Genomic DNA, 61158 nt, shown 5'->3' with positions numbered 1-61158 from the left:
TGAAGAGCACTGGCTTATAGAGGAAACTCGCAATCCTGTAGATTCTACTAGTAAATGAAGCTCCGAACTACTCCTGGGCATTATCAATGAGAAAGCAAAAAACTGCTCCTGACATTGGGGAGTTGGTCTGACATAGCTAATTCTTAGTGTTGTTTGAAGCTGGCCTGGTGCTCACAGCTAGGCCATGTTATTGTCCTGTTGGACATAATCTCACAGAATACAAATATCAGACCAGGCCATTTGAGACCACTGCTATAATCTTGTCTAAGCACAGACAAAAACCAAGGTCACCTTGCCACCACAAAATACCAAACATCCTTGTCTCCTGGCTAATATGAGTGACTGCTACTTCTTTACCTATTACAGATACAGCCTCACTCTAGTTTACCCTCCTTGGAGATAAGATTTTTTGAGATATCCAAACATAGAGTTGTCCTTGCTTTCTGACAGCACCAAATCTGAAGCAAACTTATCTTGGACCCTCCCCCAACTCACCTCACTGAGGATCAAATCCTATAATAAGTTCTTTCTAACACATTCTACTGAGATGCCCTTAGTTCCCCATGGTGTGCATTTTCTGTAGCTGTAATGAGTAATAAACCCTACCTGCTCAACTATATATGTGTTCCTGTTGGTCTTTGACACCAATATCTTCAAACTATGTCCTAGAGATAATTCCAGAACTTTGAGAACACCCATTCTTCCCATCTGTTTATCTACCTATACCCTATCTCAGATTCCTCTCCAGGTCCCCACCCAAGAGATGCACTTTTGAAAGCCAATACTCTAAGGCAGTGGTTCCCAAACTTATTTGGCCTACCGCCTCCTTTCCAGAAAAAATATTACTCAGCCCCTGGAAATTAATTTTTTTTTCAATTTAATAGCAGTTACTCATTGCCCCCAAATGCACCTGTGGCCATCACCGCCCCCCTGGATCGCTGCAGTGCCCACCGGGGGGCGGTAGCGCCCACTTTGGGAATCACTGCTCTAAGGTCACTGTATTTAGATTTTTGAGTTAAGAGCTTCAGCTCTGCCACTCACTAGCTGTGATTTTGGGCTATTAACCTCTTGGTTAGTTAATAAAGTGATTGCAATATACCTTCATACAGTAAATGATCAATATGATTTTTTGTTTCATTTTCTAAATTAACAAACAAACACACCCTTTCTTACTTGCCCGTTGTTCCCCTGAGATTTGGGGCATTTGCCCTGTTCCTATTCCCTCTGTGGTGACCAGGCAGGAATCTGTCCAGGCTCTTGCTCTGTGAGCTGAAATAGCTCTTGATGATACTTTGTGGCCTATGGCCACAGTCTATTGACGTGTTTGACAAGAAAACCGAATAAGGTAATATTGCCTCCAAATATTGTTTTTGGAGTTAACCATTTTTGACATTTGAATTATTTTCTGGTATAAACAACTCAGGAAAATGTATTCTTTTTGGTTTAGTGTCACGCAGGCCTGGTGTAGATACAGCTTTTAAAGACTTAAGGAGAACTCTAGGTACCTTTTGATCTCATCCTGTTGCTTCCAAGAAAGCTTCTTTAGCAACATGTGTTCTTCACGAAGACGAAACAAACTGTCCTCTATTTCTTCCTGGCTCATTTTGCTCAAAGTTGGTTGAATTTTAATATTCTTACCTAAAGTCCCAGGAGAGGGTAAATGGAGATTATTTTTACATGTCATTTACAAAACCCATCAGGTCTTTCATCACATTTTGTCCAGAGGGCTTAAATCTATCTTAGGTCAAGTATTTAAGAGGAAATGAAGAAGTTTATGAAATGCATACTAATGGATCTCTTTATTATTCCATATCACTCCTGAATAAGGAATATCATTCCATATCATTCGAGCATGAGATATGACTCAACTTTCTGTCTAAGAAGTACATTCTCTTAAAAAATATCAAATAGGGCTGTTAGACTACTTAATTTTTCATTTATTATTCTATTTTTTCTCCTTATTAGATAATTTGGACCTAGACAAGGATTATGCCCACAGCCATCTTTAAATCTCCCATAAGGAAAAGGATAGAAACCTTTCTTAATTACCAAGAGTCATCTCATTTGTTTTTGTGGTCTGGAGAAACTACCCCAAAACTGCCTCCTTGGAACAGAGCCTCTGCTTGGTCTAATCAAGGAAATTAGAGCATACTTTTCTTTCTTTCTTTCTTATTTTTTTAAGGAGCTGGAACCCCTTTTATTTTCTGTTTAAAATCCAACAGTTTTTTGTTTTTGTTTTTGTTTTTAAGAAGCTGGAGAGCATACTTTTCAGTGTGTGAGTGTTCACTGGCCCAGGGTTGGCCCTGATCTTATGGGAATTATTCTAAAACCACAGAGCTCAAAATACAGCTCCTTCCCTGGAAGAAAGAGAGCTCAGAACTTTAGTCTCAAAACCACCTTAGCCACCACTATCACCACCTCTCTGATCGATCCTTTGGAAATGATGACAAGTACAGCGGGAGAGAAAGATAGAAACATCAATAATGAGAGAGAATCATCAATCGGCTGCCTCCTGCATACTCCCAACTGGGGATCCAGCCCAAAACCCAAGCATGTGCCATGACTGGGAATCGAACTGACCTCCTGGTTCATGGGTCGATGCTCAACTATTAGCTACACCAGCTGGGTGACAATGCTTCTCTCTCACCTCTCTCTCTCATTCTCTCTCTCTCTTTTCCCCCACCTCCTCCTGCCTCTCTAAAATCAATACAAAATATATCCCCAGATGAGGATTAAAATAAATAAATAATAAATAAAGAGCATCCATCCTCAGGCATTGTATTTACCTTTCGATGCTGGTATCATTGGAAGTATCAAATCTATGACCCTAACAGGTTCTTTAATGTATTTTCCACTGGGAGGTGTGATGTCATATCAGTTCTCAAGCTGCAAGTGATCTCAGAGGACACTGAAAGTGAAAAACAAAAGTCCAGCAAATTACATGCCCTCTGTAGCAGGAATTTCTCAACACTCTCATGATAGTATATCACACATCATAGCCTTTTAAAAATATATATATTTTCATTGGTTTCAGAGAGGAAGGGAGAGGAATAGAGAGAGATAGAAATATCAATGATGATGAGAGAGGATCACTGATTGGCTGCCTCCCACAAGCCCCCTACTGGGGATGGAGTCCGAAACCTGGGCTGTGCCCCTGACCAGAATCGAACTTGGGACCCTTCAATCTACAGGCCAACGCTCTATCTACTGTGGGAAACCACCTATTGTCTTCACTAGCAGAGAGGTGTGGACAAGGAACCAGCAAGGCTGGTAATCCTTGAAGCCCTTGCAAAGGTCAGGGCTGTGCACCCATTGTTAGTCCAGACAATGGTAGCTGAAGCAACTTCCCCATTTATTATTATGTAAATCCTTGCTGATGGGATAGTCTGCCTGTTACTGGAAATTGCCTGCCTAAGGGCTGTGGGTGTATCCCAAACCAATAAAAGGTTGGTGTGGCCTGAGCACCAGTGGAAGTCCTTCCTCTTGAGTTGGACTTACCCGCCTGGCCCCCCAATATTTCCAAATTATCTCTTGTCTCTTCTCTTTCATTTGTGTGCGGCTCCTCTTCCAGATCCTGAACCCTGAACCACGCGGGAAGTGGAGGGAAACATTTACAACAATCCACTGAGCCAAACTGGCTAGGGCCTTCATAGCTTTTGAAAAATATATATTTGTATTGATTTCAGAGTGGAAGAGAGAAAGAGAAACACCAACAACGAGAGAGAATCATTGACTGGCTGCCTCTTGCATGCCCCCTAACTGGGAATTGAACCCTCAACCCAAGAATGTGCCCTTGACTGGAATCAAACCTGAGACCATTCAGTCCACAGGCCGACACTCTATCCACTGAGCCAAACTGGCTAGGCAACATTAACATATTATTGATCTACTTTCCAGACAATTTAACTTGATTGTGTCATTCACATTCTGTTCTGCAATGTTTCATTTTTTAAAACCACAGTAAGCGGAGAACCTCTTTCCAGTGACATGTTAAATGGATCTATACTGATTTCATAGCATGCTTATTTCAAGAAAGCTGAACAATAACCCAAAAGTTGATATACTTTCACATGTTAGACAACAATCCTAGGATTAAAACAGAATTGAAGCAACCAAAGAAACCATTTTGTTTTAAAGGATATCCCACATTTAAGATTTCTTTTGCGGTTATGCTAAGATACCCTGTCTTCCTAGCCTCCTCCTGTAGAGAAATAACATGGAAGAGACGGAGAGTTAACTGCATCACAGGCCTGGCCCTCTGGAGCAAAAGCCATTTGTAAAAATGGAGCTGTAGTGGAAGAAGAAATGCTGTAGTTCTTTAATGTCTGGGCCTAGAGAAGATGGCTTTGTTATGACCCTTTAAAAATACACTGCCGGAAGCCGGTCCATCCTTGCTGCTTGACACAGTCGCTGCAGGAAAGAAACATCTGCACAGCATATGTTTCAAGGGACCTGGCATATATAGCATATTGTTCTTAATATGTTTGCTCTCCTTAGGGCCATGTGTTTTAACCAAGGTCACCTCTCCGAGAAAGGTTGTTTCCCCAGGTGGGGATCTTTCCCTGAGGTTAGGGAGGGGATACAAGCCCTTAACTAAGTGCCAGGCGGGTAGTTAATCACTTTAACTACAAACAATCACTATTAAGCTACATAATCTTTACTCCCTGGAATGGAGATAAGAAACACCCTAACCTTTGGAATAGAGATTGATAGGATTGGAATCAACTGGTATAAATACAGATGTAACAAGACAATGAGAAACAGAACCTAGAAACAGAACCTGGCTGAAGAACCTAGAGACAGAACCTAGACACAGAACCTAGAGACAGAACCTAGTGAGAGAACATGGCAAAAGATCCTGGACAGAATCTGGCTACAGAACTTGGCTGGAGAACCTAGACAGAACATGGCAAAAGAACCTGGATAGAACCTGGCTGGAGAACCTGGCGACAGAACCTGGCGGGAGAACCTTGCTATGCTGATTAACTGAACGCTGCCTCCATGTCATTCCTTCTTCGCCAACTCTGTCCACACCTTTGGGGACCCCTGGACCCGCTGGGGTTGGACCCCAGCAATACACCACCAGCCCTAACCGGTTTGGCTCAGTGGATAGAGCGTCAGCCTGCGGACTCAAGGGTCCCGGGTTCGATTCCGGTTCATGTACCTTGGTTGCGGGCACATCCCCAGTAGGAGATGCGCAGGAGGCAGCTGATCGATGTTTCTAACTCTCTATCTCTCTCCCTTCCTCTCTGTAAAAATTCAATAAAATATATTTTAAAAAAATACACCACCAAAGCTCTATACCGCTCTGGAGGAACTGAACAGTAGCACTAACACTGAATTCAAAGAAGCTCTAAAAATGAAATGGAGGTTATAGAATGTCAGAAAAAAAATCCAGGAGAGACTGTCAGTGAAGGTGTGATGAAGAAATGCTGGGGTCCAACCCCAGCGGGTCCAGGGGTCCCCAAAGGTGTGGACAGAGTCGGCAAAGAAGGAATGACACGAAGACAGCCTTCAGTTGATCAGCAGCCTAGTCAGGACCTCTAGCCAGGATCTCCAGCCAAAGTTCTGGTCGGAGTTCTGGTTAGGAACTGATGAGGATCTGATGTTTATTGTCTTGTTACATCCGTATTTATACCAGCGGATTTTAATCCTGTCAATTTCTATTACAAAGGTTAGGGCGTTTCTTATCTCCATTCCAGGCAGTAAAGATTATGTAGCTTAACTACCCGCCTGGCACTTAATTAAGGGGTTGTATCCCCTCCCTAACCTCAGGGAAAAATCCCCACCTGGGGAAACAACCTTTCTCGGAGAGGTGACCTTGGTTAAAACACATGGCGCTAAAGGGAGCAAACATATTAAGAACAGTATGCTATATATGCCAGGTCCATTGAAACATATGCTGTGCAGATGTTTCTTTCCTGCAGCGACTGTGTCAAGCAGCAAGGATGGACTGGCTTCCGGCAAAGAAACATCCTAAATCCAATGAAGTGGCCAGATTTAATCTCTCAGGAAAAAAGGAGTGGAGAGAAAATATAAGGATGGAAAATTTATCAATCATTTAAACTTAGTGGAATGAAAGACTAAAAGAATTCCCTTGCAGCCCTGGACAGATAGCATAGTTGGTTAGAGTGTTATCCCCATACATCAGAGTTTTGGGTTCAATTCCCAGTTAGGACACATGTACAAGAATCAACCAATGAATGCATCAGTAAGTGGAACAACAAATCGATGTTTCTCTCTCTTTCAAATTAATTTTTTAAAAAAGAATTACGCCCTAACCGGTTTGGCTCAGTGGACAGAGTATCGGCCTGCGGACTCAAGGGTCCCAGGTTCGATTCTGATCAGGGGCATGTGCCTTGGTTGCGGGCACATCCCCAGTGGGGAGTGTGCAGGAGGCATCTGATGGATGTTTCTCTCTCATTGATGTTTCTGACTCTCTATCCCTCTCCCTTCCTCTCTGTAAGAAATCAATAAAATATATATTAAAAAAAAAAAAAGAAAAAAAATTCCCACCTGGCCGGTGTTGCTCAGTGGTTGAGCATCAACCTATGAACCGGGGAGGTCATGGTATATATATATGTGTGTGTGTGTGTGTGTATATATATATTCTATCTAATAAAATACAAAGATGCTAATTGACCGTAACTTTGCTATGACCATCAGCCAATCAGAGTGATATGCAAATTAACTGGCAAAAAAAAGATGGTGGCTAATTTGCATACTGCAGGCAGGGCGGGCCATCCGGCCCCATGTGCGGCCCTGGGCAGTGCGCCGCCTAAGCCCTGCCACCAGCCAGGACCCTGTGAACAGGAAAGTGCAGCCCACAGGCAGCACCCAGGAGGGCCTGCTCCTGGGTCGTCCTGGTGATCCGAGAGCAGGAAAGTGCGGCCCCCAGGCAGCACCCAGCAGGGCCTGCCCCAGGGTCTCCGCGGTGATCCGAGAGCAGGAAAGCACGGCCTGCAGGCAGCACTCCACCCTGGCCACAGCTCAGGGGAGAGAACAACGTGCAGTAGAGGCCAGGAGCCTGAGAGATCAACACAGAGGTGTGCTGCTCCACGCCTCCACGGTTTGACTGGGGGCAGGCCCCCAGCAGACACACAAGGCTAGGAGCCTGAGAGATCAACACAGAGGGGTGCTGCTCCACACCTCCATGGTTTGACTGGGGGCAGGCCCCCAGCAGACACACACACACACACACACACACACACACACACACACACGACGCCTGCTCTGAGCCTCTGCTGCCAGACTGTGCCCATCAGTAGGACATTCAATGAGGGCTCCCGGACTGTGAGAGGGGCAGGCTGGGCTGAGGGAACCCCACCCCCCAGGGCACTAATTTCCTGCACCAGGCCTCTAGTAATAAATATTTTATTTATTTATTTCAGGGAGGAAGGGAGAGGGAGAGAGACAGAAACATAAATGCTGAGAGAGAATTATTGATCAGCTGCCTCCTGCACACCTGACACTGGGGACCAAGCCTGCAAGCTGGGCATGTGCTGTGACCAGGAATCAAGCAGTGATAGGTCGATGCTCAACCACTGAGCCACACTGGCTGGGCAAGTTTATAAGCTCTTTTGAGAATATCTTTGTATGTATATTGCCTAACACAGTACCTGGTATCTGTAGACATATAATAATTTTTCAGCAGATGTAGTATTACAACAGTGGATTGTGACAGTAATTGTTTTTCTTTTTACAATTGGTTTTAATGATTTTTACAAAGTTTTGTATTAATCCCCTCACCCCCTGAGAACACAGTGAGATGAGAGCCATACTGGTATCACAGATCTGAGTAGAAGAGAGAAGGAGGAAAAAAAATTCAAAAAGCAGGTGACAAATATGCTTAAAGGAATGTCAGTAGCATTTTTAAAAAAATATATTTTTATTGATTTCGGAGAGGAAAGGAGAGGGAGAGATAGAAACATCAATGATGAGAAAGAATCATTGATAGACTGCCTCCTGCACGCCCCCTACTGGTGTTCGAACCTGCAACCCAGGCATGTGCCCTTGATTGCAGTCTGCAGGCCAATGCTCTATCCACTGAGCCGAACCAGCTAGGGCAGTAGCATTTTAGTAGGGAAATAATGCTACAAAAATATTGCTATTCTTTAAAAATTCAAGGGACGAGTAGGCCTGTGTGGCAATATATAGAAGCAGGGTTTTAACATTTCATTTTAATATGGATTAGAGATTTAAGATTTCCTGTATAAGCAATTAACTTTAACAGTTCCAATAAATATTCAAGTCTCTGAAAGGGGGACTGCAGTTGAGTTGAAGGTTTGGGGAAAGGGTCCTCACACTTTTTAAACAGCGGGCCAGTTCACTGTCCCTCAGACCGTTGGAGGGCCGGACTATAGTTTTAAAAAAACTATGAACAAATTCCTATGCACACTGCACATATCTTATTTTGAAGTAAAAAAACAAAACAGGAACAAATACAATATTTGCATTTGAATGTGGCCCGCGGGCCGTAGTTTGAGGACCCCTGGTTTGGGGGGAGAAGGTAACAAATTATGAAGAGATCCTCGAAGAGAATAGTTTTCCAGTGAGTTAGGGAACCCAGGAGCAGCTGATCTTATGTAAGAGGACAGAGGCAAATGAGATGTAAGCACTGAGAAAGATACTTGGAACAGAGCCGAAGAAAGACTGTGGAGAAAAGTGTAGTCTCCGTAACTGGATTGTATGAATGCTCATAAAGGATGGTAGAAACTCCTGGAATTTGCATTGAACTTAATTTGACAAATATTACTGTGTGTCCATTTTGTTCAATTGCTACTAAAAGAAAAATAGAGCCCTTGCTCTCAGGAAGTGAATAATTAAGAGGAAAAATGAGCCCTGGCCAGTTTTCTCAGTGGTTAGAGCATTGGCCTGTAGACTGAAGAGTCACGGGTTTGATTCCTGGTCAAGGGCATGTACCTTGGTTGCAGGTTCCCCAGCCCCAATAGGGGTGTGTGTGAGAAAGGCAACCAATGATGTGTGTCTCTCTCCCTTCCACTGCCTCTAGAAATCAATGGAAAAAAATATCCTCAGGTGAGGATTAAAAAGAAAGGGGGTTGGGGGGAGAATGAGAGAAGCACATGTTTAACTGTGAGGTAAAATATACAAAGTCAATCAATCAAAGAAAAACAAAACAAAGTGAGAGAGGAAAGGAAGACTGAGGCTCACATTCACTTGAAGGATCAGATAAAGCATTATGGAGGGAGGGTTGTTGGAGTCTAGGAGGGATTTTGGCAGGTTCCATACAGAGGACAGTTTGAATAGAGTCAGGGATGGGCAAAGAGCAGAGTGGTCTTGCACAATAGCAGGTAGCCATGACGAGTTTAAGAAAGAGTTGTGAGAATTAAAGTGCATATTTTGGAAGACCTTGCCTTTAAAATAGAGGTGTTCTATTCATTCTGTCAACATGGCCAGCAATTTATATATTTTGAGCAAAAGAGCATTAAAGTTAGAGCAGCAAAAGAGCTGTAGGAAGACTCATCTGCTGTTAATTAGAAAGACTGGCAAAGAGGAGGAGTGTTAAGAGGATAGATATTGCCATGGTTCTGGCAAGAAGCTTTTAAATAGGAGGAGTATTAGGGGAGGGGTGGCAGAGTGGGATGAATCACAAAGACCCCGAGGAAGGAGAATCAAGACTTGGTAATTGGTTGGATGTGGAATGGAATAAAGAGGGTGACAGGATTAAGACCTAATGATGTTGTGCCTAATGCCTGGGAGACTGGTGGTACAATAAAAAATGAATAAACTGTTTCACTGTTCTCAAAAACACCCCATGGAAAGAAATACGAGACCATAAATATGTATTACATATAAACTTACAGTTTTTGCTTCCTCCAGAGAGTCTGCTCTAATTCCTTTCTCTGACTTTTGTGGTGTCCTCTAGTACTCTAGAATCCTCTTGTCTGCCTGGCTTATTAAGAGAGGAGTTAATACAGTTCTGTTTAGCTCTTCAGATGTTAACTCCTTGTAGAGCAGAGCTGGAAGGCTATGCTTTTTCTCTATGCATATTGTAGTTGAAGAAAGAGCACCTAAAAGAATGCTTAATACACCAATTTCTCAACTAAAACTAAAGCTGAAAACATTTGTTTCATTTGAGATTAATAGAAATTTTTTGGTGTTAGTAGAATGATCTTTAAATCTCTCCCTGAAGGGTAACAACAGGGGAGATTTTCTAGATACCTGAGATCTCTTTGAAGAGAACAAGCCATGCTCCACTGGCGGGAACAATGTGCCAGAACCCTTTCAAGGAAAAGCATGTATATCTTCCATTTAACTGTGACCATAGTTTCCAAACCAAATACTGGGATGTAATTATGCAACAACAGGAACTGATATTTGAAGATAAGAAGTTAGTTAATTCCTGCATGGCTAGTCACTGCATTCATATTATACATTAAGTGGAATATGGTCTCAATTATTACATGAAATTCTCTCTTTCATGCACTCATTGTGTGCATTGGGAAAGCTCCCATTCTGGTTACTGACATGAAATGCAGGGATTCCCAGGAGGGTAAGAAAATATTTAATGGGCCCTGTGTGATTTCCCTATATCCTATCAAATCTGCTTATATAATAAAGAGGTAATATGCAAATTGACCATCACACTCTTGAACAAGATGGCCACACCATGTGGTCACAAGATGGCCACCACAAGATGGCTGGCAGGGGAGGGCAGTTAGGGGCGACCAGGCCAGCAGCGGAGGGCATTTGGGGGGGACCAGGTCTGCAGGGGAGGGCAGTTGGGGGTGACCAGGGCTGCAGGGGAGGGCAGTTGGGGGTGACCAGGGCTGCAGGGGAGGGCAGTTGGGGACAACTGGGCCTGCAGGGGAGCAGTTAGGCATCGAACAGGCTGGCAGGGGAGTGGTTAGGGGGTGATCAGGCTGGCAGGCAGAAGCAGTTAGGGGCCATCAGTCAGGCAGGCAGGAAGCGGTTGGGAGCCAGCAGTTCCGCATAAGAGAGGGATGTCTGACTGCCGGTTTAGGCCTGATCTGGGCTTAAACCGGTATTCAGACATCCCCTGAGGGGCCCCAGATTGGAGAGGGTGCAGGCTGGGTTGAGGGAACCCCCCCCCCCCCCCCCAGTGCACAAATTTCATGCACCGGGCCTTTAGTAATAAAATAAAATAAATTGGAGGAGACTATTAGAAAGTATAGAAATCATCCAGAACATAAATTTCCTAGTGAAAAGAGGAAAACTCAACATAATATTTTTCTAAGTCTAGTGTCAAGTTATAAAAATTGGCCTTTTTCACACCTAAGATTGTTTCTTGCCCAAGTTATTTCACAATTTTTTTTAGTTCAAAAGTTGTTATAATGTGATTTCTTCCTGTCTAAAGTTTTGTATATTCTTATTGTTTTATTCTTCCCCAATATTCCCTGATTCCTTCTGCTTTTTTTCTCTCTATTGATTAAAGTATTACATATGTATCCTTAACCCCCCAATGCCCCTCCACCTCCCTGCTCATGCCCTCACCCCCCTAGTGTCTGTGTCCATTGGTTATGTTTATATGCGTTCATACAAGTCTTTTGGTTTGTCTCTCCCCTTACCCCCACCCTCCCCTACCTTCTCTCTGAGATTTGAGCATCTGATCAATGCTTCTCTGTTTTTGTTCATCGGTTTATGTTGTTCATTATAATCCACAAATGAGTGAGATCACGTGATATTTACCTTTCTCCAACTGACTTATTTCGCTTAGCATAATGCTCTCCAGGTCCATCTATGCTGTTACAAATGGTAGGAGTTCCTTCCTTTTTACAGCAGCATAGTATTCCATCCTGTAGATGTACCACAAGTCCCAGACTGTTATCTCCTCCTTAGTCCAGATTAACATACACACCTTATTCTGCTTTACTGTTTTAGAATTTTCATGCTTATGTGAATTTCCTGTGCATATACATTGAGTGGCCAGATTATTATGACCACCCCATCAGTACAATGAAGTGAATTAGTTATGCAAATAATAATAATAATAATAAAACCTTGAGAGTATTTGCTTAGGAAGTTTTCAATATTCAGTATTTTTGGAAGTGTCAATGAAGTACTGATGGGGTCGTCTGTTGTGGTCCAGTCCCAGCTGGTCCAGGGGTTCCCAAAGGTGTGGACGGAGTCGGCGAAGAAGGAATGACAAGGAGACAGCGTTCAGTTGATCGGCAGCCTAGCCAGGTTCTGTGTTTTATTGTCTTATTATATCTGTATTTATACCAGTTGATTTTAATCCTGTCAATTTCTATTCCAAAGGTTAGGGCGTTTCTTATCTCCATTCCAGGCAGTAAAGATTATGTAGCTTAAGCGTGATTGTTCGTAGTTAAAGTGATTAACTACCCGCCTGGCACTTAGTTAAGGGGTTTTATTCCCTCCCTAACTTCAGGGAAATTTCCCTACCTGGGGAAACAACCTTTCTCAGAGAGGTGACCTTGGTTAAAACACGTAGCGCCAAGAAAGGGAGCAAACATATTAAGAACAGTATGCCATATACGCCAGGTCCCTTGAAACATATGCTGTGCAGATGTTTCTTTCCTGCAGTGACTGTGTCAAGCAGCAAGGATGGACCGGGGAAGGGGGAGAATGTTCCCTTCCCCCACAACTTCTGAATGTGGAATGAAGACTGTTTCATGTTAAAGGAATTTCAGTCATCAATAAGGAGTTGGAGACATAATGTCTTTTTGTGATTAAAAAAGTATTGGAAGCCCTTGCTAGTTTGGTAAGTAGATAGAGCATCAGCCTGCGGCCTGAAAGGTCCCGGGTTCGTTTCCAGTCAAGGGCACATGCCAAGGTTTCAGTCTGGATCTTTACCAGTGATGTTTCTCTCTCTTCCTCTTCCTTCCTCTCTGAAATCAATAAGAGTATATTTTTTTAAAAAGTAATGGAAGGGGCCCGGCCAGCATGGCTCAGTGGTTTAGTGTCGACTTATGAACCAGGAGGTCACTGTTCAATTCCAGGTCAGGGCACATGCCCCAGTTGCAGGCTCTCTCCCCCATGTGGGGTGTGCAAGGGGCAGCCAATCAATGATTCTCTCTCATCATTGATGTTTCTCTCTCTCTCCTCCTCCCTCTCCCTCCCTCTCTGAAATAAATAAATATATATTAAAAATATTAATAACATAAAACATAAAGAGAGAGGAAGGGAGAGGGAAAGAAACATTGAAGTGACAAGGATACATCGAGCAGCTGCTTCCTGCACACGCCCCCTACAGGGGATCAAGCAGGAAACCTGGGAATGTGCCCTGAACTGGAGGGAACTGGTGACTCTTTGGTGCATGGGAGGAAGCCTAACCAACTGAACCCCACCGGCCAGTGCAGTTTTTGGACATTTTTGTCCCCAATTTTATTTGGTTTAAATTTGAATTTGAAACAGGGTACAAGAAGAGGGCAAAGACAGGTTAAATGGTGAAGGAAGGAGACTTGACTATGGGTGGTGAACATACAATACAATATACAGATGATGTATTATAGAATTGTATACTTGAATCCTATATAAATTTATTAACCAATGTCTCCCCAATAAATTCAATAAGAAATTTAAGAACCTTTCTATTATTGAATTATAAAAAAAATTAAATTTGAAAGTTGATACTTGATTCGGTTGTTGGAAACCTTTACTCACAGAAGCTTAATAAGGTTTTCCCTTGCTTTTTAGGACTCGTTAGAATGAAAGGGACTTTAATGGTATCTCCTCAATGCTTGAATCTGCCCAATGAAATGTGTGCTAGCATGTAGTTTACCTTATTGTCCCTATTTCTACATTTCTTTACATTTCCAAAATTTACCATCCTTTGACCCTCTGCTATGCCAGAAGGGAATGGTAGTCAGGGTTCTTTGGACATGAGGTAGTGAGCAAGAAAGTAAGTTCTGAGGTTTTAGGTAACTGAATGTGCATTGAAATGACAAAAATTCAGGGGTGGAGTTGTGGAATACGTAGTAACAAAAGATAAAAGTTACAATATTGGGAATGTTTTCCAGACATTAAGACAGGTCTTCAAAATTGCATATAAAAATGTCCTTGAGTAAATTGTATAATGGTCAGTCACGTGAAAGGTAATTACTAAATGAAATGTAGTTTCATATTTGAAAAGATCTGGACCAGTTTACATAGTATTTTTTTATAACATTTAGATATTTACTTAAAAGGTCAATTTCTCCCATAATAATAAAATAAGTAATAATTTTGAAATTTAAGAGTTGTGAACTGAAAAGCACTTTGTAACCAGTACAAAGATTAGTATAATAAAAATGACTACAGGATAAAATCTTGTGCGTCAGAGCCAGAAGGAGAACAGATGGCAAGTATGTTAAAGAAGGCTTAACCTATAGGAAGCCAGATTTAGGTCATTGCTAGGAGGGAAATTAAAAGAGGAGCAAAGAGACAAAGGAAAAGATGGAGAAAAACATTTAGTAGTGTCAACATAAGAAATGTCTAAACCTGTAAGAATCTGTATGAGTTTATTTGATCCAAACTGACGACAATTGTTTGGAAGCAAAATCTCAACAGATTTTTCCACAAAACGGCAGTTTTACCATTTATTTTACACATCAGAATCAAAGGGGAAGATGTATGATGGTCCCTAGATGGGATAAAAAGGAAAATGAATAGATACATATTTCTTTTACCTTGGTGGATACAGGATACTTAACAATTAACATTTACAGCACAGAAAGATGGTATGAGGGAGAATAAGATAACAGTGAGGGTTTCTGTGGTCTCGTGTTCTGACAGGAGCTTGTGCCCGGAGAGGTTTGGAAAGAAGATTACTCTGACATTTCAAAGGAATGTTATCATAGATGCAAAAAAGACAGTAAGCAGCTCAGTTAAAGATTGACCTTTATCAAGGAAGCTATCTGCCCAGGACGTGACTACCGGCCATGCCGGCTTTTAGTTAGGAATTTTTATGTTCAGACCATCATAGGTCTCTGCATGGTAGGCCTCCTCTAAGCTTGTTAGGTTTAGTATGTGGCCCCTTTTTCATCCACAGTAAGAAGGGGGAACAGAAATTGAGGAATTAGAAAAGACAGGAAGATTTTTTGATTAAGTGACTTATTTTTATAATATCTCTTTGAAGTGGCTGGAGCCTATATTAAATAAGTCTCAAAGCACTGTGTGGGAGGAACAAAATTTCCTCTACCTTCAAGGTTCTTTTTGCCAGACTAATAATTAAATAGATAGGAGAAAGATTAGCAAGAAACGATAACTAAATTCATTACATACATATGTATGAGAATGTTGGTGGGGAGAATGGCACCAGGTATTAGACTAGTAGGGTTAGACTGGACCTTGGTTCGGCAACCTTGGTACTTGAGTTCTGGTTAGGAAAGAATTCACAGGACTGGTTGTTAATTCTTTTTGTATTCCTCATTTCTATCCCAACTGACATAGGGGTAAACTCTTGAAAATCATGCAAGAAATATACTAAAATATTAATAATGGTCCTCTTAAAAACATAAATAAGTAGGGAATGACAGATCATGCAGTAAAACTGATTTCTGGTAAAATGAAAAGTAGTTTTCTTTTTTTAAAAAAAACATATTTTATTGTTTTTTTACAGAGAGGAAGGGAGAGGGATAGAGAGTAGGAAATATTGTTGAGAGAGAAACATCAATCAGCTGCCTGCTGCACACCTCCTACTGGGAATGTGCTCGCAACCAAGGTACATGCCCTTGACCTGAATCAAACCTGGGACCTTTCAGTCTGCAGGCCGACGCTCTATCCACTGAGCCAAACCGGTTAGGGCAAAAAGTAGTTTTCATTAACATCTTATGGACATTTTTATTCTATAAGAACAATAAATAATAAAACATTTTGGTGTTTATTGTTGTTTACTTAAGTCAAGAATTACATGAATTATATGTCAACCTCACATCCTCTGGGTCCTTCTGAGTTAGTGCTATATCTATACTAATATCCTATCTAATAAAAGAGAAACATGGTAATTAGCGTACGACTGATAGCCTTCACATTGGCTAATCAGGGCGATATGCAAATTAACTGCCAGCCAAGATGGCGGTTGGCAGCCAGGCAGCTGGAAGAGAACATGAGGCTGGCTTGCTTCAGTGAAGGAGGACTCCAACGTTCCCCACCTGCCTTGCCGGCCTCTGAGCTGGCAGTTTGAAACATTGTAAGCAAATATAGAAGCTAAACAAAACCCCAGAAACCAGCTTTCAGCCAGCCGGGATTTCAGAGCTGGAGATGATACAGTGTTTTGATTATAGAACCGAAACAAACCAGATACCTGCTTTCAGCAGCAGAGGCCTTGGCCCAGAATAAAAAAAGAAAAGAAAATAAGGAGCGGTTGGGAGCTTCAGTCACCCACCAGCCTGAAAACAGCCCTCAGCCCCTCACCCAGACTGGCCAGGCACCCCAGTGGGGACCCCCACCCTGAAGGGTGTGTGACCAGCTGCAAACAGCCATCATCCCCTCACCCAGGTTGGCCAGGCACCCCAGTGGGGACCCCCACCCTGATCCAGGACACCCTTCAGGGCAAACCAGCCAGCCCCTACCCATGCACCAGGCCTCTATCCTATATAGTAAAAAGGTAATATGCCTCCCAGCACCGGGATCAGCGTGACAGGGGGCAGCGCCCAAATCCCCTGATCGCCCTGCGGCTCTGTGTGTGACAGGGGGTGGGGCCACAACCTCCCTATCAGCCCTGCTGTGTTCATGAAAGGGGAAGGCGCACCAACCCCCTGATCGGCCCTGCTCTGTGTGTGACAGGGTGTGGCGCCCCAACCCCTCCACCCCCACGGGACCTGCTCTATGTGTGTCAGGGTAGAGCCATAACCTCTCCATCGGCCCTGCCCTGAGTGTGACAGTGGCGGCGCTCCAACCCCCCTGATTGGCCCTGCTCTGTGGGTGATAGAAGGTGGTGCCCCAACCCCCCCTCCATGGGCCTTGCTCTGTGTGTGACAGGGTAGAGCCATAACCTTCCATTGGCCCTGCCCTGAGTGTGACAGGGTGCAGCGCCCCAACCCCCCTGATCCGCCCTGCTCTGTGTGTGACAGGGGGCGGTGCCCCAACTTCCCTATTGGCCCTACTCTGTGAGTGACAGGGGGCAGCACCCCAACCCCCTGATTGGCCCTGCTCTGTGCGTGACAGGGGGCAGTGCCCCAACCCCCTGAATTGGCCCTGCTCTGTGCGTGACGGGGGGTGGCGCCACAACCTCCCAATCGGCCCTACCCTGAGCGTGACTGAGGGTGGCATCGCAACCTCCCCATCCGCCCTGCTCTGTGCATTACAGGGGGCGGCGCCCCAACTCCCCAATCGGCCCTGCTCTGAGCCTGACCAGCGGGCTGCACCTAGGGATTGGGCGTGCCCTCTGCCACCCAGGAGCAGGCCTAAGCCAGCAGGTCGTTATCTCCCGAGGGGTCCCAGACTGCGAGAGGGCACAGGCCAGGCTAGGGGACCCCCCCCCCCCAGTGCACAAATTTTTGTGCGCCAGGCCTCTAGTATACTAATAAAAGCATAATATGCTAATTAGACCAAACGACCATCTGGACTTCTTTCCAGACAAAGCCACGGTGGAGGAGGCCCAGGCAGAGGTGGTTAGGGGCAATCAGGCCAGCAGGGGAGCAGTTAGGGAGTGATCAGGCTGGCAGGGTAGCAGTTAGGAGGCAATCAGGCCAGCAGGGGAGTAGTTAGGGGTTTATTCAGGCCAGCAGGCAGGCAAGCAGTTAGGAGCCAGCAGTCCTGGATTGTGAGAGGGATGTCTGACTGCCGGTATAATCCCGATAGGGATCGACCTAAACCAGCAGTGGGACATCCCCTGAGGGGTCCCAGATTGGAGAGGGTGTAGGCCAGGCTGAGGAAACCCCTTCTCCCGGGCACAAGTTTCGTGCACCAGGGCTTTAGTGCAATATATAATAAGGAAAAGATAGTCGACCAGTCTGTAATTTCCCCTACAAATAAAAGTTAATGATTAATTTAATACAAATTATACTCTGTTTAAGATGCTGGGACACTGTAATAGGTAATAAGCAGGGAGAATACTGAGAGGAATAGGAATTAAACTCTGCCATCAAAAAACTTATCATCCAGGATGGGAGGAAGCTAACTGTAAAGTTAACCACAGGGCTATGAGGTACTTTTAAATGAACTGCAATATGGTAATTGAGCTGAGCTTTCTTTACGCATTTTAAGGATGTTTTCCCTTTGATTACTTGTTCAAAGTTGACAATTTGAAAAATAAAGAAAGGCACATACACAAAAAAGCACATGTAATTTCCCTACCAGAGAGAGAACCATTATTAATATTTTAGTATATTCTTTCTTACATGCTTTTCATTTTTCCTTTTAAAGTAGACTAAAGAACCTGTCCAGTGTGGCTCAGTGGTTGAGCACCAACCATGAACCAAAAGGCCCTTAATTCGATTCTCAGTTGGGACACATGCCTGGGTTATGGGCTCGATCCCCCAGTAGGAGGAGTATGGAAAATAGCTGATCAATATTTTCTGCTCATTGATGTTTCTATCTCTCTATCCCTCTCCCTTACTCTCTCTCTCTCTCTCTCTCTAAAATCAATAAACACATATATTTAAAAGGAAATAAAGTAGCCTAAAGCAATACATACATGCATGTGGCAAAAAATTGAAACAATAGAGAAATGCACACAACTGAAAAAGGTTGTCAATCAAGTTCACTGTCATCAATCCAATGCCAACAGGACACCCAAATTTGGGGTGCAGTGAAAGAGAGACTTTATTCAAGTGAAGCAGCTGAGGTGTTACAGCACCTGTTACAGTCCAAGCAGAGGAAATGCTGCTGAAAGTGTGTTCCTACTGGCCTGAGGGGAAGCTGGCTTACATAGAGAGAAGTTCCTGCCTGTAGTCCCATTGGCACATTTCTACGCAAATGAGGGACTCCAAGTCCCAAACTGTTTGATTGGTCCCAATAGCACTGTTGTGATTGGTCAGAATTGCCCATTCTTTTCTTTTTTTTAAAAATATATTTTATTGATTTTTTAGAGAGAGAAAGGAGAGGGATAGAGAGTTAGAAACATCAGTGAGAGAGAAACAATCGATCAGCTGCCTCCTGCACACTCTCTACTGGGGATGTGCCTGAAACCAAGGTACATGCCCTTGACCAGAATCGAACCTGGGACCCTTCAGTCCGCAGGCCGAACGTTCTATCCACTGAACCAAACCAGTTTAGGGCCAGAATTGGCCATTCTGAGTAACATTAATTGAGCTGCTCAGATTAGTCTATAAAGATGAAAATGAGGGTATAACTGCATAGCTCCAATTGGTCTGAGTCTCATGGGTCAAATGTAATACCAGGAGCTATTTTTATAAGGCTCAGCTCAGATGGCAGGAACACAGTGCAGGAAGCTTGGCAGCCTAGTTTGTGGTTTTTTCCCTGAAATGCAGTGTGCATGAAAGGCCCCATATAAACAACAGTTACCTGCTAGACCTTGATTATAAATTTTGGGCCCAGTTAACCATAAGGAGTCCTTTTTTTTTTTTTTTTTTTTTTTTACCTTTTCTTACAACTTTTTATTGAGTGCCCATTGCATGGAATGAAGTCCAAATTCTAGAGCAGTGCAAATGTGGCTCTTTAAGAACTGACATTTTCTACAATTCCTTACATGCACAATACATTCCAGCCTTACTAAATTAATTAAAAATTTTGAATTTACCATGGTGTTTTATCTATCTTGTTTTGTATTGTTAACGTAAAAAAACCATTCAAACCTGTAAAGAATTTTAGTGAGTTTATTTGAGCCAAACTGTCGACGTATGCCGGGAAGCAGAACCTCAACGAATTGAGATAATGCTCCGGAGAAGGCAGGGTTACATCCGTATTTATACATGAAATTCATTGGTGACAGATTTAAGGAGGTGGGATTAAGCAAAGGGGGAGGGGGGGGGAACCTCTGTGATAGGATAAAAAGTAAAATGATGGACACATACTTAGGTGGGTGCTAGGAACAATTAACATGATAAATGAAAGAATCTGCGGCATCTGTCCTGGGCCCAGCACACCTGGCTGTGCCCTAGGGGCTCCAGATACAGGGAAGTCACAAGTTATCCAGACATTTCAAGGGTATGTTATCATAGATGCAAAAAGACAGATAGGCTTAGTTTAGGTAAAGGTTGACCTTATCAGTGAAGATACCGGCTTAGGACGTAACTGCCCACCATAACTGCTTTTAGTTAAGGTTTAATTTCAAACCATCCTTTGTGGTTACTTTAGGTCTCCGAGTCTGCAAAACTGCCATGCAGGCCTCTCCTGAGAATGTCAGGTCAGCATGTGGCCCCTTTCGTCCACAGTATATAAGCTATTCTCTAAGCCTAAAATATACTTTCATTTATTGAGCTTCAAAAAATCTCCTCATTGAAGATTTTTTATCTTGTCTCAGTTCAATTAATTGTATCCTCAGGCTATTGTATTTATTAAACACGATTAAAAACTACCTTACAGTCATTTTTTAAAGCTGTTCATCTTTTTTCTTAAATTGAGTTGCTTGAGGGCAAGGACTGTGTATTAATCTTCATAATATCTCCCAAGCCTTGCTTACTGTATTTGATCAATTAATGCTGATTGGGTAAGTGAAACATCCCCCCCCCCCCCCCCCCCCCCCCCCCGTTCTTAGTAGAACGGGTCCACCGCCTGCACAACTGCTATACTATAAACGGAGGGGATTGCTTCTCCACTTAAAAAAAAAAAAACACAAAAAACCATCAGTTAATCCGCATCTTTAACCGGTATCCACATTTAAAAAAAATATATATTTTATTGACTTTTTACAGAGAGGGATAGAGCTAGAAACATCGATGAGAGAGAAACATCGATCAGCTGCCTCCTGCACACCCCCCACTGGGGATGTGCCTGCAACCCAGGTACATGCCCTTGACCGGAATCAAACCTGGGACCCTTCAGTCCGCAGGCCGACGCTCTATCCACTGAGCCAAACCGGTCAGGCTGCTTCCCCACCTTTTGGCTAAAATGAAGTGTAATAGGTTGGAGACAGGCCATTTCAGGATGAGAGTAAACTAGGGCCCAGATTAGGATGGGCGAGGGGGAAACCAATGGGGTAGGCCAATTTGGTTGGCACGTGTAGGGTATTAGTGAGATGATGGGGTCAGACAATGGGAATTACAGGCCTTGCATTTTAGACTTCCTTGACTTTTGTGATGGAGAGTAATAAGAAAGTTAGTTGGACTGAGTGAGATAAGGGTTGTCTGAGGACGGGATGGACAGGCTAAGACAAGTGAAATTGTCCAGGAGGGAACTGACATTCCAGTCTGGAACTGAGAAGGAATCTGAGGTTGGAAAAACCGCAAGGCTGAGTCTTCATGGTTCCCTCCTCGCTCCCAAATAACTCATTTCTTTATCCACACAGAACGCTGGATGATCCACTTGGGGTTTCTCCTTATTCCTAGGCCTGAGGCTAGGGCAGATGCTCCCAGAGCCCGCTACCAGCGGAAATCCCTCCCTCCCTCCCCGCCCTGGCGCAGCGGGAATTCCAAGATGTGGGCGGTCCTCCCATTAGGCGCTCTAAGGAGCAGAGATTGGATAAGGCGGCCGCCAATCAGACCTCCCGGATACCCGGATGTGAAGCAGTACGCGATACAAAGGCGAGTTTCCACCCAGCGCTTCCTCAGGTAGAGTGGCCAATAAGCATTTCTCAGGAGATGAATGACATGAAAAATAACCAGTCACAAACTAGTTCCTCTCACGCATGTGGAAATTCTTTTGCTTAGTCTAACCCATTGCTTATTGTGATTGGACAGAATTGTGAAGAGCGGTAGAATTGTCTAATTAGAAGCGGGAGCGAGGAAAATCGCAGCCAATAGGAAGAGTCTCAGTAGTGGGGCGGGGGCTAGGCCTTTGCCTCGGCGGCAGAGGAGACTCGGGGGCCATTTTGTGAAGAGACGAAGGCTGAGCGGTTGCGGCCGCGTTGCTGACCTCGAGCAGTAGTCGGCTTCTCCACGTAGAACCCGGGAGTAGGAGATTCAGAATCGAATCTCTTCTCCCTTTTCCCACCAGGTAAGTGGAGGAGATAGATGCAGGGGGAGGCGCTGGGTTCCACTGTGAGCGCGAGGGGATGTGGGAGAGAAGACGAGGCAACCCTTTTCTCGGTAACTAGGCCCCCATTTATTCTCTTTTGCGGTGGGGGGGGTTAGGTCCTGTGCGGGAGAGAGTTTTGTAGGCCTCAGCCCTTGTATAGATTTAACCTGGTGTTCTCTAGGCCACGATCAGCAGGGGCAGTGTCCTTTTTTCGTTCTCCTTCTGGGTTAACGGCTGCTTTCCTTTCATTTTTTACGACCATGAGGTCTCCAAGAGGGATCATGAAAGGGAAGATCGACATGCTCGTTCTTGAAGTTAATACGGTGCTGGTGCCTCTTGTTAAATTTAAAAATTGGGCGGGGTTTGGGGGAAGGATTACCAAGTAGACATTTTACCGCGTGTCTCTCAATTCCGGAGCATACCGCAGGGCATAAGAATAATAAATGTTATAACAGTGGATTTAGTATTTTATAGATTACTTTTATTTTACCTCTCTGAGAAAATGATGGACCGCGAAGTATCTCACTTATTTTTTTTTTAAAGCTTGTAATTTCATATATTAACTACTAATTAAAGCTGACTTTTTATCTGCAGGTTATAAATCACTTGAAATATATATAAGTTAGTGGAATTTTCCTTGAGGTAGGTATTACTGTCTTTCTTGGAAAGAAATAGAGGCATAAGAATGTTGGTTGCCAGGGTTATATTGAATCAGGAGCGGAACTAGTAAGGAATTTAACCGCTAGCTTAGCTATAGGAATAATAGGCACTAAGTACTGAATTTGAGTCTTTACAAGAACCTAATTACAGCAACCACTAGCAGTAACTGCAATTTCCCAGACTGCACTTGGGAAAAATATTTAGGAGAATTGCATTTGTTACTAATACAATGTTCCAAGATGATAAAGTCTAATTTTCAGGATATTCTGGCATTAGTTTTCCAGACCACCTAAACTGGCGAGATTCATAACTACGTACTTTTTTATTAAGCAAATGTCAATGTGCCTAGTATTTGCCACGTCCTGACCTTTATTAAAATTTTTTTCTAAATTTATAAAAATAGCAAGAGGTTTCTAAGTAGTATCACATTGCTTTATCCAAGAAATAGCTATTTAGGGGGTAAGGCAGGCTAGAAGGGGTCTATTAGGGGAAAGGGGCGGCATCTGTAATATTTTCAACAATAAAGATTTGAAAAAAACAAATTGCTATTTATTGTTGTGTAAGATTTAGTTGATTTTAATTTTCATAATGCGTTCATCTCAGAAACTAACATTAGTAAGCATGGCATAAACCAGTACTGCAAGGTAAATATATTCCTGAAGAAACCTACTTGATAGGAAGTAAAAGTACTATTATTCTAGATACCCATGCATTTGTGGATTCCTCACCATTGTAGATAATGTAATAGGAATCAAAAACATTTCTTTTTTTTTAAAAGCCTAAATATGTATATTATTTAATACACGGGCTTAAAACTAAAGTTTATTACTGCAGAATTGTTAGAAATGAGTTAAGGGCGGCGATTGCTTAATTTAGGAAATCATTTACCTAATAAAAATGTTGGCAAATAAAGAACGTGAGGAATTAATATTTAAGAAGTTATTGATGAGTTGAAATTAATTGAAGGGCACTAGAAGTGTTAGGTCAAAATGTACCAAGGTAACAATTCTTTGTGTTAATGTCCATCTGGAATGATTTGGCCACAGAATTAATATCTGAACTTTTCTAGATATCTTTTCAAATACGTAGGCCTTAGAACATTTATATATTTGCTAGAGAGGAGGAGTTTAAGAAGGGTGACTAAATTGCAGATCTGACCTTTTTGTTTCCTATGCTGATGACACAGGAATGCGTGGTGGTGGTTGCTATTCCTTCGGTAGAGACTTTAAACACAGCTTATATTTGTAATTAAGTCTCTAGAGAGTTTCACATAGCAGGCGACCAACCTTGTTTTGGATGGAGTTTCTCTTAGAAATAAGCAAGGAATAAGCTCCAAAATAGCTAGTTATTCAAATCTTAAAGATTATTTTAACTGGTGAAATTGTGAGATGTTAACTGGGAAGTGTAACAGTTGAAGAAATAACTCCTAGGCCCTAGGAGTTAAGAAAACTGGATTTTATACCCCCCCACCCCAATGCTATTACCTGTGTCGGGCAAATGAGTTAAAACTATTTAGATATTAGTTAAATATGTAATAGATGAGTTATAGAAGTAAAATTGAAATCTAATCAGAAATTAAAATAGAAATCGCTAGATTTCTGATTTCTATAACTCATTTATTTCTGGAAGTTTTGAAAAGATACAGAAATAGTTTTACGATTAGAAGTTTTTTTGTATATCATTAATGTTAACTGCCATTAATGAAAGTATTTCAGTCTTCTAAGTGATTTTTCCTTCAAGTTTTTATTGATTTCATAGAGGAAGGGAGAAGGATAGAGGGATAGAAACATCAATGATGAGAATCATTGATTGGCTGCCTCCTGCCCGCCCCCTACTGGGGATGGAGCCCACAACCCGGGCCTGTGCCTGACCAGGAATCAAACCATGACCTTCTGGTTCATAGGTCAATGCTCAACCACTGAGCCATGCCTGCCCGGCAAGTAATTTTTTTGGTAGTTGTCTTTTGGGACAACTTTGTATTTGCTCATACTTAATATGTATACTCATTCATTCTCATTGGGATCAGGGAAGATTATGGTTTTGTCTATAATTAGATTTAGCAGAGAATTGACTAGTGAGAACCAGAACTACTAGATACAGCATAACTGCTTGTGTTATCTAAGATACTGAAAATGTGGGGGGCTATAACGGGGAAAAAGGATTACTATTGGGCTGTTTTTTAAATTCCCTGGTGTATTTACTATGATGTTACAATTTTCTTGGATATATATTATATAATATCAGGAATACATTCAAAGCCTTGCTGCTAACCTGTTGTCAGTACACTGGAAGGATAAGACACTTTGTTTATAAAGAATTTTATCTTAACTAGGGGGATAGAGGTTCCTCATTAAACTCTTCACAGTCCCTAAACATGAGCTGACATCAGAATCAGCAAGAGGGCTAGTTAAAACATTGCTAGGCTCTCTAGCCTCAGAGTTTATAATTAAGTCAGTCTGGAGTGGGCCCCATCATTTGCATTCCTAATAAGTGCCATGTGATACTAGTTGTCAGACCTCCCTTTGAGAATACCCCTTTAGAAGGGATCCAAACCACTCAGGATTGTCAAAGTACAGTATAATTTAGCTATACTATTAATTGCAAAGTGTTGGAATTAGGAGCTAAAATAGTGGGGCTTTTTTAATGAGTGATAGCTACTCAATTTATAACATCTTGGGAGACATCTTAACTTCTTTGAAAGATGTCTTATATTAACAGCTTTTTAAGTTTTGTCTTTTTAAAAATAATATATTTTTATTGATTTCAGAGAGTAAGGGAGAGAGGGGGAGAGAGAAAAGAGAAACATCAATGATGAGAGAGAATCATTAATCAGCTGCCTTCTTCAGGGCCCCCAACTGGGGGTTGAGCCTGCAATCCAGGCATGTACCCCAACCTGGAATTGAATGTTGACCTGGTTCATAGGTCAGTACTTAACCATTGAACCACACTGGCTGGGCAAGGTTATGTCTTGACACGTGCAAAGGATTTGTTTATAGATGAGCCACAAAGTTATGTTAACATATCCTGAAAATTTTAAGAACCAGATTCAGGCCATGACTCTAAGAAAAAAAAAATTGACTATTCTTTCCAAACACTGAGTCGAAAGAGATAACATTTAAAAGGATGTACATTTTTCTACAGCTTTTTCTGTAGTTTGTGCATTTGTACAATTTAACGCATCAAAACAAGTATACCAGGAACTTACATGTGCCTAAACTGGTCTGCTTAAAAAAAATTTAATTTTAGAATTACTGTACTTGTGCTGTTGTTGCAGTCATTCATATATAGTTGACCTTAAAATTTTTCAGGTTACTGACATTTAGAGATGAGAATAAAACCTGGCTGAATATTGAAATGTGAATGCAACTAGTCCATTCTTATTTACTCAAAGACCTACACAATTGCAGATCTTGTTTCTGCTGATGAGATAGTCAGTCTGTCATGTTATTTTTTTATGTTATATATAAGATTCTTTGAATTAGCTATGTATACTTGCTTATAAATTAGTGACGACTGATTGTATATAGACCACTGAAACAAACTTGACCTTAATTTTTCACCCATTTTATCACACTAAATATTCAGTAGCCATAATCTTTCCCTTCATCTTTGGTTTTTCATTGTCAGTGAATAAATAATGTGTTCATTGTTTAAAGCATCTTTTCTTGCTGTAGAAATTATTAGGTCTTGTGGTTTGTTCACTTAATTGGTTTTGAGAATCAATGTTTCTCTCTTATGTATCTTCATGGTAGACCATTCTCCTTCAGTCTGTATTATAGGAAAAATTACATGGACTTAAAATTTAAAAACCCATGAATTTGCTTTCTTTCATTAATCTTTCATTCTTGAGATTTGCTCACTTCTTTACCTCTGTTGGCTTGGTTTTTATATATATACATATTCCTCGCCCAAACTGTTATCAAGATGAATGTTTGAACTTAACACCTTTTTTGAGACCCTTAAGGGAATACATGCACTTATTTTGATAATTCTAGTTATCTACTAATATTGAGGAATTGTCAAGACAATCACTGGTAGAATTGATTCTATAGAGGCTCTCCCCATCCCAGTGGAATGTTATGCTTTACCAAAATGTGTTAGATGCAATGGACAGATGTTTCTGTCTTGGGGGTTTAGGGCACAACATTTCTGAGGAACTCTGACTCAATCTGTCCCTTCTCCTTTCACAGGGCAGCAAGGCGAACCCCATCCCTACTCACTGGAGCTCAGCTTTGATTTTTAACCTCCCTTCCCCACCCTTCCAGAACACACACATTCCCATTCCAAAACTGATTTTATAAAGAGCATTTTAAACATAATGATGCAACTTGGTGTGCACTACAGCAAATTTACAGGTGTTTTTTTTTTAATTGTTTCCAAAAAACGGGACTTGGATTTAAGATGTAATTTTTAAAATTTCTATTTCTATTTTTTCTGCAGCAGTTGGGTTAGAGGAGGAGGAGCCTTTTAGCCTCTCATAAACTGACCTCTCTATTTCCTCGTGTATTTTTAAGATTGATTGATGATGTGGAAAGGGCTTTGCTTGTCTGCTACTGAGAACTTTACCCTTGCGGTTTTTGTGGAAACTGCTTTTGGAAAGAGAAAAGAAATGAACTTTATTGACTTGACATTTTTGCACCTCCCGTTTTTCTAATCTGGGCTATTTTTATTTTTGTTTTTTTACAGTGAGATTTTTTTGATCTTCAGCTACAGTAAGTTATTCCATTTTTTTTTACATTTTTCCTGACTTTCCGCTGATTTCCTTTTTATTGTTGTTACTAGTTACTATTATTTATTATTATTATATTTATGATGGTGATGATAATGATGATAATGACTGATGATTTTTAACCGGATTAAAGTCGAGTTTTTCTGAATGTTCATAAGAATTTCTCCTGCCTCCTAATTGACTTGGAGTTTTCCATCTTGGGAGAGAAAGTGAAGGCATTAGCATTTTTAAGTGGATTGATCACATAAACCTTTTCTCTCCCAACCCCACCCTTGCCCTCATCCCTTCCCCCAAGCTCAAAAGAACTGGCTGTTAAGTCTGTGACCTTATTTTTCCTGATCTTTAACTTAACTGTTTTAGAGCATCTCTGGACGTCTGTATTTTTAATTTTTTTATTTTTATTTTTTTTATTTTTAATCTTTCATTTGTTAAATTTTTAAACTGTGCTGCAATAAAATGTGTGTGGTACTATTTAACACCTATGATGATGATGGCATTTTCCCAGAAAGCCATCTTCCTCCTGTTCCCCTTGAAATCCCATCCTGCTTTTCCTGTACACTACCCCTCACAAACCACAAGCTGCAGCAACATGGATGCCCAGCCTGGAGCAACGGCAGCCAGGATGACCTGGAGCCAGGGGGGCCTTCGGAACAGATGCACACCCTTCCTGGGTGATGGTAAGAGGTGTGAGGTCCACTGGTTTCATTGTGAAGACTAGGAAATACACCAGTCTAAGTTTAGTTGATGGAGGTGTAGGTGATAGCTTCTGGAAATGTTAGGGTTAATCTTTGTATCAAGAGATGTTTCCAAGGAAGGCCACTTAAATTTTTTGTAAACTAATGGAATTAGAAGTACCTAGTTAACTTAGGCTGACTGAAAATTTTTGATAATTGAAAAAAGCAGCTGAAGATTAAATATACTTTAGAATGAAGTGGCTTTTTAAAAAATAAATTTTTATTGGTTTCAGAGAGGAAGGGAGAAGGAAAGAGAGATAGAAACATCCGATGAGAGAGAATCATTGATCAGCTGCCTCCTGCACGCCCCTTACCTGGGGACTGAGCCCACATCCTGGGCGTGTGCCCTTGACCAGAATCGAACATGGCATCCTTCAGTCCACAGGCTAACCCTTTATCCACTGAGCCAAACCAGCGAGGGTGGCTTTTTTTTATTAAACATTATTTTTTAGAGAGGAGAGAGAGAAATACCAATTTGATGGATTTGTTGTTCCACTTATTTATGCATTCATTGGTTGCTTCTTATATGTGCCTTGACTGGGGATGGAAGCTCCCATAACCTTGGTGGATTGGGCGATGCCAAGGCTAAAATGGCTTGTTTTAATGATTAGCAACAAAGCAGTTATTTTTCTTACTATTGCAAATTAGTGAAAATATTCTCTCATTTGGAGTAGTCTTCGGTTTGTGACAACAATTTTGTGTTGTATTCTATTGACTTTTTATTAAAATTTAACATGAATGAAACCATAAGCTTGCTGTAATATTAAAATGCTATCTCACTGGAAGGTTTTTTAAAAACAAAGGGCTAGGAAGGCTTTTTAACCTTTAAAAGGGAAATAAATCTGTTTAATCTTTGTATCCAAATCAGAAAATCTAGGGTTGACTTCTTTTTTCAATGATGACTTGTGGGCCAGTTAGATGTTAATGTGTTCCCAATGGTGATAGGAAAGAATGAATCTGCTCTATTCACAGGAATAATACGAGATTAATAAGGATATAAATAGCCAAAAAGTTAAAAAGTTTGCAACCTGTAATATTTTACTGACAATAGTGCAATATTTTGATCACTAACTTTAATAGTTTTGAGCTGGGGCAAAAAGGATGATTTTTAAAGGCATGTTCCCTGCTGTGTTACTAGAATAAATCCCTTACTCGTACTGAAATGGTAAAATCTAGTTACAGTGAACACTGAAGGTAGCCTTAAAGGAAAGCAGAATGGAAAAAAGTTAATGTCCTAAGGATATCTGGAAAAGGAATGGAAGGCTTTTTTTCTCTAAGATCAAGTTTTATTAATGCTCTCTATTCTATGAAATCTATTTCTACTGTGGTGTTCTGTATCATTGTCATTGTATGGCTGCTGTTCACTATAGGTTCAGTTAAATTTATTCCTTATTACTTTTACAAATCCATTATTTTATGGATCAAGTTCTGGTTTTGAGGAAAAAGGTATACTTCTTCAAGGCCTCAGCCTAGGGAGGGAGACAGATGAATGAGAATATGTCATGTGATTAGAGGTAAGTACAGAACCTAAAGTAGCATGCAAAAATGGGTACCTACTAATTTTTAAGTGGTCTGGAAATGCTTCTAAGAGAAAGGGAATTGAAATGAATTTTAGAGGAGGCCAGATTATAACATTTTAATGCTGTGCCAAGGAGTTTGTATTTTATCCAGAAACTAGTGGTGAGCTATTGAAAGATTCTAAACTGAGGAATGACAGATATACCTTAGAAATGTCATTCTGATAGTGTGAATATGGCTTAGAGGATAAGGAAGATATTAAACTATAAGAATGACCTGACCTGGTCAAAAGCAGTGTTAGAGAGGAGAGGTAAATTTAGGAGCATGTAGTGGTGGTTGTAATATGAAGAGAGGGATTTGGAGTGACCCCTAGGATTCTAGCTTCTGGGATGAGGATAGTTAGATAAACATTAAACAAAAGGATTAGGGGTTGAGAGTAGGAGAAAGCTATTTAAACATTGATCTTTGAGATGATTGTAGAACATTCAAGTAGAGATTTTATTAAACATTTGAGTGATTATTATGAAAATCCCCCTTAGGCATATAGATATTGGCAAAACATACTGTCTTGGGTATTGTAAACTACTAGAGGCCCGATGCACGAAATTTGAGCAAGAGTAGGCCTGCCTTCCCCTGGCTGCTGGCACCCGGGACCCGGGCTTCTCTCTGGCCCCAGCTTCGTCTGGTCTAATTAGCATATTATACTTTTATTATTATAGATTGAGAGAAATAAAGTGAACATATAGCAATTTCACAATCTAGATCCATGAAATGAAAAAACAGGGTGAGATAGTAGGGCAGTGGTTCTCAACCTTCTGGCCCTTTAAATACAGTTCCTCATGTTGTGACCCAACCAAAATTATTTTCGTTGCTACTTAATAACTAATGTTGCTACTGTTATGAATCGTAATGTAAATATCTGATATGCAGGATGGTCTTAGGTGACCCCTGTAAAAGTGTCATTTGACCACCAAAGGGGTGGCGACCCACAGGTTGAGAACCGCTGTAGTAGGGGAACCGAACTTAAAATGTGGAAGTATGAGCCTGATGCTAGTGAAATTGAGATCTGTACATGGACTATCGTATCTGAAAGAAGATAATTGGGAGTGGTTGGAAACTAGGCCTTAAATCAGCAGTTTTCAACCTGCGGGTCGCGACTCCTTTTGCAGTCGAACAACCCTTTCACAGGGGTCGTCTAAGACCATCCTGCATATCAGATATTTACATTACGATTCATAACAGTAGCAACATTACGGTTATGAAGTAGCCACGAAAATAATTTTATGGTTGGGTCACAACAAGAGGAACTGTATTTAAAGGGCCAGAGGGTTGAGAACCACTACAAATACTACTGGAGAATAGTCACTAAGAATGCATAGAGTAAGCCCTAGCTGGTTTGGCTCAGTGGATAGAGCCTCAGTCTGCATACTGAAAGGTCTGGGTTCCATTCTGGTCAAGGGCACATGACCGGGTGTGGGCTCATCCCCAGTAGGGGGCGTGCAGGAGGCAGCCAAACAATGATTCTCTCATTGATGTTTCTATCTCCCTCTCCCTTCCTCTCTGAAATCAATAAAAATATATTACAAAAAAAAGAATGCAAAGGATAGATGAAATTTGGAAAGTAGACAAGTACTAACTATAGTATACAGGTCTTTTTTGGGTCATGTTTAAGATCTAGATTATCTGTTGAAATTCTAAAGAGAACAGAGAGATCTGATATTTTTTTTGAATTTCCTTCTGGGTCTTTTGTGGAGAAGGTCAGTAATGGGGACTAAGTGCAAGTTAGAAGACTTATAGTTAGTTAATCTTTTGAAGAAAGTAGTGATCCTATGCCTGAGGCTACTTGCCCTGGTTTTTCAAATGAGTTTTCTTCGTGTATATTAATGAGCAAATGTACTTAGTTTGAAGAAAATAGGTTAGGCAGGCTGAAAGATGTCACTGGTTATTTCTCTAACAATCCTTGTTGAGACATAATTGGTTTGTTATTTGAAAGGAAAAATGAAGTAGAACCTGAATTCCTTTATTTTGAATGCAATAATCTGGACATTTTACCATGTATTCACCACTGTTAACTTTCTTGTGTTATTTACTCTTCATAACCTTATGTAAATATTACAATATTCATATTTTTATTTTTTAAATATATTTTTATTGATTTCAGAGAGGAAAGGAGAGGGAGAGAGAGCTAGAAACATCAATGATGAGAGAGAATCATTGATTGGCTGCCTCCTGCACACTCCCTACTGGGGATCGAACCCGCAACCTGGGCATGTGCCCTTGGCCAGAATCGAACTTGGGACCCTTCAATCCTCATACTGACACTCTATATCCACTGAGCCAAACTGGCTAGGGCACAATATTCATATTTTAGAGATGTGAATATTGAAGCACATAATTTAAATAATTGCCTAATAGTGAAGCATGGATTCAACCTAGGCAGTTAACCGTGCAGATTTCTATTTTTAAGAAAATAATATATGTATATGTATGTATTTGATTTTAGAGAGAGGAAGGAAGGGAGAGAAAAGAACATCGATCAGTGTGAGAGATAAACATTGATGGGTTGCCTCCCACATGTGCCCTGACAAGGATGGAACCCGAAGCCTGGGTAGTTGCCCTGACTGGGAACCAAACCCACCACATTCTGTGTAGGAGAGGATGCTCCAACCAATTGAGCCACACCGTCCAGGGCAGTTTCAACTCTTTTTTTTTAGTATATTTTATTGATTTTTCACAGAGAAGGGAGAGGGACAGAGAGCCAGAAACATCGATGAGAGAGAAACATGGATCAGCTGCCTCCTGCACACTCCCCACTGGGGATGTGCCCGCAACCAAGGTACATGCCCTTGACCGGAATCGAACCTGGGACCCTTGAGTCTGCAGGCCGACGCTCTATCCACTGAGCCAAACTGGTTAGGGCCAGTTTCAACTCTTAATCATACTAGACTACTTGATATGTGAAGTATTCAGTAAAAAGTAAAAAACTGCTTGTGACTTTTAAAAAATATTTTTAAAGGGATTAAAAATATTTTTGTAATACTTTTCATAACATTTTAAATGGCATGAAGTTACAGGTTATTTAGGTTAGGTAGATGAGGCTTTGTAGTATAACTGTAGGATCTTTAGATGTGACAGCATTGTTTTACTGACAAACACATTTTAAATGTTTTTTCAGTTAAAAATAAACTGATTTTATGGATTTTAGAAGCAACCCCAGAGGGGTGTTGCTAAATCCAGTGGTCATTTTTCTTTTTTGTGCAAAGGGATAGTGAATCTCTGAGGGGTTCACATTGTACCCCCATAACAGGGTAGGATTCAGTAAGATGATGGCTTAACCTTCAGAGAATGACCCCAGGATGACTCTATGGAGGCAACTATGTATTTATGGGGTAGTTAAGTCTTTTTTTAGAATTGTTACTGAAGACAACATTGAGTGTAACTCTTAGGGTTTGTTTGAATAAAATTGATAAAAGTCAACTTCCCAAACCCTGGGAAAATTGCAGAGTGGAAAAGGTTTGGACTTTGGACTGAGAGCTGGGTTCACATCTCTTCTAGCACTAGTATTGTGACCCTAATTAAGTTACCAAACCACTCTGGTCATGAACAGTCCTCATCTTCAGTTTTAACCATATTTCCACACTTCTGATACACTGTGTAATCAATGGCATAACAGTGAGGGTGGTTGCCTGTCTGGGAAACGTCTGGTGAGAGAGGCAGTTGGGAAGTAGTTCCTAGATTCCAGGCATGCTGCATCAAGCAAGCCTATATCCTGGTCCTGAGGCCGAAAGCTTTGAAATGGGTAGTGGGGTGCTCAATCTGGGGATCCTCTTGGTGATTGGGTTCCTCCCCTAGATCACCATGATGGAGAAGCTGAAGCATGGATGCACAGTGCATTCCCTGGCTTGCCTACTCACCCAGTAACATGTCAGCCTGCACTGCATAGTATATCTCAGCTTGTGCATGCCACCTGATGTGTGGGTCATTGTGACCTCCCTCTCCCAACTGAGTTCTGTCTGGCTAGGGCTGGATTTCTCTTTTGAATGACATACCCATATATAGTTACCTATCTAGTTAAGTATATTAATTTAAAAGTTCAAAACTGGGACTCGTGCTATTCCTTAAGACCAATTTCTTCTGCAGTGATTTTGTTAACAAAATCCCAGTTTTCATGTCATTTAGGCCAGACTTGGTTAACCTTGACTTTTTTTTCCTCTGATGCCTCACCTTTGGCCCTGTGGAAAATCTTGTCCGCTTTTCCTTTAAAATAAAAGAAGAATTCACCATCCAGAACTGCCATCGCTTGTTCCAGTTTTAAGCCACCATGGTCTCTTGTACATTTTGCAATAGATTTGTTTCTTTATCCCCTCCCCACCAGTGTGTGGAAGCTAGGTTAATCCTGTTAAAATGTAATGCTTGAAGTGATGTAAATAACCACTGTGCTGGTACAACTGAAACTAATAATATTGAATGCCAACTGTACTTGGGAAAAAAAAGATAGGAAAAACGTAATACTTGAAAAATGTATTGCTTGAAATCTAATAGCTGCTTATTTCAGCCTAAAAGCCAAATTTTTCATTGTGATTTATAAGACACCTCCTCCTTTACTGCTAATAGTATATTCTGCTCCAACCACACTGGTCTCTTTACTGTGTCTTGAACACATTAGATGTTCTTACCTGAAAGCCTTTTTTGGGGATTTCCTTCCCCCAGACATTCATAAGGTTAGGTTCTCCAATTTAGGTTCTTACTCAAAACTGCCACTCAGTGATATTTTCTCTAACAGCGCTTCAAGCCCCCCACCCCCACTGCCAATACTCCAGCTCTTTCAATAGCTCACCTATTATAGAACCTTATTTTCTACTATGTAAAGGCATAGAGAAATATCTGGAAAGATACATATAAAACAACATTGATTACCTTTGCACAAGGGAGAGGGACTTAGGAAGGTAGAAGGAAACTTGCTCTGTGTGCTTAAAGACTGATTATTATAATGAACAATACATTTTGCTTCTAAATAAAAAATTTACCTTAGATATGTACCAACTCTTCTAGTACTGTGTCTGGGTATAAATAGTGTAAGTACAGCTTGTGTCATATGGGTTTAGCAGCAGTTTTGGGAGTTAAATAATAACCTTAAAATAGGTTTGGCTGTGATTAAATGAGCCAAGTTAACATTTGAGGGCAGAGGCTGCTCTATGTTGCCTGTGATGGGGCTGTAATAAAATTTGAAAGAACTTAACCCAGCCTGTGTGGCTCAGTAGTGGAGCCTTGACCCATGCATGAAGTAGTCACCAGTTCAGCCCTAGCTGGTTTGGTTCAATGGATAGAGCGTGGGCCTGCGGACTGAAGGGTCCCAGGTTCGATTCCGGTCAAGGGTATGTGTCCAGGTTGCGAGCTTGGTTTCCAGTAGGGGTAGGAGGTGTGCAGGAGGCAGCTGATTGCTGTTTCATCAGTGTTTTTTCTCTTCTCCCTTCCTCTCTCTAAAAACCAATAAAAACATTAAAAAATTATATTCTCCAATGAGAACCGTATAGCTATTTTTTAAAAGAGTTAGCCATAACAGATTGGAAGGACATCTGACTTTTTTCTTCCTAACACGCTTTCCTATTTCACCACTCTGAAATATTCATCCTGTTTCCCATGTAAATTAACTTATGACTTGAATTGATTTTAGAACTGATGTAATTGTGGCTTAATGGAACCAGTCCTTAGGCTTTTCTGGCTAGTCCAGAATAACAGGAATAGTTTTGTAGAATACATGATAAACGTAATTTTCTGTATTCTGCAAATGATTTAACCATTCACCATACCTAGTGTACTATTCCTTATACTAATCCTTTAAATATAGTCATCTTCACCTATTTTTTATTTTGGTGTTAACTTTAAAGTTGTGGTTTTATTGAAATTAAAAAGAAAGATTAGACAAAACTGGTTTGGCTCAGTGGATAGAGCGTCGGCCTGCGGACTGGAAGGGTCCCGGGTTCGATTCCGGTCAAGGGCATGTACCTGGGTTGTGGGCACATCCCCAGTAGGAGATGTGCAGGAGGCAGCTGATCGATGTTTCTCTCTCATCGATGTTTCTAGCTCTCTATCTCTCTCCCTTCCTCTCTGTAAAAAATCAAAATATATTTTAAAAAAAAGAAAGATTAATCAGATGACTTAAGATTGATGTAGGTTTTTAAGAGAAGGTACCCCATCTTTATTTCACTTTTAACCCCAATTTAGTAAGCATGCATGCTCATACAATATTTAGAAAATGCAAGCCATCCCTGGCTGGTGTGGCTCGGTTGGTTGGGTGTCACCCCATGCAACTGAAAGAGTGCCTGTTCTATTTCTGGTCGGTTTCTGGGCTTGATCCCTGGTAGGGGATGTGTAGGAAGCTACTGATAGATGTTTCACTCTCAGATCAATGTTTCTCTTTCTCGTCCCCTCTCTTTTCCTCTCTAAAATAAAAAATATATATTGGGAAAAAATGCAAACCAGTCACATACAAAGGGGGCATACTTCAACCAGCCAGAAAGAAAAGTTTGGTTTTTTATTTTGTTTTACGTATATAGGCTTATCATAAAAGTCATATCATACATTTAAGTAGCTTTTTTTTTTTAACATAACATGAACATAAGATGTTAGTAAATAAGATTTCTACATAGTATTAATGTTGCCTACTTATATAGTATTCTACTTAACTAAAAGTCTATTGTTGGGCTCATAGTGTTTCCTTCAAGTTTTTCCTTTTATAAATAGTTTCAGCCCAGCCAAGTGTTCCTCAGTGATTGAGCATCGACCCAGGAATTAAGAGATCACGGGTTTGGTTCCCGGTCAGGACACAAGCTTAGGTAGCAGGTTCGATCCCCAGTAAGAGATGTGCAGGATACAGCGGATTGATGATGTTTCTCTCATCGATTTTTCTGTCTCTTTCCCTCTCCCTTGCTCCCTAAAAACAAAACATTTTAAAAAGTTTCAGAAAAAATCGAATAGTCTTACAACTAAAATTTTATAAATACTATTGATTATTTTTAAAAATATATATTACTAGAAGCCCAATGCACAAAATGTGTGCAAGAGGCTCGGCCCTCGCAGCCCTTTGCAGCCCCAGCTTTGTAAGGTCAATCGTTTGGTCTAATTAGCATATTTATTCTTTATTATATAGGATTGATTTCAGAGAGGGTGAGAGCTATACAGACAACTATGAGAAAGAATCATTGAACCACTGCCTCCTGCATGCACACAGGCACACACACCCACTGGGCATCCAGCCCACAGCCTGACCAGGAATCGAATCTATGACCTCCTGGTTCATATAGGTTGATGCTCAACTACTGATTCACACTGGCTGGGCCCATTGATTATTTTTTCAGAGTTAATCCCCAGAAATATAATTGTTCAAGTGCATATATGTTTTAGAAACTTTGCAAATTTAGGTTGCTCTCCCAAAAGGTGATGACAGTTTATCTACTTGCTTGCAGTGTAAGTGATGGCTAATGATTTCTAGTTTTGTGAATTGCCTGGATCTTTCGCTTATATTTCAGGGTTGGACACTGAATTTCAGACTCTGATAAGTATAAATTAAAGAATAAGAATATTATGGTTATGGAATTGCTAACAAGTTGAATATATTTCTGTGTATAGTTTGAGATTCACATAATTTTTTGTCTGTGTGACTCCTCACCCAAGGACATTTTTCCATTGATTTTTAGAGTGGAAGGGAGGGGGAGAAACAGAAAAAGAAACATTGATTGGTTGCCTCCCACGTGAACCCCAATGCGGGAGGGATTGAGCCTTCAACAGAGGTACTAGCCCTTGACTGGAATCAGGCCAGCGCTGTATCTACTGATCCAAACCAGCTCGGGCTCTCATAAAATTTCTATTCTTAGATATGTGTGTGCATATGTTTGGTGCCATCTTAATTTTATTGTGGAAAATTTCTAAACATGCACAAAAGAATTTGTCCATTCTTTAATAACCCTTGGGCAATCTTGTTTTATCTGTACCTGCATCTACCCTTCCCTCCCTTTATTTATTTTGAAGTAAATCCTTGCTATATTTTACCAATATTTTAATGTGTTTTTGTAAAAGATGAGGACTTAAAAAATAATCACAAAAATTTAATAAATATATTTTCAGACCCTAAAATACTATTCTGAGGACTGTAAGGCATTCCCAGTTGTGTTTTATTTCTGTAGGGATGGTAACATGGATAATGTTTTTGCTTTTATTTTTTATTTTCTTAAAAAAATATTTTTAGTGATTTCAGAGAGGAAGGGAGAGATAAAAACATCAATGATGAAAATCACTGATTGGCTGCCTCTTGCTTATCTAGCCCATAACCTGGGCATGTGCCCTTGATTGACCAGAATCAAACCTCGGACTCTAGTCCACAGACTGGCACTCTGGCACTCTATCCACTGAGCCAAACCAGTGAGGGCGGTGATGGTTTTGCTCTTCCATGGTTTTCGTTCATTGGTTCTCAACCTGTGGGTCGCGACCCCTTTGGCGGTCGAACGACCCTTTCACAGGGTCGCCTAAGACCATCCTACATATCAGATATTTACATTACAATTCATAACAGTAGCAACATTACAGTTATGAAAGTAGCAACGAAAATAATTTTATGGTTGGGTCACAACATGAGGAACTATATTTATAGGGCCAGAAGGTTGAGAACCACTGGCTTAGACCTTTCTGGAATTTGGGAAGCTTTGTTTACTTGAGATAAGTTTTTTAAAAATTGAGAATCTCAGTATAGTTAGCTTCATATTGGCTAATAAAATCAAGTTCAAGATAACAAAAGATGGGATTCCACTATATGTATTTTACTGTTAGATTCTCAAGTTTAGAGCATAATCATATGTTTTAGCTGCTAAGGTCTGAGTGATGGAAAATGTAGTAGCTTTAAGTTATATTTCCTTATAAAAGTTTTTGTTGTACTGGTCCAAAATCTTTTATTCACAGTTCAGAAATTTAAAATCCTATGGCAAGAAAGTTTCTCATTAGTTTGACAGACTGATTTGGTGACAAAACCTGACCTTAATCGACATGAGATTGATTATAGTCTGTATTACATTTAGTGACTGCATATGTATTACTGTGGAAATAGTACTGCATTTCCTTCCCCAGATCCTACTGGGGTGTTATATATCAAGAAATCATAGTGTCATTACCTTTGTAAAACCTGATGGAACTGAATGCTCAGCTTAAAGGAGTTTACTGGTTCAATTGAAACTTTCTACAAGATAATAAGGCAATGAAGTGTTGTTAAGTATTGTTGACTTTTGGTGTTCAGAACATTGGTTTGTACTCCAGCATCATCATCATCTGGAAGTTTCATAGAAATGCAGTACTTTCTTGCTGTATCCTAGAACTGAATCATTGAAATTGCTTATTTAAGATAAATACCTCCTAAATTCTTAAACATAAAGACAGTACTCTTCCCTTGACTATGGATTTATGCACTGACCATTTTGTTGTTCTCACTTACATAGGTTTTCAGTTATATTATAAACTAGAGGCCCCACACATGAAATTCATGTGTGGGTATGGTCCCTAGGCCTGGTCTGAGATCAGGACCATCTTCTCTGGCTGCCCGCAGGCGGCCCCGCCACCCATCCCAGTTCCCCATTCGCCATCGGGCAATTAGAGCCTGTTGGCCGGGGAAAGGGACTTAGAGGTGGTCAGTGTGCCTCATAGTGACTGGGAGAGCATTTGTTCTGATAATCCTGCTGTTAGGGTCAATTTGCATATTACCCTTTTAATATATAGGATAATAAGCCCCTCGTATATTTGTTCATAATTTTTGTAGATTGAATGTGACCTTTTAGTTCCCAGTGAATATTTATTGATCTTACTGAAGAAATTTGGAATGTTGATTTTAGGGTGTTTTTTAAAAAAATATTTCCGATATTTAGTACTTTAGTTTCAGGAACTTCTTTTTTGCAAATGGCTTAAATGTTCTGAGAGTAAATAGATGTTTGTAGAAGGAGTTTTACTATGTAGAAGTTGCTTTAGTTAAGAATATGATGGGTTCTAAAATGCTGGGTTGTTGTTTTTTTCCTTAAGTCTGATGTAGCGCTCAGAAACAGATGAATAACTTTAATAATGGCACAGTTTATTGTGAAGGTTGAGAATGTAGAGAGAAATGTCTGTATTTGTTAGGACTTCCAGTAAGTGAGAGAACCTAAATTATTGAACACTGTTCAGTGAAAATTTTGGTGCCTTGGAGATGCCAGTTTTCTTGATTGTATATACTTCTGAATTGCTCATTAAAAAAAAATTTTGGAAAAGGAGTCCTTAAACCTCACAATTTTACAATATCCTGAGATGTCTTATCATCTAGATAACTTGTATGTGCTATGTAATATCTTGAACATCTCAATGTTAATATGTTGCTATTTAAAAATCATTTTTGCTGCTTCTACTCAATTGGATTGATGTACTAAAATGAAATTTATTTAGCCAGTTTCATTGTCATGCACATGTTTTCTTAACTTTTTACTGTTAATATGTCCACATCCTTTTTTTCAGGTAAGTTCCTCAAAAGTGAGATAATTGGGTTAAAGAATATGCAGAGTCTTAAGGGTTTTGATTTAAAAAAAAAAAGTTCAGGTGGCCTCTGAAAATATACAAAATTGGCTTTATTTGGTAGGTGAAATGGTATTTGGTTTAATTTATATTTCCTTTATAGTGATAATGAAATTTTTTAATTTCCATAAACCTTTAGTATTTGTTGATCACCTATTTTTGTCCTTGGCCCAGTTTTTGTGGTAGGCACCAATAATAGTAAATGATGTAGCAGCAGCAGTAACAGCTGCAGCAACACTTGAGATGTACCAGGCACCATGTTGGTGTTTTCTGTGCATTCATTTATGCCTCATACCTATCCTATGAGACAAATAATCCTCAGTCAAAGAATCTTGTTTTTGATGGGATTGGCTTTCCAGAGGAAGTGCACACTCTAGTGGTTGAGCTTGAAGGGGAAATAGGTCTGTGTGGCCTCAAAGCCTCTAATCTGCGGTTCTCAACCTGTGGGTCGCGACCCCTTTGGTGATGGAACGACCCTTTCACAGGGGTCGCCTAAGACCATCCTGCATATCAGATATTTACATTACGATTCATAACAGTAGCAACATTACAGTTATGAGGTAGCAACGAAAATAATTTTATGGTTGGGTCACAACATGAGGAACTATTTAAAGGGTCAGAAGGTTGAGAACCACTGCTATAATCCCTTATCATTAGGATGTATTTGTTATTATCATTTTTTACATTATTAGGGACTTGAATTGTTGTGTTCAGGTATATATTGCCTGATATTCATCAGTTCTTTTTATTTATGGTATATTTTAGTGTGGGCATGTCTTACATTATATTCTATTTAGGAACTTCTCAAGGTTAGTCACTTTCAAGTTTGGTTAAGGTGGACATAGTTTCAATTTGTGGGGATAGGTAATTTTGTATCTACTTTTTCAGTTTAAATTTTTTTTTTTGAAAGACTTTATTTACCCAGATTTTTTATTTATAATTTTTCAAGTATCAACTGGGGTTGTGCTCAAAACTAAACCAGGGTAGAACTTTTCAGTGTACAGAAAATATGCAAACGGACTTCTCAGTTGAGATTAGCATTACTAATTATTTTTCCAAAACTATTATATTTTTAAAAATCTGCTATTGAGAGGAAATTGTTGATCTATTTAAAAACAATTAAAGTGACTTGGGTGAGATTCCTCAGAGTATGTTGAACAAATCAGTAAAGGGTATGTAATTGAGAGATTTAATATTTCACACAACAAAATCAAAGTATGAAAATTTTCTTCAGACTCGAACCAGATAATATGAATTAAATACCCTGTTTTATGCTTGATGTAAAGAAACCCAACAAAATAATTGTACTAATACAGGAAATTGGCATTATATTAATAAATAAGAATTAGAGGTTTTACTTAACAGTGAATTCTGTACATGTTGATAGTGCCAATGTTGGCAGAAATAATAGCATTTAGATAGTATCCAGAATTTGTTTTACTACTTCAAGAGCAACCAAATTTGGACTACTGTGTTCAATGGTACATGGACAAATTAAGTTGTGGTTGTTATAAGGCACAATATCTTATTTTCATAGAAGATTGTCAGAATAGCGAACGACTTGAATAAGATGTTTTAAATCAAAGAAAAGAATTCAATCACTTATGAATGGTTAAAGAGAAGAGTGAAAGGAAGAAATTAGCCAATTAAGTTTAGAATTGAGTATTTTCAGGTTGTGAATTCCTTGACTTTGATGGCGCCACAAGAGGCTTGCTCATCAGTGAGTGAGCAGCGATGTCATAAGAGAATTTTATCATTCTTTGAGGAAATTAGAGGGCACCGAGCTACATAATTTAGTTTTTTAATTATTCCAGATTCTGGAATATTTTCTTAGAGATCTTCATTTTAAAATTTTTGTCACATTATGTTACCCATTTATACTTTGGAGCAATTTTTTAAATTGCAGAAATGCTTATTGAAAAAAACATCAAAAGAGGCAAAGATAAAATACAGCTTGAACACAGATAACCACTATTTTGTGTTTTGTTTTGTTTTTGGTTAATCCTCACCCGAGGGTATTTTTCCACTGATTTTTCGGGAAAATGGAAGAGAGGGAAAGACAGTAATATTGATGTGAGAGAAACACATCGATTAGTTGCTTCCTGCACAAGCCCTGACCATGGCCGGGCTAGGAATGAGCCTGCAACCTAGGTACCTGCTCTTGACCAGAATTGAACCTGGAACCCTTTGGTCCGCAGGTTGACTATCCACAGAGCCAAACTGCTAGGGCTGAGATATTTTGATGTTTTGGTCCATTCATTTCTGTCTCGGGTTTGAATGTTTACTTATATATTTATGCTTTTATAATATACTAGAGGCCTGGTGCACGGATTTTGTGCACCGGTGAAGGCCCTCAGCCTGGCCTGCACCCTCTCTCAATCTGGGACCCCTCGGGGGGATGTCAGACTGCTGATTTTGGCCCGATCCCCGCAGGCCAGGCGGAGGGACTCCACTAATCAGTAATTAGTTGGATAATTTGAGACCATGTAATTTCTTTCTAATCCAGAAAACTTTCAGTAATTGTAGCATTGTCTGAATCAGTTGTCGATGTAATCTTCACCAAGCTTTCTTTTTAAAAGCGTCATTTAAAATTTTTGTAATCTCTTTTTTAATCAATGAGTTTGCTTGTGAATTTAGTTTGGTGAACCTCCAGAAGTGTTACTATCTTTAAAAAAAACACACCTTTTATTGATTTTAGAAAGGAAGGTAGAGGGAGAAAGATAGAAACATCAATGATGAGAGAGAGTCATTTGATTATACTGGATCCAGCCCACAACCTGGGCCTGTGCTCTGACTAGGAATCGAACAATCATCTTCTAGTTCATAGGTTGACGCTCAGCCATTGAGCAACACTGGCTAGGCTAAAGTTCAATATTTTCTTAAAACAATTTTTTATGTTTATTACTTCTTTTTGATTTTCTGCCTTTTTTCTGTTATAATTTTGGGAACTGTTGAGTTTGGTCTTTACGGTTTTTGCGTTTTATTTTTTTTCTGATTTAAATACTTATTATTTAAGTTCTCACCCAAGTAGAGAGGGAAACATCTATGGGTGCCCTCTTCATTTACCTCAACTGGGCACTGAACCTGCAACCCAGGTATGTGCCCTGACCAGGAATCAAATCAGCAACCTTTTGGTACAGAGGGTGATGCTCAACTGAGTCAATCTGAATGGACAGTTTTTGTTTTGTTTTGTTTTGTTTTAATCCTCACCCAACAACATGCATTTTAGAGAGAGGGAGGAAGAGAGAAAGAAACATTAATTCGTTGCCTCCCATATTAACCTGGTCTGGGGATCAAACCTGTGACTTAGGTATGTGCCCTGACTGGGAATTGAACCTACAACCTTTTCGGTGTATGGGACAATGCTCTAGCCAACTGAGCCACAGTGGCCAGGGCTTTCTTGAGGTTTTGACAATTGCATATGTAATTTTTTGCATTTAAATTTTGATCCATCTGTAATTAATTTTGGTGTATAGGGTGAGATTGGTCCCCATTTACTTTAGATGGCTACATGATACCATTTACTGAATTACTCATTTTCTTCCCCTGTTAATATCTTGTGTATTTTTTAGTTTTAATTCTTAGAATTAACAGTTAGCATAATTTATCTAAAAGTGGCAAACTTTGTTTTTTCTTGGCCTGAAAATGCCCTATAAATATTACCATGTGCTATTTTCTCATGCTAGTGGGCTTTTCATGATAGTCTACCTTGAGATCATGTCTGGTTTTTATTTTTGTTTTTGGGGAATTATGTCTCTGCTTTGATGACTAATAAGCTTTGGGAATGGAACGAATTTAAAGCACTATGTTCTTTTTGTAGACACATAGGGAGTTCATTGTTCCCCTCCGAAGGAGCCAGAAAGAAATAGTTGATGAATTTTTATTTTTATTTTTATTTTTATATATTTTATTGATTTTTTACAGAGAGGAAGAGAGAGGGATAGAGAGTTAGAAACGTCATTGAGAGAGAAACATCGACCAGCTGCCTCCTGCACATCCCCTACTGGGGGTGTGCCCGCAACCAACGTACATGCCCTTGACCGGAATCGAACCTGGGACCCTTCAGTCCGCAGGCCGACGCTCTATCCACCGAGCCAAACCAGTTTCGGCTAATTGATGAATTTTTAATGTTTCCTACATCCTTTGTGATATCATACTATGTTAGTACAGTTTTGGTAATATTATTATACTTAAAACCCTTTTATTCTTGAAATATTAATGTTTATTGCATATAATATATGTAAGATCATTTTTCTTGAGTAATTGGTGTTTATTGCATGTAACATTTAAGATCATTTTTCTTGAAATAATAAGGTTTATTGCATGTTATATTATTATATTTAAAATTGTTTTTCTTGAAATAAACTGAGAAAAATAAAAAAATAGTTGATGAATGTAATAAAGATACAAGGGAGCGAGGAAAGGTAGGCCAGGTTGAGTAATATGAAAGTAGTGTGGGGAAGGGCATTAAAAGGGATTGAAGTGGGCAAAATAGGAGCTCTTAAGTGTGTTAAAGGAAAACAACTGAGACTGATGATGCTTTCATTAGACAGAGAAATTATAATACTCAGAAGTTACTGAAAAACTGTTGACAAGAAATTGTATGACACTATAAAATAGAAAATCCTTAGACTCAAGATTTAGTCATCTTTTTAAAAAAATTGCCAACTCATTGCTGCCATCTAGTGACACTTTGTCTTTAAAATTCTTCAAAGAAAAGTAGGAAAGAGCATATTAGGTATGACAGTTGAATCTAATTTGAATTAAATGTAGAGTCTAGGTTTTAGGGGATAGTAATATAGAAAATTATAAGGTAGGGTTCTGAATGTCCTACTCTGAGGTAAGTTATTTTTTTTGTTTTCTAGTTAGTATGATGACATCTAATAAGCCATAGTTGGTGCCATATTTCATTTCTTTCTTGTACCAACATATTATGTGATTAATCTATGTGAATAGAATGCACAGGTAGAGAACTGGTTGAAATGCCCATTAGAAACATCTTGTGGCTTGTTTACTTATCCCCTCTACCCCCTGTGTTTTGCAGTAAATATTCCCAGATATGATACTGAACACAGTCTGACTGGCACTGTTTTGTTACGTATCATCCGTTCTATCTTTTCCACGAAAGATGGAGTTCTAGTGGCCATTACATAAAGGCAAGGGAGCTGAAGCCTTGATTCCAATTATAAATTGATTTGGCTCAGCTCCCAGCAAATTCCAGAACCTTTATAACCTGTATTTCTGGACCATTTGAACCCTGTGTTTCCTTATAATTGTCAGATAGCTCAATCTGTTTTTTTTTTTTTACCTTCCTATGTACTTATTCTCTGCAGAATTTTCTTGACATTTAATGTGAACTTAAAGAGAAAAGGGCTATATGTCCTGGCCAGTGTTGCTCAGTGATTGAGCGTCAACCTATATGAACCAGGAGACCACATTGAAAGCTAATCAGGTGACCTTAGCACAGCTTTGAAACTGAAATCATTGTATTATTTTTTCATTAACATTTTTATATGAAAGAAAATGGGAAATAAAATCCTGTCCTAAAATTCAGAGATGACAATCACTGTTAGTACCTTTTTTATTTATATTCTTGGATGTCTTTCTACCAGTCTTTTCAAATAGGATTCATTGAGAGAATTAAACCATAAGGCAGCCACTTGCCACAGGACACTAGTGTGTCACAAGAATTTTTAAAACATGTAATACCTGACTATTTAGTCAGGGTTACTGACCTCTTTTTTCCTGAGGCTCCCAAGTAAAAAATACAGTAACAGCCAATACAACAGCCATCCAATGTGACTGAATCAAAATTACACATTTTTTTGGTATTTCTTGATGTGCTGCAAAATTTAATAATTATGTGTGCCATGAGATATAAAATATGTTGAAAAATCATTGCCCTAACTCATTTTTTATATGTGATGCATTCTGTTCTATATGTAGCATCCTTGTAAAAATTGAGGAAATAGTCATTTAAATCCATTTCTGTTCTGTGATTCAAAGGAGCACATGTAAAAGGGACATAAATCTAATGTCTTTTTGGTGTTTTCAGCTCATGTTCAGTATGCTGCTGGCATGTAGAACCATCCTTTTCTCTTTAGTAGGTTTTTTGTTTTTGTTTTTGTTAAGCCTCCCCCGAGGATTATTTTTTCCATTGGAGGCGGGCGGGTAGAGAAAGAGAATTGCCTCCCAACCGGACCAGGGACTAAATCTGCAAACTCGGTTATGTGCCCTTAACTAGGAATCTAACTCAAAACCCTTAGGGGCGCAAGTTGAACACTGAGTGAGCCAAACTGGTCAGGGCTGGGTTTATGTTTATTCTTATTGTTGTTCTAAAGATTTCTGGCCTTCACACTTAGATTTGTAAGGCTATGGGTGATTCTCAGTGGCTATTGTTAGGTAAATTGTTTAGTCTAGAAAAAAAATGGTTAAGAACTACTGTTTATATAAGAATATAATTTATAAACCAAAATGAAATAGATTGTGTCCTGAATTTCAGAAATGCTAGAAGGGTAAAGCAGTTGTTACATCCTTTTATATATATACTAAAGGCACGTGCATGAAATTTGTGCACCGGGATGGCGGGGCGGGGGGGTCCCTCAGCCCAGTCTGCATACTCTCTAGTCCGGGACCCCTTGGGGGATGTCTGACTGCTGGTTTAGGCCTGATTGGCAGTCGGACATCCCTCTCACAATCCCGGACCGATGGCTCCTAGTCGCTCACCTGCGTGCCTGGTTGCCCCTAATTGCCCCCTCTCCTGGTCTGGTTGCCCCGAACTGCCCCCACCCTGCTGGCCTGGTCACCCCCAACTGTCCCCTCACCCCACCCCCACCCTCACCAGCCTGGTCGTCCCTAACTGCCTCCTGCCCCCCACTGGCCTGGTTGCTTCTTACTGCCCGCCCTCCCACCACTGGCCTGGTCGCCCCACCCAACCTGCTGTTCATTCATTTGGTCTTCTCTCACTAACCCCCCTGCCAGCCTGGTCACCCCACGCAGCCTGTTGTTCACCCACACAGCCTGTTGTTCAGTCATTTGGTTGTCCCTCACTAAGCCCCCCTGCTGGCCTGCTCATAGGCAGCCATCTTGTGAGGGTTAATTTGCATACTACCTCTTTATGATAGAGGATGTATGTATATATATGTTTATTGGTTTCAGAGAGGAAGGGAGAGAGAGAGAAACATCAATGATGAGAGAGAACCATTGATCGGCTGCCTTCTGCCTGCCCACCCACTGGGGATCGAGCCTGCAACCCGGGCATGTGCCCTTGATGAGAATTGAAACCAGGACCCTTCAGTCCGCAGACCAACGCTCTGTCCATTGAGCCAAACCTGCTAGGGCAGTTGTTACATCTTTAAAATCAGTACTGCTTGTGAAATGACTAGGTATTTTATGGGTCAGAATTGTGGTGATGATGTATAAATGTTATAACCTGCTTTATTAAATGTGTGTATATAATAAGACATTCTAACATAAATCCATGAGAATTAGTTTGTCATGTTTCTCTTGAGTATTGGAAAAATATCATTAGACACTGGTATCTTTAAATTAATCTTTACAGTGTTACTCTAAATCAGCGGTTCTCAACCTGTGGGTCTCGACCCCTTTGGGGGTCGAACGACCCTTTCACAGAGGTCGCTTAAGACCAATGGAAGCCACATACATAATTACATATTGTTTTTGTGATTAAGCACTATGCTTTAATTATGTTCAATTTGTAACAATGAAATTGGGGATCACCACAACATGAACTGTATTAAAGGGTTGCGGCATTAGGAAGGTTGAGAACCACTGCTCTAAATCGAAAGTGGGTCCATCATAACTGGTGGTTGGAATGGCAACTGGCAGCAGACTGATACGAAAGCTAAAAGAATGCCAAACATTAAGATTGAATCTAACATACATAAAGATAGTTTTGAAATAGTCTGAGGAAGCCTTAGTTCCTGTCATGGTCTTTTGATTTCACCCAGTTTATCATCACCATCTAATAGTATTAAATGTCCCAACTATATTTGGTAGGTTGTCACATAAGGAAATAAAAGAGCCATCGAATTCTATAAAAAGATATTATACTTAAGGTATCTGGTATATTGTAAGTCAGTTGAGGTGCCTAGAAATAGGTATTTCCAGAGTGAATGAATTGTTTCTGTTTATTGCCTTTGTATAATAAGGTTAATTATACTTGAAGGGCAGGTTGTCAATTGTCCACATTAATCTAGCTAAAGAGTGGTTTATGGGCAGAATTTCCAGGGTCCTCCCAAGCAAATCCCTATTTTCTTTTTTTAAAAAAATAAGTTTTTATTGCTTTCAGAGAGGAAGGGTGAGGGGAGAGAGAAACATCAGTGATGAAAATCATTGATCAGCTGGCTCCTGTACAACCCCTACTGGGGATTGAGCCTGCAACCCAGGCATGTGCCCTTGTCTGGAATTGAACCTGGGACCCTTTCCTCTGTAGGCTGATGCTCTATTCACTGAGCCAAATCAGCTATTGCCCTATTTTGTATTTAAAAAAAATTTTTTTTAATTGATTTCAGAGAGGAAGGGAGAGAAATAGAAACCTCAGTGATGAGAATCATTGATCGGCTGACTCCTGCACAGCCCCTACTGGGGATCAAGCCTATATCCTGGGCATGTGTCCTTGACTGGAGTCATACCTGGGACCCTTTAGTCCGCAGGCTGACACTCCATCCACTTGAGCCATACTGGCTAGGGCTCGAGGGCTTTTTTATATCTTTGAGAGAGTGAGTGACTCGTTTTAATAAAAGCAATGTGCAAGAATATGGTAGATGGCAAGCAATGGCTAGGTTAGCATGACTGAGAAGGTGAAAAATGAGTCGAGATTTGTAGTAGATGACTTAGGGGTTTCTAATTTGCATGAGGACTTTATAACGGGGGCCACTTGGAATTAAATGTTGAGGAAGATTGTGTTGCCAGTTGTCTGTGGAGGGGAAAAAATAATCTGGAATACACTAGAGAAGGGGAAGTTGAATTTCTATAAGGATATCTTCTTGGCCTCTAATCTCTGAAGAGTAATAGACTTGCTGTTGTGAGATCCGTGGAGGTTGACTAGTACTCTAGGTAGTCACAGTGGTTTAAAATAAGAGTAGATGAAGTTTTATCAAGGAATACTTTGTTTTTAGCATCTTTTCACCTGAATTGCATTTTTTTTTCTTCTAGTTTTGGCTTTGTGAGTAACCTTAATCATCAAAGACAATGGCCAGCAATGTTACCAACAAGACGGATCCTCGCTCCATGAACTCCCGTGTATTCATTGGGAATCTCAATACTCTTGTGGTGAAGAAATCTGATGTGGAGGCTATCTTCTCAAAGTATGGCAAAATTGTGGGTTGCTCTGTTCATAAGGGCTTTGCCTTTGTTCAATATGTTAATGAGAGAAATGCCCGGGCTGCGGTGGCAGGAGAAGATGGCAGAATGATCGCTGGCCAGGTTTTAGGTAAGATACGAGTTGAATTAATTTTTTCATTGATTATGTAATTCAGATATGAGAATTTTTCTGTTAGTGTTTTTTTGTTTTTTTGTTCTTTATCATTTTAATAGTCTGAGATTTTCTGGGTTTGATAATTGACTTCATCGGCATAATAAAAATCTTAGGTTTATAGATATATTAGGCTAAATACAGACTTTTATTATGCCATTAGTAGTTGAGACTAGATAACCCTCAGTTGGTAGTCTTGGGTAAGGTACAGGAGATAGGAATGATATTTCATAAGGTAATAAATGGCTTGGGTACTGCTCACAGTGGATTGGTGGAATACAGTATAGATTAGTCACTCATGGGCTGCAGAATCAGATTACTTGGCTCTGCATTGGGGCTTTACACTGTGTTAGGCAGCTTACTTAGCTTGGCTGAGCCCTAAATTTTCTCATCTCTTCAAATGGAGATAATGGTATTTCGGTTTATTACTTATTCTTACCTGAGGTATTAGTATTTGAGGATGTCAAGAGGATTTAGATAAATTGAGAAAATTCATGAAAGCGTAGAACTCCAGCATGTTAGCTAGAGACGCTTTAAACGTGTTAATTCTTCCGTACCTTTCACATTTAAAAATTTTATGACGTTCAGTTTGTTGAAGCCTTTAGTATTTTCCTACACTCTGAACTGATTGATTCCTTATCATTAATTTTTTTCTACCCCTATGATCTGGAGCAGTGCTGGTTCAATAGAAATAGAATGTAAAAGCCATGTATGTGATTTTTATTTTTTTAAATATATATTTTATTGATTTTTTACAGAGAGGAAGGGAGAGAGATAGTTAGAAACATCGATGAGAGAGAAACATCGATCAGCTGCCTACTGCACATCTCCCACTGGGGATGTGCCTGCAACCCAGGTACATGCCCTTGACGGGAATCGAACCTGGGACCTTTCAGTCCGCAGGCCGACGCTCTATCCACTGAGCCAAACCGGTTTCGGCCATGTATGTGATTTTTAAATTTGTAAATAACTGTATTAAAAGAAGTAACAAAAGGGTGACTTTAATTTTACTTAGTATACCCAAAATATTGTCATTTTGATATATAATCATTTAAAAATAAGATTTGGTGTATTTTATATCCTCTTTTCATCCCAAGTCTTTGAAATCCATTGCATATGCATACTTATAAAACATCTGATTTCAGACATAATACATTTCTTTTTAAAAATTTGAGTTGTATTGATTTTAGAGGAGAGAGAGAATAATCGATTTTGTTGTTTCATTTATTTATACATTCATTGGTTGCTTTATAGTGTATCACATCTGATGGCCTACCACAGTTGTCCATTTTTGGTGATATTAAGAAAATTTGTGGCTTCAAGTTTTACATCCTGACCTATCTGTGATAAAGTTCCCCATTGGTTTTTCACCTTATGGTGATGATATTTTTAGGTAATTTATTAGAGGTTCAAAAGAGTGGGTTTTCTAATTCCTTCTGCACTTATTAACTGGAATTTTTCTAAACAACAACTTCTTGTTAATAGTTGATTTTTCTGAAATACTGTTCACATTGGAAAGGCAGAATAAATCTTTTCAAATTTTGGTGTAATTGATCCTCTAGCAACCTTTAAATATAGCCATTGCTTTTGTTTACTATTATTTTGAATTCATATATTTAAATAGCTGTGTTTTTAGTCCGTTGCAATTTTTAAAACTGATTTTTAGAGAGAGGAAGGGAGAGAAAAGAGAGAGAGAGAAACATTGCTTTGTTGATTCTTGTATGTGCTTTGACCGAGAATTGAATCCACAAACTTGGCTTATTGGGACGCACTCTAACCACCTGAGCTAGCTGGTTAGAGCCACAAATCATTCTTTAGAACTCAAAATAATTTCTTTTAGCCTAGTGGATCACCTTCAAGTTGGTCCCTATGTCATTGTGACCTTCCTAATGGAATAATGTGTTGTTGCCTCATTTTCTGGCACCAGAAGATATTCCAGGTCATCTGGTATATAGCTTGACATAAACTTGGAATTTGCCCTTTTGCCCAGGAGCCTTGGCTGCTTTTAACGAGAATTATTTAGAAACCACTGTCTGTATATCAAGAGTTAGTGTTATGAATTTTAATTGCTTCTGACTAGATTCAATGGGTAGATTAGGAGGAACATACGCTTTTTAAGAATAGAAAAAACACAATTTTATATGTGCTTTGTGCTACAGTTTTAAAATAACCATACTTGTATTTTTACTAAAATTAATATTATGAAATGCAATTTTATTAATATATAGTCTATTGAATATTGATTCAGTACTATAGTTTGGAATCACATGAAATCTATAAAGTTGTCTAATCAACTTTGATAAAGTTTAGTTCTTTCGTTTCATTTTTTTTACATTTAAAGATTGCTTTTAAAAATATTTTTATTGATTTCAGGGAGAAAGGGAGAGAGATAGAAACATCAATCAATGATGCGAATCATTGATTGGCTGCCTCCTGCACACCCCCTTCTGGGGATCAAGCCTTCAATCCAGGCATGTGCCCTTGCCCTTGACCAGAAAATCGAACCTGGGACCCTACAGTCCATAGGCTGACACTCAGTTCACTGAGCCAAAATTTCTAGGGCACAATTGCTTTTTAAGAAATGTAATTCTATCTTGCCCTGGCCAGTGTGGCTCAGTTAGTTGAGCATTATCCAATGAACCAAAAGGTCCCTGGTTGGATTCCAGGTCAGTGGACATGCCTGAGTTACGGGCTCAATCCCCAATAGGGGCCATGAAGGGTGCAGCAAATCCATGTTTCTTTGTCATCGATGTTTCTCTCTCATACATGTTTTTCTCTCCTACTTTCCCTTTCTCTCACTCTCAAAATCAATAGAATATACATTTTTAAAAAATTTAACTCCTATCTTTAATGTTATAAATGTCTATAGTCAAAACTGTAAAAGGACAAGGCTTTTATAAACATTAGATATTAAAAATTGGAAATGAATTTAGTGGACCAAGAACTGAAGATTATTCATGAATTGTCTATTTAGCAAAAAGACAGTGTATTAAATGTCTGTTTTTTAATTGGTTATTTGATGACCTGAGTTTTAAAAGAGCTACAATGGCCTCTTTTTTAAAAAAATATATTTTATTGATTTTTTTTACAGAGAGGAAGGGAGAGAGATAGAGAGTTAGAAACATCAATGAGAGAGAAACATCGATCAGTTGCCTCCTGCACACCTCCTACTGGGGGGATGTGCCTGCAACCAAGGTACATGCCCTTGACCAGAATCGAACCTGGGACTCTTCAGTCCGCAGGCCGATGCTCTATCCACTGAGCCAAACCAGTTAGGGCTACAATGACCTCTTGTTAATGAGGAGCACGTGAACTCTTGTTTGGTAGGCAGTGGATGGACAGGGTAAGTAGTTGGCTGCTAGAATGGGTGTTTTATTTTTATTTATTTATTTTTTAAAATATATTTTTATTGATTTTTTACAGAGAGGAAGGGAGAGAGATAGAGAGTTAGAAACATTGATGAGAGAGAAACATTGGCCAACTGCCTCCTGCACATCTCCCACTGGGGATGTGCCCGCAACCCAGGTACATGCCCTTGACCGGAATCGAACCTGGGACCTTTCAGGCCGCAGGCCGATGCTCTATCCACTGAGCCAAACCGGTTTCGGCGAATGGGTGTTTTAAATATTTACATTTTATATGGAAACTAGAGGCCCAGTGCTTGAAATTCGTGCACGGGTAGGGTCCCTAGTGGCTGCCTGCGGGGCCTTCCTTTGTGCCGTGCTGCCCCCTGGTAGTTATTGCACATTATAGCGAGCAATCGAACTTCCAGACAGGACACTTTGCATATTAGGCATATATATATTAGGGTTTTTCTTCCTTTGCTCCTTATTTCCCTTTTCTTAGTGTATGTTTATGTATGTGCATGTAAAGGTTGTTAAGCATTTCTGCAAAGTACTTCTTAAGCATTTTTTTATGCAACTTTAGAGTTGGTTCTACTTGCAAGCAGAATAAACATTTGCATTTGGGGAAATTTAAGGGTACCATACTTCAAATATATTAATTCATGAACTGCCATAAAATCTCTGAGGTCATTTATTTCTAATATAGTTGTTTAATTTAAAATGCACAGAATCATTTCTGGAAAGGCAACTATTAGTCACTGATACTTTTTTTCTGTGATAGTAACTAAGTGAAAAAAATGGGTGTTTTGAATGGTAAGCGTTTCATTGAAGTAGAAGCTGAGTGTGGAAGGTACCAAAGACAAACTTAACGTGTTATAAATAATGAAAACTTTTTTGGTACAGAAGGAATGGAAGATTAAAAGTTTCAGCCTTATAAAAATTCTTGAGTGTTTATATCACAAGGAAAGATGAGTTACAGTGTTAGATCTTTGTGGATTTATATGACTTACGGACATTTTTAAAATCCCAACAGTGTTGTCACTAAAATTTTTGTTTTTGTTTTTTCAGATATTAATCTGGCTGCAGAGCCAAAAGTGAACCGAGGAAAAGCAGGTGTGAAACGATCTGCAGCGGAGATGTACGGGTCAGTACCAGAACACCCTTCTCCGTCCCCTCTACTCAGGTCCGGAACTTTATTATTTATAACTCCATTGTGTCCATCAGTGGGCATATTCTCTATCTGTTTTGCTGGATATGGGAGGGCTAACTGTAGTATGTTTTATCTGTGTCAAAGTAATGCTTTATTAATTTTTTGTTAATATACTTCCTTTTCACTCATTTCCCAGAAAATTATTAGAATTCCCTGAGATTTTGGCTATTAAAGAGTACTTTGGTGTTTAGCATAAATTATAAAATTCTTCAAGAGGAGTTGAGCTTCTCAGGAGCTGAGGAGTAAGAAAGGGAAGATGGCCTAAGAATGTTTAGTTTACTATTGTAATTTTCAGTGTTCTTATTTTGGCTATTATGTAGTGTGTTGAAATTTCAGCAGAACTTTCACCTGAATTTGAATTTGTCCACTGCATGTTCAGTGGCCTAAGGTGCTTAGAATTTAGTGATGTTAATTGAATGATGATTGGGAGTTGTTCCATGCTAATCTGTTGATCTATTTGTTGTGGTTGGTTTACCATGGGCTTTGGGGTTTTTTCCCCATCTGCTGTTGTGAATTGACATCAATGGCTTCAAATTAATGCTCTTTGGTATTTATTTTTCAGCTCCTCTTTTGATTTGGACTATGACTTTCAACGGGATTATTATGACAGGTATGTTAAGTGTTTTGTCTATCTTGATAAAAAGCACCTAGTGAGAATCATTTTGTTTTTTCTATTTTGTAGTAACGAACAACATAAACATATTTTCAAACAAAGTCTCTTCTTTCTGCGAAAAAAAAAAAATGAAAAATGCTTTTCTGCAAATTGAGGTAGACTAGTAAGGTGACATTTCTATAGATTTCAAAGAATCAGCTTATATATCTTTAGGGCATATTGGGACATGTCCAATATTTTCTGGACTAAGGTTTTTCTTGAAACATGTCAGTTTTCTTTTTGTTTTAATTTGTATGCCAAATAAAAGGATTTACTGACTTACCTAATGATGAAATGATGCTTAAATAGCAGTTACATGTTTCTTCATTATTTCCCTATGGCATACTTGCCACTTGGCTTTGCATTGTATGGGGTTACAGTAAAATTTAAAAAATGATTTCTAACCTTAAATATTGTATAGTGAACTTTAAGCAAATCAACCAATACAAAATAGGCTATAATCAGTATATGTAATGAATTAACAATACAGATTGCTTTGGGAGTTAATGTTAGAGTGTTAAGATTTATATTATAGATTAGGAATCATGGTGATACAGTTCTAATAGGTAAGGGGGTTGGCCCGGCCATTGTTGCTCAGTGTTGAGCGTCAAACCATGAACCAGGAGGTCATTGTTCGATTCCCAGTCAGGGTACATGCCTGGGCTGCAGGCTGGATCCCCAGTGGAGGCTGCCAATCAATGATTATCTCTCAGTATTGATGTTTCTCTCCCTCTCTCGTCCTCTCTCTGAAATCAATGAATGAATGAAAGATAAGGAGGTTGGAATAATGATTTCTGCTTGTGCTTTTAGAACAGCATTAGTATTGTTGGAGATTCCTAAGAAATAAAATTGAAAGATGGTATGGGTAGGGATAGGTTATGGGTGGCTTTTATTTTTAATTTTATTTTGTTCTATTTTTTCCATCACCATTTATCTCCTCTATGCCCTCTTCTACATCCAGCTGATAATAGGAATTAATTATTGGGGAGTGGCATGATATGCAGAAAGTATTGGTATTATATTGGCATTCAGTTAATTTCATGAATTATTAACACGTTAAGCACCATGTCAGTCACCGGTGACTGACATTATACTTTCCGTCAGCCACGAGCATATCGGTGAAATTGGATATCACGCACTAAACCGAAAGGAAGACAAAACAGGCTTGGCGCTTAATGTGTTAAGGAAAAATTAGATATATTTGGTTTGGTACTTTTTAAGTTATGCATTATATGGTAGTATTTGACCATACTCATACATGTACTTGATAAATAAGTGTTAGTTTTGCCTTTGTGTTTGAGAAATATCATGTAGACTATGGTAGAATTATTAAAAGGCAAAGGAGTAAGACTGGAAAAATTGTTTTGGCTCTACATCATAAAAATCCTTGAATGCTATAAGGTTGTATGATTTGAGTCTCATTCGTGCATCATCAAATGATTATTTCATTTGTCTTGAGAGATTTCTTCAGATTTTTGTCTTTGAACACATTTTGAAAAATAATGATTTTTCTACTTCAAAAATATAAAAATGGCAATCTTAGTTGGGAGAACAGATCTGGGAAAACTTGGTCACTGATAGAGTTACTTGAAGGTCCTGAAATTTTGTGAATAACTGAATTTGTCTGAAGCAATTATTCTTTATCCACTACCATCCCACACATAGGAATCTCTTGGCCACATTTAAAAAATACTCATGCCCCACTATATCTGTAGTGATTTTTATACAGCTGGTTTAGGTAGACTCTTTATTGGTGTGTTTTAAAGCTCCCAAGGAATTCTAAAGTCCAGGGAGGGTTGAGAATCATTGATAACATAGAACAAGGAAGTAATTTTATTTCTGTGACTTTAACCCTATTTCTCTGTCATGACACCTTTTAGAAAAAATTTAATACACATTTTATGGATACAATTTCTGGGGTATTATGAACTCTTACTAGGTAAGAAACTTTTCTAAATTGTATGTATAAAATTCAGACAGCGTAACCCTACCTTTATGAGAATGGTCTTCTGAAGTTTTACTTTAGTTGTCTTGGTAAGGCAGCAAAACTTTGAACGTCCCTATCATCTCACCCTGTAAATACAGGGTGTCCCCCCAAAACGTATATACACTTTGAATTATTCCAGTGGGTTAAATCGCTAAAGAAGCATCAATCAACGTATCAGCTGTTAAAGTGTGTGTACATTTTTGGGGGACAATCCGGCATGTTTGGAAAAATTGTTTTAAGTAAGGAATTTCACAAACTTAATAAAAAGAGATACAGACAGCAAGGAATAGTGAAGAAGTTTAAGTGTTTGCAGAAATATCTATTTAGTCCTAAAAATTGATGGCAACACACTGTTGGCTTCTTCGTTTTTAAAGAGGCAAAAATAATACCTTTAGGTACTCTTTAGTAATGTATTGCTTGATGATATGATGTGACAGTTAAAAGTAGTGTCTTCCCCTTTCCATTCTAAGTAAGTAATAGCTACTAAAGAGCTGGTCAAGTATAGTACTAAGTTCTGTGATGGGAAAATGAACAGGCTTAGTGAACAATGGAAAAAACTCAGGAAAATGGTGTTACCTTTCACTCAGAAGTTCTGAATATGCTTTATTTGTAAGGTTAAAATATTTGTTATTATCCTCTATGCAGATAATCTTAGGAACAGCCCCATGGCTAGAAAAGAGGAATTGGAGTCAGGGAAAGGTACAGGTAGTTACCATTGTAATTGTTGAAATTGGAGGTCTTGGTGAGATTTATTGGGTTAGAGTTATACAAGTAGATGCTTTGTGGAAGAGAAGAATAGAGTATAGTTGAGATTTTCTCTTTTATGACTAGGATTATGTGATTAAAGGTTACATGAAGGGAGGTCAGGCAATTTTGTTGATCTCTTACTCTACAGATCTTTTCCAGCAAGATGTATTGATCAAAGGTAAAGAAAAAGTTTGTACAGTGGGGGGAGAGATTTCATTGAATTGCAAGATGGGTGAAAGAAGCTAACCATATATTCCTTAAGCTAATACTTGAGCTCTTATTTTGTTCTAGGCTCACAAAGTTTTAGATTTTGGATTAACTCAGTTTTATTGGGGTTAGAAGAGCTATCATCTTTATTATTATTATTATTGATTTCAGAGAGGAACGAACAGAGAGAGAGAAAAACATCAATGATAAGAGAGAATCATTGATCGGATGCCTCCTGCTCGCCCCCTATGGGAATCGAGCCCGCAACCAAGGTATATGCCCTTGACCATAATCAAACCTGGGACCCTTCAGTCCACAGGCTGCCGCTCAATCCACTGTGCCAAACCAACTAGGGCAAAAGCTATTATCTTGCCTCCCTCCCATTTCTTACATTTTTTAAAATATTCCTGAGCAATGCTACACCTGCTTGGAAAAGCATGTGATTAAGAGAGCAAGAGGATTCTTGGCTACTTGGGAAAGCTAAGAGATGTCTCTTTATGTGTCACCTAAGGTGACATTTTAAATAAGAAAGTTTGCATTTGCTTAGATCCCCTCTGTTGGTTGTATCTTTCTTGTGTGGACCTGATTATGTTATAGTTATTAGGATTTTAAATATATATCATTGATCAGCTGCCTCCTGATCAAAGGGACTGAGCCCACAACCTGGGCATGTGCCCTGAACCAGGAATCAAACTATGACCTCTGATTCATAGGTTAACGCTCAAACACTGAGCTACAATGGCTGGGATAATTTATTGTTTTATAAGTTGCAGTTGTTTGGTCTTGCTGACTTAATTTAGTTGTGAAGGAATTCTGTCTTCTTCTTATCCAATAGGATGTACAGTTACCCAGCACGTGTTCCTCCTCCTCCTCCTATTGCTCGGGCTGTGGTGCCCTCAAAACGCCAACGTGTATCAGGAAACACATCACGAAGGGGCAAAAGTGGCTTCAATTCTAAGAGTGGACAACGAGGATCTTCTTCCAAGTCTGCAAAGTGTATGTATTATTGCAGCTTCGTGGTATTTATTCTGTGTTGAAATAGTGAAATTAATGCTGCTAATAATTTCAGTTTTTGTACAAAGCCTTTGCATAATGTAATAAAAGAGGAGAATATAATGATTAAGGGACCAATTCTAGATTGCCTTCTATCCTTAAGACCCTGGTAATTTGAATACTTTAGGGAGTTGAGGCACCTGTTAAATTTGTGTAATATGTGTCAGTAAAACTGTACAGATTAAGTGCTTTAAAAAGGAATTGAAGTCTTAGCAGGTCCACAAAAGTCAGAATGCTACTGGTAATGGAGTAAGCACTTAAAGGAGTTTTCCTTTACCAGCTACAAGATTGAAGGTCCCCATTACTGAGACGATCTAATACTAATGCCATTTCTCCCTAGGGATTTCCTGTTGGCTGCTATTGTATAGTATAGTATAGTATAGTATAGTATAGTATAGTATAGTATAGTATAGTAAGAATGTTTTTGATAACTTGTAGCTTCTGGTATTTCGATTCTCATCTAAGGTTTTATTTATTTTAAAAGTGAAAGGAGATGACCTTCAGGCCATTAAGAAGGAATTGACCCAGATAAAACAAAAAGTGGATTATCTACTGGAAAGCCTGGAAAAAATTGAAAAGGAACAGAGCAAACAAGCAGGTAAATGATATTGCTGCTTTTTGGGGGGTGTAGATTTGGGTTAGTTACCTAAGATAATTGAAAATATATGTTGAAATAGTGCGTATAAAGCAATTGAATGTGAAACTTGGGGAGGGCATTTATGTGGGGGGAATTAGGCTGCAGATCTGTATTGATGAATGGGCATTGTTTACACCCTATGGACATTAATATCCCTGGACAGACTTGTCCTTCTCATCCCCAGTAGAGATGAAGAATGATAAGACAGAAGAGGAGCAGACCACCAGCTCCATGAAGAAAGATGAGACTAATGTGAAGATGGAGTCCGAGGGGGGTGCGGAGGATTCTGCTGAGGAGGGGGACCTACTGGATGATGATGAGAATGAAGATCGGGGGGATGACCAGGTGAAAACCACGGGAAAGGAAAGAAAAAGGTGGTGGAGGGGGGATCAGGGACACATGGAGTGCTTCTAACTCCATCCTATTTGTGTCTGTTTCTCACAGCTGGAGTTGATCAAGGATGATGAAAAAGAGGCTGAGGAAGGAGAGGATGACAGAGACAGCGCCAATGGCGAGGATGACTCTTAAGCACATAGTGGGGTTTAGAAATGTTGTCCCATTATTTCTTTATCTAGGCGCTTGTCTAAGATCAAAATTTTCACCAGATCCTCTCCCTAGTACCTTCAGCACATGCTCACTGTTCTCCCCATCTCGTCCTTCCCATGTTCATTAATTCATATTGCCCTGCGCCTAGTCCCATTTTCACTTCCTTTGATGCTCCTAGTAGTTAAGTCTTAACCCTGTAATTTTTGCTTTTAATTTTGATACCTCTTTATGACTTAACAATAAAACGGATGTATGGTTTTTATCAACTGTCTCCAAAATAATCTCTTGTTATGCAGGGAGTACAGTTCTTTTCATTCATATATGAGTTCAGTAGTTGCTTCCCTAACTGCAAAGGCAATCGCATTAGTTGAGTAGCACCTGAGAGCAGCTTTGAGTTAGAGGTATGTGTTTTATACCCCATATAAGAGTGCTATGTGGGGCTGTTCAACACAAATGTAACAATGTATTTTTGTGAATGAGAGTTGGCATGTCAAATGCATCCTCTAGGTAAATAATTAGTGTAATAGTTTTAAGATTTGTTTTCTAAAGTTGATACTGTGGGTTATTTTTGTGAACAGCCTGATGTTTGGGACCTTTTTTTCTCAAAATAAACACGTCCTTATTAAACCAGGAATTTGGAGGAAAAAAAACCCTGGTTTTTTTTATTTTTGTACTTTATATTTATTTCAAATACTTCGTTTCACAGCGGTTTCTACAAAACCTCTAGAATGTACCACATATATTTTTATTTGAATCGTAATCATTGTGCATAACAACACACACTACTCATTATATTTCATTGGGGTGAGTGTTAACATTAAGGAGAAAAGTAACTTTGATGTGGAATGGAGGGTTTTCAAAATTGCTTTTATACCCTAATGGAAAAAAATGGGAAATACGTGAAGCTTTTTCACCAATGCTTTGTGGTCCATTTGTGACCTTTTTGAGATATTTGTTGTGGGCTAAATTATTACATCCTTAAAGGAAGAAGTTCAAACATGTCAGGATTTTAGGGAAATTGAAATAACTGGAGAATGAAACTTACTTTCTTCCATTTTTGT

General features: G+C 39.6%; 1 protein-coding gene across 16 annotated transcripts; it reads left to right on the top strand.

The window, feature by feature from the left end:
* The first annotated feature begins 21841 nt into the window (after positions 1-21841).
* On the top strand, positions 21842-60359 carry HNRNPC (heterogeneous nuclear ribonucleoprotein C). 16 transcript variants are annotated; one of them, XM_070426057.1, is made up of 11 exons: positions 21842-21978; positions 26850-27014; positions 27346-27371; positions 27894-28065; positions 49396-49672; positions 54127-54241; positions 54831-54878; positions 58670-58857; positions 59399-59512; positions 59715-59896; positions 59996-60359. In XM_070426057.1, exons 5-11 carry the CDS (start codon positions 49432-49434, stop codon positions 60077-60079), a joined length of 972 nt encoding a protein of 323 aa, XP_070282158.1. In that variant the 5' UTR covers positions 21842-21978; positions 26850-27014; positions 27346-27371; positions 27894-28065; positions 49396-49431; the 3' UTR covers positions 60080-60359. The 16 variants fall into 16 exon arrangements, with proteins under 16 accessions (XP_070282158.1, XP_070282175.1, XP_070282141.1 ...); XM_070426074.1 differs by lacking the exon at positions 26850-27014 and adding an exon at positions 22594-22641; XM_070426040.1 differs by lacking the exon at positions 27894-28065 and adding an exon at positions 22594-22641.
* The last annotated feature ends 799 nt before the right edge of the window (positions 60360-61158 follow it).

This window comes from Myotis yumanensis, unplaced genomic scaffold (genome assembly GCF_028538775.1).
Source record: "Myotis yumanensis isolate MYYU_CA2020_CCGP unplaced genomic scaffold, mMyoYum1.0.hap1 SCAF_1, whole genome shotgun sequence".
NCBI lineage: Eukaryota > Metazoa > Chordata > Mammalia > Chiroptera > Vespertilionidae > Myotis > Myotis yumanensis.
Note: the sequence above shows the minus strand (reverse complement) of the source record. Positions and strands in the feature narration are given on the sequence as shown.

Bases quoted from the DNA above. Each gene is read 5' to 3' on its own strand.
- HNRNPC (XM_070426084.1), top strand. From the start codon at position 49,432: ATGGCCAGCAATGTTACCAACAAGACGGATCCTCGCTCCATGAACTCC. The intron at 54,242-54,830 runs GTCCGGAACTTT...TTTATTTTTCAG, and splicing joins TCTCCGTCCCCTCTACTCAG to CTCCTCTTTTGATTTGGACT. The intron at 54,879-58,669 runs GTATGTTAAGTG...TTAGTTGTGAAG, and splicing joins CAACGGGATTATTATGACAG to GAATTCTGTCTTCTTCTTAT.